The following is a 72089-nucleotide window of genomic DNA, read 5'->3' as shown; positions in this document are numbered from 1 at the left end:
TATCATTAAAAATTATACAATATTCATTAAGCTAATTTAATTTATACATTGAAGTCATATAATAAAAATCAAGTAAACTAATTATTATATTTATTTATATTTACATCATACCATACCGAATCAAACGAAATTCTGATTTCATCAAATGAGTCATAAAAGGGATAAACTTAAAAACAACATAATTATTATTACGAATTATTGCCTCTAGCGTAATGTGTAAATTAAAATATTGTATATAATATAACGAGTTGTGATTTAAAATAATAGTAATAATAAAAACATGTTCAGCTCGTTGATGCTACGTCACACTTGCAATTTATAATAAATATATATATATAGGCATATATTTGTAATTGTAATTAAATATAGTGGGTAGACATTAAAGAACCAATCTGAATTCATTAATATAGGAGAAATTACTTAATTGACGGTAAATACGATTTATATAACAAAAATATATGATTTTTAATAGGGAATATACTTATTTGGTACTATGTGTTTTTGCAAAGTATCATTTTGTTACCCTCTGTTTTCAATAATGCTCATATGATACATTGTATTTTAAAATCGTACATATTTAGTACCCTAAACTCAGATTTGATAGATAAAATTTTGTCAATATGATCAAACTGTCATCAGTTATATGTAATTATGTAATTAAATTTAAATTTGTAACTTACATAATTGACAGCAGTTTAATTAAATTGACAAAATTTTATCTATCAAATCTGAGTTTAGGATACCAAATATGTACGATTTTAAAATACAAGGTACCATATGAGCATTATTGAAAACAGATGATACCAAAATGATACTTTGTAAAAACATAAGATACAAATGAGTATATTCCCTTTTTAATATTAAATATACCAATATTTTATATCTCTTTATACGGTGAGAAGTAGTCTCTTTACCGTGTCTCCTCAAATTTCCCTCTCTTCTTCTTCAATTATTTACTATCGCTCCATTCTAATTAACTGCCTATTTTCAATATTTTTATTTTTCATTGTCAGCTCTCTCACTATCATAGTAAACTTAATCTCTCTTTACCCATTAATCTCTCTTTACCCATTCTCACTGCTTATAACTATCATACGATTTTAAAAAATTAATGACTTAACTTATACAAAATTAATTTTTATGAATGTAAGTATTACAAAATGTAAAAAATAAGAACTACAAGTCAAAAAAAATTTATATATTATACTTTTTGATATATTTTATTTATGAAAATAAAAATCTATAATAAAAGAGAGAGGAGAGAGAAATTATTAAAATAACTAATTTGAAGAAGCTAAAGTTGTAGCTAGTTCATTATTCATTATGTAAAATAAAAAGAAATAATACCTCATTGATGGAGGTGTTCTTTCGGACTCTTTCTTAGGCCATCACCAATCGAACGGTAATATGATATGCCGTATACAATGGATATACAACTTCAAATAATACCCCATTTGGCCGTGTGTAAATAGTGTCACGGTATATATGTTGTGCACGGTTCCCACGACAAAACCTTACTTTTTTTAATATATATATATCACATTTTATTTTAAAAAATAAATATATTTATATCATATATCTCTTCTATATAATAAATGTGTAGATAACATAAATTTTTGGTTTTAATAGTTTTCTATTTTTTTTCGTTAATTTTAATAAAATATTCTTATATTTAACGGTAGATTGTAAACATGACTTAAACTTAAAAAAAAATTAAATAAATAAATCATTAAACAAATTAAAATATGATATTTTTGAGATATTTTACAATAATGATTATTTAAAAATAATAAAACTATATATTTTATAACTAATAAAATTTAATTCAACTTAAATTTAACATTATATTAAACATATAATATATAATCTTTTGTTGTCACTGTCAAATTCAAAAACTAGAACAAATATAAACTTAAACAAAAATTAATTAAAAAAATAATATTTTTAAGATATTTTATGATAATTTAAATATTTAAATTATATTTATTTAAAAATAATAAAGGCATACATAATTTTTTTATCTTATAAATTTGTGTGACACTTTATTTTTTATCAAGTGATTAGAGCTCTATTTCTTTATCAAACTCACCAAAGGATATTATGATATACATTAGAAACTAAAAATAGTTGATACATGTATATATACTTGTAACGCTCCAAACTCCAGGGACCGTTACGGTGTGCCTTGTAAACAGTGCTAAACTCGCTAATCAAGTCATTTGGCCAAAATCGTGAACTAAGTATGATTAGCGGTTTAGGGATTAAAAACTTTGGTTAGGATGTAACGTTTCACTAGAACGTTTAATTTATATATTGGGATCCCGAAAATATAATTTCAGAGTCTATTACAGAAAATATTTACAACAGGCCGTTCTAAGCGGCAAAACAGGGTTCAACCCTAGTTCCACTTTAAACCTCGGCCGTGGCGGACGAGCAGCTGCATATGTACACGTCATCACCCAAGCTCCCCAACTCAAGGATGGTCCAGCTTCCTCTTGCCTTTACCTGCACCACGTAGCACCCGTGAGCCGAAGCCCAGCAAGAAAACACAATAAAGCGTGACATAGTCCCAACAACGATCATAATAACCATTCATGACTGTTAGTCCAAGAAAATAGGTGACAATAGCCAAAAGTCACAATAATGAGCATCGCTCCTTCTAGCCATGTGACGATAGGGTCACCAGGGCTTAACTGACAAGTGATCCTTTCGTAAGTTTGATTAGGACAGGTGCATGGTGAATGGTCACCAACATAACCTTCCTCCCGACCCTAGAGTCGTGCTATGGACAGCGTCCCTTGGCCATGTGACAAACAGTCACCGGGGTCATACACCTTGGCCATAAACATCTGGTCATAGACCAGGCAAGCGCTTATAGTTCTCATTGACCTTTCGGTCGGTCCAGCATTAATACCCCATATAAGTCATTCAATGCCGACCTCGATTAGATCTAATCTTTACTTGGCCCGGCGTTCACAACGCACTGCCACCTCTGACCCTTGGGTCGGTAAAACACGACCAGTGCTCAGCCCGTGGTGAACTTAACTAATAAGTCACAGCTTCACATACGGACCTGACACCATTGTCGATTCTGACTAATAAGTCAGCGCCATACACAGGTAAGCCATGCCACCAAACATATATCACATGTCCAAGATCCATAAACAAGGTATTCAACATGCTTACTTAACAGATATTAGTACAATTAGGACCATGCGCAACCACAGAGGCTCAAGTTCTGAACAATATCATACTCAGTATATAAAGCATGTCCTAATCACATGTTTCTCGTGCATCATATGCAGTATATCCAGCAATCCAACATGCACCAATAACAGCCATGCATGTCACGTTTAATAGTCAACCAACATGCATCAAGAATAGCCATGCATGTCATACATAATAATCAACCAACATGCATCAATAATAACCACGCATGTCATACTCAGTAATCAACCAACATGCATCATAATAGCCATGCACGTCACATATACACAGGGTGCAGTTTTCTTACCTCAAAGTCGAGCTAGAGCGATTAGAGGAACGACCCTTGAGAATGATCGGCTTTTAGCCCTTTAGCGGTCACCTAGTCATAACCAAATAATCTCCAATTAATGAAAATTACCAAAGATAGGGTCTTAACCTAAACCCCACCCTCGGGACCTCGAAACATGCCCACATAGTGAGTAGATTCGATCCCGGCCCTTAAGGATTGCAACCCCAAGCCAAAAGCCCTTAAAAACACCCAAAACAGGGTTCTAAAGGAGCAGGGTAGCGCTACAGCGCTGCCCTTCTAGCGCCCCAGCGCTAAAGACAGAATCACAAACCGCCCAACTGAACCCTGAGTAGCGCTACAGCGCCCTCTGATGGGCGCTGTAGCGCTACCCCCAGACAGCACCACCCCTGAAATTTCCTTCTTCGACTTCTTCAATTCTAACTCGATTCCAATGCTTCCAAATCCCATTTTTGGTGCCAAATGAACCCAAAAACTATCCCCACATGTCCTAGGGACCACAACCCCAAGAACCCTAGCCAAAACTCCAACCAATTCCCAAGTTTCCAACTCAAAAACCAGCAGAAAATTAACTAAGAAAAACAGAGCAAAACCAAGAGTTCTAGTGGCTAGAAACTCACCTTAATCTGGGCAACACACCCTCTTCAATGGTGGAGCATAACCCTAGCTTGGCTAAGCTTTGTTCCTTGGCTCGATTCCTCAAACTGAGCTCGAAAATCCAAAGAGAAAAGAGGAAGAAAATCTATCGGGAGAGAAGGAGGAGAGACTCTGTTTTTATTACTCTTTTACAGCCTTAATGGCTGATATATATCTCTTAGAGCAAAAAGACCTAAATACCCTTAGGTCTAAAATGAAACCTTAGCAGCCACCAAGGGCAAAACCGTCCTTTCACACCTATTTCATTAATCACAATTAACACCCTCCAATTCCCACTATTCCCAACATCCTCAAACACCAATAAGCCATATCCCATCACCCTTTAATTCCCGGTAATGCTCTAACCATGAAATTCACCCCTGAGACTCACCCCGAGCCCCGGACTTAAACCCGTTATGACTAGACCGAACACTTACATCTCATGATCGTCTCATGTCGATAGCTCGAACCAATCCACCTTATAATGTGGCTATATTAATTAATCACAATCATGCATATAATCATGAAATACTATAATAAATCAATTATGGCCCTCCCAGCCTCCTAATCAAGGTCCTAAACCTTATTAGGAAATTTGAAGCATTACAATACTATTGTCTACACTATGACTTTTTCTATTCTTATTTTATTCCTATTATTAATTTCTTTTTAAATATTATTGTATTTTATATATATGTCATGTAGTCATGTAAATATATATATTTGTCAACGTTGTGTTTAGATGTTATATATGTAGAGATTATTAACATAAATATTTATATATACTATAGAATTATAATTCATTCTATTATATATATATATATATATATATTCTAAAAAAAATATTGAACCAATTTTTATTAAAATTAGAGACAATGTTTACAATTTTAAAATTAAGCAAACATGCATTGCACATTGCTTGTATCTAGTATATATATAAACATATAAGTGTTATTTGGATCTATATTTTATGTCGGGTTTTTTAAATTATAAATACACATGTAATTTTATTTATTTATTTTTTAAATATTTCATAATTAATTTTTTATATAATTTATTTTAATTTGTGTATGAAAATTTTTACTCTACACTATAAGAAAATAAAATTAACATTGAAATTGAAATTGATTAAAGATACAAAAGATAATTAAAATATTACAAACTTATATTTTAATATTAAAAAATGATATAATAATAAAAATATATTTTTTGGTATAATTTTTGGTGTAGTGGTTGGAATAGAAAAAAAATATGGTGATTAAATTTTTTAATTTTGGTGTTGGTGCAACATCATATATGGTGTAATGAGTTAGAGATACCATTAGTTATTTTACATAATAAGATGTGATGTGAGTGCTTTAAGAGCACTCCTAAAGAATATTCTACTTTATCCTTCAAAATATCTCCCAAAACACTACTTTATTTATTGTACCTCAGATTTTTACGTTACACTATATGCTTCTCTATTTTTTTCACTATATCCTTTAAATATTTTACTTTTAATATTTTTTTTCATTGTAAATATTTTATTTAATTATTAATGTTTTAATATTTGCCTATATATTTTCTCAAGCCATTAATATTGTAATATTATTATAATATAAATTATTTATATATTACATAAAAAGTTATGATATGTAGTGCACCAAAAATTGTAGGATCTTGGAATTTAAATCTAAATGCATGCTTCCTATTATTTTTCCAAACACATAATTGAGACATAGAATAACATGACATACATATGAACATTAGATTTGTAAATTAACATAAACACAAAGATATAGAAACTTACGAATACGCGGCGGAACTAGAACAACTCCTTCCTTCAATCTCTCTAACATTTTGATTCCTTTCTGTAGCAGAGTATTATCAAGTGATTGAACTAGATCAGCAACACAATCTTCCTCACTAAGCCTTTGATCAACCTAGAACAAGTGTGGGCTATTTCTCAACACATGAGATAGAAATCTAAAAAAGATAGTGGCTAAGAAATGATTAGAGTGTTTAGATTTTCACTTACCCAATGAATCAACTGAGACTGACTTCTGAAAACCCTAGATATCATATTTCTTATATAGACAACTTAATGGACTTTATTGAAATTTGAATTAATTAAAATAATAAACAAAAAGACAAAAGTCTTGGACTCCCACAAATGGACTTGGGTCAATACCTTTATTTTGAATTTAAATCACAATTGGGCCTAAATTCAAAACATTTTATTTCTTTATTTTTTAATTAATTAATTAAATCCTTATTCAAATTAACTAATTATAATTTGAAACTTGATTTAATTTTATTTATTTATATTGATATCAATTTATCAATATTAATAAATTTACCCAAATATTCTATTTTATTCTCTAAATCTCATATCTTTGTAAATTTTCCAAAATTGACCTATTCAACTTTAAAAAATCCTAATTGATAATTAAATCAATTAATTGAGACAGGTTAGATGATTTACTCAAAGGTGATGCGCGGACCATTGATCCATGAAATCAAGCTCCAATAAGTTACAGTAAATTTATTTACGAATAATTTCACTACCTTATTAATTCCTCGTGACTCCACTATAGACTTAGAATTGAACTCTTGAATTCATAGAATGTATTTTCCAAACCATAAATACGCTATCCATTGTTATAACCATTACAGTTAGTCAACCCTCTATCGATAACTTACTAACGAGCTGGGTGCAAATTACCGTTTTACCCCTCATTATTATTTTATCCTTAACTCCCACAAAGTTCATTATAAAGGCTATTTCCGTGAACTTAATCACAGAAATGAGATCTCAATTATTTAACCTTTTGAACAAAGTAATTAAGGAAATCATCTTTTTACTTCTCATACAGAAGTTATAGATTTTATTTCTATGAATAATACTCCCACTCAATTACACTACTAAATCTCCAAGATGTAAGCATGGGCTAGACCGTATGGTAAGCTGGTAATGAACAAGTCAAAAGATTTAAATAATATAATTAGCAGAATATTATCACTTAGAATTAAGATCGACTTAACCTATGGTTAACGTTGTGACATTGATTAGATTCGATAACAACGATACTTATTTATCAATCAATAATCAATATTGGTCCTAGTACGATGTAACCAAATACAACTGATCATATCTACTTGGTCAATGCCTTGGACAAGACATCACACTCTGAATGTGTAAGTAGATCATATCGTAGATTTCCTAATCAGTGAAAATTCAATGCACTGATCTAATCTTAGGACTCGTACTTTTGAACATATAATTACAACTATAATCTACTGTGACTTAGTCACTATAATTGTAACTATCCATATGTTCGAGATTTTCTGAATGTTTATATTAATTGAATAAACATGTAATAAAACAAGCGAACAATGCAATTGAATAAACAAAATGATTTTTACTTCTTTTATTGATAATAATAACGTGTTACTTAAGAAATATGGTTTTATTAAGGGCATAAAAACCAACAAAAATATGCACATAAACATTACACATATTGACGTAACAGTTTAGCCTAGCCTATCATATTTATCAAAACTGAGACTCACTGTTTAAAAAATAGTGTCAAGTCACTGTGTATAATATTTGAGTGCACATATCATTACTCAAACATAAAGTATATATAATTGGTAATCAAGTCAAATTAAAAAATAATAATATATTAAAAAAATTGATGTGCCTTATTTATATAGAGAAATAGATAATATATTTGTATATATGAAGAAAAAAAACTTATATATTGTTATATTATTTCATATAATATAATATTGGATTAAATAATGTGACAAAATGTGATTTGTCACACATTGTAACATATTATTGAGAGTCACAAAATTGAACACATGTATGTGCTCAAATGTGACATATTTTGGAGTTACAAACTTGTAACTCCCAAATATTACCCAATAATGTGTAGATTTGATTTGAATTTCTTAAAGCCATATGTGAAATATGGCTGTTAGAGATGTGATTTTAACTCTCATAATGTGTATGAAAGTTACAAAATCAAGTGGGAATGAATTTGGAACGTTTTGGCAAATTTGGAAAATTGGTTGCTGAAAAAACGACTTGGGCCGCTGCCTATGTTTTTCAGGCCGCAGCCCAAGAGGCAAAATTAGGCAAAAACACACTGTGGGCCGCGGCTCGTGTTTTTCAGGCCATGGCCTGAGCGGCTGACAGCATTTTCCAAACTTCGGTTTTATCCAATTTTGAACGTTTCCAACAACCAAGTAACTCCCAAATCTCTATTTTAATTCCATAAACATCCAATTAATCATTGGTAACAGCCATGGGGGTTGGTGGAATTTGAAATTCAAATGGTGTCTCAAAACTCTATAAATAGGAGCCTAATGCTCACTTGTAAAAACATCATTTTTTCATCCACAAAGCACTTGGCTGAAAAATACAACTTGAGGCTTTATTATTCCAGAGAGCTATTTCCTTGAGAGATCCCTTAGTGCTTAGAGAATATGGGAAATAAGCTTTTGGACAAAGGTCTTGAACCTTGTTCAAATTGGTGATCCCCACTACTCTACACTTTGGTTGTGTGAGAGTTTGTTTGTATTTTCATTCTTTTGTTCTTCTTGTTCTTCGTATTTACTTGTATTATTATAGTATTGAGTTTGTAATCTTCTTCTTCTACATCTTTCTAGTTACTTGTATTTTGAGCAATTGAGTTGTAATATTTATTTAATCAATTACCTTGTCTATTGTATTTTTTGCATAGAGTTGTATATTGGTTTTTCCATGTTTTCATTGAGTATAAAAATATATTCTCTAACATATATATATATATATCCAAATATATAGAGAGATAAAAAAAGAAAGAGAGATTATGATAAAAAAAAAAAAGTGAGTGAGTGAAGAATAAAAATGTTATAAATATATACATATTTTTTCATATTATTAACTAGTCATACCAAAAGATATGGAATAGTATAGTCCAAATATAGATAGCCTTTTTGATACTGTTATTTGATTTGTAGTGAAATATAAATTTAATCATTTTGCTTAACTTTTTTCTTTGGTACAATGAAGAAAGTTGAATGTTGTAGAATGGTTACTTCGATAAATCTCCTTTGCTTGCCCAATCTGAAATATTAAGTAAATGAAATGTAAAATATATATAATATGAAGTCCTGTAAACAATGAAATAAAATGATATTGTATGAGCACCTTATCTTACTCAGTAACCCCACTTTGAGACCTTCTTTCAAGTCGAGTTAACCCCCACAAAACTTATTTGTAGCAAGTAGGTTGGTAGACCATCTATTTCTTATAGAGAATAAACTACGTTCAAAATATGTGGACTTTTTTGTTCCAAAAATGTATGTTTTGATTGATCAACTCCATTGATTGGATCCAAACTAGTATTAAGCCAAGCTGATACTAGTAAGTTGTCCTTTTCTGGACCAAAATTTTCTTTTCTAGATTCCCTTTTTCTGTCACTCCCTTCTTATATGTCGGGTGGAGTATGCTGGGATTCTAAAAAGTAGGTGGTCCCAAAATCTTAACAGAATAGGAGCCTGGGACCACTCCTTAGAAATATGGTCCCCCGAATCTCCAAGAATCTCGTGAGGCCGTTGTGGGGACTTCTAGGGCTCTTCAAGGAGTCATCGTAAAAGTGTCTTCTCTGACCCAAACTCAGAAACCCCTGAGGAGCTACGCTTTAGGAATTCACTGAGGGTTTTGAGGCCCGTCCTTAGGGGTTTGCAAGATTATAAGTCGTTTACCTGTCGACTAGGTAGTTCCCCATTGAGAACTTATCGGGAAGTATATCAGATGCTGACATGGATACTAGGTCGAAAAAGGCATGGAACAAGCACAATTAGTGGTGCTAGCCATAGTCAAATGTTCTAAATATCACACCTAGTAACCTAATTAGTTAATGCTTGCAAAATTGGGAGAGATTAGCTTGGAGATTGCGATTTGCGGGTACAAATGATGTGTTTTCCTCATCATTAGGGCTCTTGAGTAACAAAGTGGAATATTAGGGGATGCTTGTATATTTAGTGGCACTAGGCATAGTCAAATATTCTAAATATCATAAATAGTAACTTAATTAGTGGATAGTTACCAAGTTAGTTCTCAAGTTAGGATTTATAAGATCGGAGGTTGCAAATAGTGAGTATAAATGTATAGTTCTCTTCATTAGAAGGGACGTTGTAATGACCCGAATTTGCTAATTGGGCTTAGGGCTTTGATTAGTGTGCTAGAAGGGCAGTAAATGATTTGTTATGCTTTAATGTGTTAATGGGTGAATTAATGTGGATATATGATAGTGATGCATGTTTAGTGAGTTAAATGTGCATGTGGGCCCGTCTGGATATTAGGGGCATGAATGTGATATATGTTATATATATGTGATATGTCTGTGCAGCACGATCCGAGACAGTCCTGGGGAGCGGTTAGCCAGAGAGTCACAACAGAGTTGAGATTCCGACTCAGGGCAAGTCGAGGGGTAATTTGGGTATTAGGTGTTATGGGATTATCGAGACATGAAAATAAATATTTGGAGATATATTTGAGGATAGAATTTCTAGGCGGGAATATTGGGGAAATTTACCATTTTGCCCTCGGGGACGTTTTGGTACCCCGAGCCTTGAGGTAACCATATAGACTTAAGTCAAGTAAAACAAAATAGAGGAATAGTTTAGAAACTTTAGAAACCGACTCACCTCCTTCCAACTGAAGATAAACCTTATCTCTTCTTCACTTTCACTCCCTAAGACAAAACTTAAGACAACTTTGGTGGAAACTAGCTTAAGCAAGGAATTGGTTGGGATTTAGGGAGCTTGGAGCATAAGGGGGCTGGTTCTAAGGCTCAATTCAGCAAGAGGTAAGCTTTGATTATGGTGGATAAGTCTAGAGTTGCAGCTGGTTATTAGAGTATGCATGCTAGCAAGTTTGAATTGTTCTTGTGTGGTCTAGTTGAGTTTTTGGGTGGATTCTAATGGGTTTTGGTGTTGTTACTGAGTTATTATTGAGCTGGAGTTTATGTGTTAAATATCTGGGTTAGATAGGTGAGTTTTGGGTGAATTGGCTTGAGAAAAGGTGTAGAAAAATGGTGGAAAATCTGGGTTCGGAGGTGAGAGCCGCGACCCTTGGAGGGGTGCGCCGCGGCCCGTGTGCACGCGCGGCCATGGGAGGCCGAGAAGGTTCATGCGTGTCGCGGATCCTGGTGAGCGCGCCACGGCCCGTGTGGGGGTCAGTGAGGTGCTAGCCTCTGTTTCGAGGGTAGCCGCTGCTCTTGTGGGTGGGGCCGCGACCCTTTGTGCCAATTTGAGTTTTAAGGGTATTTTAGGCTTGGGAACTCAAGGGGTAAAGCTCGAGATGGATTATATCACCCGGATTGATAGAATTCAAGGACCCGGAGGTTAGGGTTATGGCTCTAAGTTATTTGTTGGATTAGAATTTGATGGATGGACATTGTTAATATGTTGTGACTAGGGTTTCGGCGAGGCTCACGTTGGAGGACTGTGCTCGGGGCATCGGTGCTCAGGAAGCTCGGAACTCAGGTAAGAGAACCCTTGTTCCCATAGAGCTTGTGTGTAGGGCTGAGCCCAATGTGTTTGGATGGACTGATATGCAGGGCTGAGCCCAGTGTGTTTGAATGGATTGATATGCAGGGCCGAGCCCAATATGTTAGAACTGCGGGACGTAGCCCTTTATCTGATTATGCTAGAATTCTATACTTGCTTGTTATGCTATGTGTATTAAGATGTGAATAGTCGGCTTGAGCCGGGAACGGTGTAGACCGAGAACGGCGAAGGGCCGGAAACGGCGTTGGGCACGTTGAGTGCAAGGCCGAAAACGGCAAGGGGCCGGGAGCAGCATTAAGCACGTGGAGTGCGAGTTGCCAGGGCGAGTCCCTAGAAGGATACCTGGGATATCCTCACGGCGTGGTCCGCAAATCCAGGGCTTGGTAAACGCCTGGAACGACTAAGCCGTATGTGTTTAGCCAATTGGTGTCCTATTTATATGCGTGATATATGTGTTGCATATGTTATCTGTTTGTGGGTTCTCTTGTTGGGCCTCGGCTCATAGATGCTCTGTGGTGCAGGTAAGGGTAAAGAGAAGATCAACCAACCATAAGTATAGCAGGCGTGGGGCGGCGTGTACATGTTTGGCCAGCCTGGCTGCCACGGCCAGAGGATTTTTAGGAGATGCTTGTAAATAAACTCTGATTTTGTCGTGTAGTCGACTTGGTTTAGTTAATATGTTGTAAACATTTCTAAACTGTATTTTGGGATCCCAAATGTAAACCTTTTATGATTTTCTATGGAAATTATTATTTCTAAGGTTTTTCCTCTGTTTACCGCTTAATTACACTGTTTGATCTAAAACCTCGATTAGCGAGATGAAAGCACGTTTTTTAAACTCACTTAGTAACGGCTCTAAGGAAGTAGGGCGTTACAACTTTGTATCAGAGCGAGCCAAGGTTATTGGTTCTAGAGATTGACCGAACATGTACACATGCAGTCAGTGACAGGCTTAACTCAGGGTTGGTTGGTAAGATTGGTTAATATGTCTGAATATGTATTTGAATGCCCTGTTTGCCTGCTTATCTTATATATAGAGCATGATAAATGAGTTAACATATGCATGTAATACTAATAGGGCCTGGCCCTTGACTATTGCATGATGAGATTGAAGTGTGCTGAATAGCATTGTTATTGCATGTGGATGAGTGTTGGGATAATGGTTTGCATCCCGAGTGTGTGTGGTTAACTGCCTACATTGAATCCATATTAATATCTGATTATTGGCCTGTAGGAGGCATAATGAAACATGAGTATACTTACTTGTGGTATAATTGGGTAGCTAAATGTATGGTATTGTGGATTTGGCTTAATATGCTTTATGTGTGTATGAATATTGTGATTTTTTGACCTGGATGTGGTTTGGTTCGGAGTGTGAACCTCAAGGTAAAGAAGTTTAGTCAGCGGTGGCGGATGAACTCAGATGGTTTGCATCCGGGATGGTTAAGTAGACCTGGCATTGTAATGCAGGAGAGTTGCAAATGATAACTGGCATTGTAATGCAACAGTTATATATATATATATATTGGGATCCCGAAAATATAATTTCAGAGTTCATTTACAGAAAATATTTACAACAGGCCGTTCTAAGCGGCAAAACAGGGTTCAACCCTAGTTCCTCTTTAAACCTCGGCCGTGGCGGACGAGCAGCTGCATATGTACACGTCATCACCTAAGCTCTCCAACTCAAGGATGGTCCAGCTTCCTCTTGCCTTTACCTGCACCACTTAGCACCCGTGAGCCGAAGCCCAACAAGAAAACACAATAAAGCATGATATACTATCAACAATAACCATAATAGCCACTCAGGACCAACGGTCCAAAACAGATAGGTGACAATAGCCAAAAGTCACAGAAGTGGGTACAGCTCCCTCTAGCCATGTGACGATAGGGTCACCAGGGCTTAATTAATAAGCGGTTCTTTTATAAGTTCGATCAGGATAGGTGCATGGTGATTGGTCACCAACATAACCATCCTCCCGACTCTAGAGTCGTAACTAAGGACAGCGTCCCCCAGCCATGTGACAAACAGTCACCGGGGTCATATACCTTGGCTATGAACATCTGGTCTCAGACCAGGCAAGCGCTTATAAGTTCTTCAACCTTAGGGTCGGCCCAGCATAAATGCCATAGAGCCATTCAATGCATGTTCATCGACTTTAGAGTTGGTTCCTGACTAGTCAGTGCCATACACAAGTAAGTCATGCCACCAAACATATATCACATGTTCAACATTCATTAACATGGTATTCAACATGCTTACTAAGCAGGTACTAGTACAATTAGGACCATGCACAACCACAGAGGCTCAAGCTTTGAATAATATCATACCAGTATACAAAGCATGACCTAATCACATGTTTCTCATGCATCATATGTGTAATATTCAACAATCCAACATGCACCAATAACCGCCATGCATGCCACGTTCAATAATCAACCAACATGCATCAAGAATAGCCATGCATGTCATACTCAATAATCAACCAACATGCATCAAGAATAGCCATGCATGTCATACTCAATAATCAACCAACATGCATCAAGAATAGCCATGCATGTCATATATACACAAGGTGCAGTTTTCTTACCTTAGGTTCGACCAAGAACTAGTAAAAGAACTACCCTTGAGAATGATCAATCATTTAATCCTTTAGCGGTCACCTAGTCATAACCAAATATGGAATCCCATCAATAAAATAAATCATAAAAAGGTTTACAATCTAAAACCTCACTCTCGGGATCCATCCCACACTCTCGGGACTCTAAATCTACCCAAACGGGGTAAAGGAACCAACCCCCGAGCCTTAAAAGTCCTCCCGAACCCTAAAATATGCTTCCTGGAAAATACACTAGTGCTGGGGCGCTGCCCCAAAGTCAGAGAGCCCCAGAATCAGCCCTGCCTAGCGCTGGGGCGCCATCAGCAGACCAGAAACTTCTCTGGTCTTCTCCCCTGTGATTTCCCTTGAAAAACAAACCTCTAAACCAATCCCAAACATCATCAAAACATCAAACTCAACCCCCAAACCTCATCTACACCACACCCTCATCAAAACCCAAGTAACCAAACTCAAGAACTTCCATTAATTCTCAACTAACACATCAAAATCATCAACTGAAAACTTAATAGAGAAAAACAGGGTATAGCTCAAGTTCTTGGATGAAACCTTACCTCAAGTTGGATTTAGACCCACTTCAATGATTGAACCAAAGTCCTAAGCCCCCACCTTTGATCTCCTAGCATGTTACCTCAAGTTGGCTCTCAAAAATCAAAAAGAAGAATGAAGGAGAAAACATGTGCGGGAGAGAAGAAGAAGAAGAGGATGGGGCTCTGTTTTTACACTTTTCCACAGCCTTCTAAACTAAATGGGCTGATATATATCTTAGGGGTGAAAATACCATTTTGCCCCTAGGTCAAATAAAGGCTTCTAAAGACTCCCAAGGGTAAAATCGTCCTTTCCCGCCTATCTCATTAATTATAATTAACACTCTCCAATTCCCATTATTCACAATATTCTCAAACGCCAATAAATTATATCCCATTACCATTTAATTCCCGGTAATGCTCTAATCATCAAAATGACCCCGAGACTCACCCCGAGCCCCGAACTTAAACCCGTTATGACTAGACCGAACACTTACATCTCATGATCGTCTCATGCCGATTAGCTCGAACCAATCCACCTTATAATGTGCCTATATTAATTAATCACAATCATGCACCCAAAATATACAATTACGCCCACAGTGGCCAAATTACCAAAATACCCTTATAATAATAAATACTCCCATATGCATGCATTCACCATCATATAATAATATAATTTACGTAAACATGCATATAATCATTAAATACCATAATAAATCAATTATGGCCCTCCCGGCCTCCTAATCAAGGTCCTAAACCTTATTAGGAAATTTGGGGCATTACAAGTGGTGGTGGTTGGAAATAACGACCCATGTAGGGATTAAATTCTGGAATGGTTCAGGGTGTCAGGGCTGCTCCAGTGTATTAGGTCTTCGGTGGTATTTGAGTAGCGGAGAGAGCCATGTTATTTAAGATCTGTGGAATGAGGTAAAGAGCATGAGTGCTACAGGGCAAGGGATGTGAAAGACAGTATTTCCATTGGTAGAATGCAGTAAGGACAAATTCTCAGTTTTTGAGGTAGAAGGACCCCAGACAGTGCTAGGGCACCTGATTTGTGATTGGAAAGGAGCATGACTGAAAAGGTAGTTATCAAGATGGTGACAGGAACCAAGGAGGTTATTTGGTATGCACCTGAGAGAGAGGGTGCCACCTGAGAGGATGTCGGGTGAGGGCACGACTTCAAAATGAAATAATTTAGTATGTTAGGATGGATTTTCCATGGTGAGGGAGCGAAAGACTAGGATGCCTCGTTACACTCGAAGTTCGAGGCCAATTTCTCGAAATGAGTATTTAGCTGGATGTTTTATGTTTTAGTCATGTAACGAGCTGGAGGAACTCAGTGTTGAGAATGTTCTGAGAGGGAGTTATATATAGAGAGTTTGTGTCACGACCCGAATTTGCTAATCAGGCTTAGGGCCTTGATTAGTGTGCCTGGAGGGCAATAAATGATTTATTATGCTTTAATGTGTTAATGGGTGAATTAATGTGAATATATGATAGTGATGCATGTTTAGTGAGTTAAATGTGCATGTGGGCCCCGTCTGGATATTAGGGGCGTGAATGTGATATTTGTTGTATATATGTGAAATGTCTGTGCAGCACGATCCGAGACAGTCCTGGGGAGCGGTTAACCTGAAGGTCACAACGGGGTTGAGATTCCGACTCGGAGCGAGTCGAGGGGTAATTTGGGTACTAGGTGTGTTATGGGATTATCGGGACATGAAAATAAATATTTGGAGATATATTTGAGGATAGAATGTCTAGGCGGGAATATTGGGGAAATTTACCATTTTGCCCTCGTGGATGTTTTGGTACCCCGAGCCTTGAGGTAACCCTTTAGACTTAAGTCAAATAAGACAAAAAGAGGAATTATTTAGAAACTCTAGGAACCGACTTATACTTCTCTTCTCAGCCAAAGATAGCTTTATTTCCTCCCTTCCCATTTACTCTCTAAGATAAACACAAGGAAAACAATGGGAATCAACTTGAAGGTCTAGGGGAATTCAGCTGTGATACTATAGAAGCTTGAAACTTAGGCTTGAGGATCAACTACAGGGATTGAATTCAGCAAGGTAAGCTTTAATTATTGAGATTATGTTGAGAATTGCTACTGGTTTGCTAGAGTATGCATGCTAGTTAAGTTTGATATGTTCTTGAGTATCTTAGTTGGGTTTTGGAGTAGATTTTGATGGGGTTTTGGTGTTGATATTGAGCTGGTATGTATGTGTTAAATATCTGGGTTTGATAGGTGAGTTTTGGGTGAGTTAGCTTGAGGAAAGGTGAGGAAAAATGGTGGAAAATCTGGGTTCGGTGGGGAGCGCCGCGACCCTAGGAGGGGTGCGCCGCGGCCCGTGTGCGCGCGCGGCCATGGGAGGCCGAGAAGGTTCATGCGCACCGCGGCGCCTGGTAGGCGCGCCACGGCCCGTGTGGGGGTTAGTGTGGTGCTAGCCTCTGTTTTGAGGCTAGCCGCGGCTCTTGAGGGTGGGGCCACGGCCCTTAGTGCCAGTATGCATTTTTAAGGGTGTTTAGGCCTGGGAATTCAATGGTTAAGGCTCGGGATGGATTTTATCACCCGGATTGATAGAAATCAAGGTTCCGGAGGTTAGGATTGTGGCTCGAAGTTATTCATTGGATTAGAATTTGATGACTGAATACTGGTGGTGTGTTGTGACTAGGGATTTCGACGAGGCTCTAGTTTGAGGACTGTGCTCGGGACATCGGTGCTCAGAATGCTCGAAACTTAGGTAAGAGAACCCTTGTTCCCATAGAGCTTGTCTGCAGGGCCGAGCCCAATGTGTCTGAACGAACTGATATGCAGGGTTGAGCCCAGTGTGATTGAATGGATTAGTATGCAGGGCCGAGCCCGATATGTTAGAACTGCAGGGCGTAGCCCTTTATCTAATTATGCTAGAATTCTATGCTTGCTTGTTATGCTTTGTGAATTATGATGTGAATGGTCGGCTTGAGCCGGGAACGGTGTAGACCGAGAACGGTGAAGGGCCGGGAACGGCGTTGGGCACGTTGAGTGTAAGGTCGAGAACGGCAAGGGGCTGGGAGCAGCGCTGAGCACGTGGAGTGCGAGTTGCTAGGGCGAGTCCCCAGAAGGATACCTGGGATATCCTCACGGCATGGTCCGTGAACCCAGGGCTTGGTAAATGCCTGAGACGGCTAGGCCGTACGTGTTTAGCCATTGGTGGCATGTTTATATGTTCGATATATGTGTTGCAAATGTTATCTGCTTGTGGGTTCTCTTTCTGGGTATCGGCTCACAGATGTTCTGTGGTGCAGGTAAAGGGTATAGAGGTAATCAACCAACCATGAGTACAGCAGGCGTGAGGCGGCGTGTACACGTTTAGCCAGCCCGGCCGCCACGGCCAGAGGATTTTGGGAGATGCTTGTAAATATACTCTGATTTTGTCGTCTAGTCGACTTGGTTTAATTAATATGTTGTAAGCATTTCTAAACTGTATTTTGGGATCCCAAGTGTAAACCTTTTATGATTTTCTATGGAAATTAATATTTCTAAGGTTTTTCCTCTGTTTATAGCCTAATTACACTGTTTGATCTAAAACCTCGATTAGCGAGATGAAAGCACTTTTTTAAACTCACTTAGTAACAGCTCTAAGGAAGTAGGGCGTTACAGTTTGCCTCAAGGGTGCTGTGTGAGAAGCTGAGGATAAGAGCATTTATTGAGGAGGAATAAGGAACTTCTGGCAGATGACTTGGGGTACAAGTAATTAAGAAGTTCATAGTGAGAACAATAGAGTTCGTCTTAAGGAAGTCTCAACATGAGGCAGAGTGAAAGTGGATCTGTTAAGAGACAACCATGGATTATAAGGGATATCATTTCGAGTATTTTAATTAGACTGAATGGAAACTGAGCCAACCAGTGGGGAACTTGTATTGGTATATAAGGAAAGATTGGGGTTATTACAAAGTCGGGCTACAGGTAGATTTGGTATCAGGAATGTTGTGGAAGACGGCACTGGCTAACAAAAAGAATTACCTGAAGCAATAAAGAAATTTGACCTTGGATTAGTCAGAGCATTATATGGTGAGAATTGTTGGCATCAATGGTTTAGAATGAAAGGTTTGATATTGGGTACAAGATGAGACAATGTATCCAGGAGTTGATCTACGACCTGGTTATTACTAGCTGGAAATCAAGGAAAGAGACATTTCAGGAGTTTTTATTTTGTACTGAGTAAGGTGTGAGGAGTTGGTAACAAAGATTCTAGAATGGTTCAAGCTATAGCAGCACAGGTAAGTTTTTAAGTGGAGAATATTAGAACGGTATGGGCAAGTCCCCTTCAAGTTTACGAGCAGTATATTTGGACTACTCCCAGACGGAAATGAAGAGCAAATGACTGTTATGCTGAAGACGTTAGTACCATGGAAGCAAGGTCACAGGTAAGATTCTACGAAGTGTCAGTTTGGGTTTCGTTGGTGGTACTCAGAGTAGAGCTACAAGAAGAAAGGACAGGTATGAGAAGATTTGGTTTGAAGTCACGAGGAAGTTAATGAAGAACGTTTGAAGAACAGAAAGCATACCAAGACTGGCAAGTGCGTCGTCTATCGCATAAGTATCTTCGCAGACAACTACATCAGAGATGGGAAGAACAGTAAAACTTGAGGCTAGACGGAATGAATGGTGTCAAATCAGAATTCAGAAGACAAGGTAAGAGTAGATTGGTATCTGGTGATGCAGGAATATGTGTGTGTCATGGTTAAGTATAGAGGGATAGCATAAAGGACCTGATCTATGATGAGTGTATGGAACCATGTGGGGGTGCACCACAGGTTGGGCACGCCCAGGTTCAGGTTGGCGTGAGGATGGGTCGAACCTCGCGGGAGGGGAAAGAATGGAACATGGTTGATATACTTGGAATGTTAAGTTGACAGTTATGCATTGCATAAGGTACGTGAGTGCTGGGTTATTAGTAAGAAAGATAATCTTGAGACTGAAATTTAGTGGAACGCAGCAGATGGAAAGTTGATGTTATAAGTCTTCGACTGTGCGAGGAGGAGATTTAATATGAGGTGGATCTCTTACGTGGAAGGTGTGTGTCAGTTAGAAGAGCGCCACAGGTTATAATGGAATGGACAGGATAACGATTGAAACTGGTATAGTGTTAGTGTGTGGTGATGGACACATATGTGTTCTTTGGATAATGGAATCCAAAGCTTTGGTTTTGTGGAAACAGGGAAGAACCCTACGAGTATTATACGAGATAAAGTACAAGAACCAGATAAATGGACCAAAGAGAATTTGGTATGGAGATGGGAATTATAAGTGGGTGTTGTTTCACCTCCTAGGGTTTGTGGTACTGGGAGGTTTTAGCTGATGGCAGAACCTGAGATACTCGAATATTGAAAAGTAAAATAATACGATGATGGATCATAAGAATGAATCACATTAGACTGTAAATAAGGTGATGGATCAGGGGAGGAGTTGTAACTCAGCTGAATAAGATAGAATACTTTGGTTTGTATAAACTGGTAATGAAATAGAGCATTGGTAATGATGAATTGAGACCCTATAGTTTCTAAGTTATGGAAAGGGACCTGAGATCAAGGAAAACAGAGTGGTAATATGGAATTACTGATTGATTTCAGAAAGGATATCAATCTGAGAGCTTAAAAATTATGTTAAGGGTTTAAGCATTGAAGGTGCAACTTTTAGAATATCAAAGGAGGTGTATTCTTTGATGAGACATTCACGGTATTGGATGCTAGAGTACAGCTAAGGTGACAAGGAATAAGACTTGGTAAGATAAAAGCAAAGAATTAAGAGTTAGTGGACACTGCGGTTTAGTAATAATTCAGAGGAAAAGCAAAGAGGATGTTGGAATTCTTAGGGCAGGGGATGTCTGCCTATCTGAAAGTTTATAGGAACTTGTAAACTGTTAACTTTGGAGTGCGGGGTTCCAGAATGGGAGTTGTATATTCCTCCAAGTTATGCAGCGAGGAAGAGTATGATAGTGAGGAAAGAAAAAGGGAGTTATGATTTTCATTTCGACAAGAGTTCTAAAGTCGTACTAAGGATTTGGCCGCGGGCCTATAAGTTGATCTTATCTTGGTAAGGATGATGATTCATAAATATTTTGACATTGAGAATAATCAACGAAGAGACTGATGTGAACTAAGAAGACACTGGAGTTCTGTAGACTTAATGTATAAGTAAAAGTTAAAGAAAGTATGGTTATCAAACAAGATCTTGTGGAACAAGATTGTACTCGCGCGTGGGTATTATTAATGATTAAGGGTAAAGGCATTGAACCTTGGGAATTATCATCAGAGGTATGAGGTATACAGCTTGATGTGCTCAAGTAAATTTCAAGAACGAAATTATATTAAGGAGGGGATAGTATAAAGTCTTGCAGGGCAAGACCACCGCTGTAACGCCCCAAACTCCAGGGACCGTTACGGTGTGCCTTGTAAACAGTGCTAAACTCGCTAATCGAGTCGTTTGGCCAAAATCGTGAACTAAGTATGATTAGCGGTTTAGGGATTAAAAACTTTGGTTAAGATGTAACGTTTCACTAGAACGTTTAACATATACATTGGGATCCCGAAAATATAATTTCAGAGTCTATTACAGAAAATATTTACAACAGGCCGTTCTAAGCGGCAAAACAGGGTTCAACCCTAGTTCCACTTTAAACCTCGGCCGTGGCAGACGAGCAGCTGCATATGTACACATCATCACCTAAGCTCTCCAACTCAAGGATGGTCCAGCTTCCTCTTGCTTTTACCTGCACCACGTAGCACCCGTGAGCCGAAGCCCAGCAAGAAAACACAATAAAGCATGATATAATATCAACAACGATCATAATAACCATTCAGGACTATCAGTCCAAGCAAATAGGTGACAATAGCCAAAAGTCACAATAATGAGCATCGCTCCTTCAAGCCATGTGACGATAGGGTCACCAGGGCTTAACTGATACATGATCCTTTCATAAGTTTGATTAGGACAGGTGCAAGGTGATTAGTCACCAACATAACCTTCCTCACGACTCTAGAGTCGAAGCTATGGACAACGTCCCTTAGCCAGGTGACAAACGGTCACTGGGGTCAATACCTTGGCTATAGTCATCTGGTCGTAGACCAGGCAAGCGCTTATAAGTTCTTCGACCCTTTGGGTCGGTCTAGCATTAATACCCCATATGAGTCATTCAATGCATGATTCTCGACTTAAGCTTGTTTAGGACAGGTGCAAGGTGATTAGTCACCAACATAACCTTCCTCACGACTCTAGAGTCGAAACTATGGACAACATCCCTTAGCCATGTGACAAACCGTCACCGGGGTCAATACCTTGGCTATAGTCATCTGGTCGTAGACCAGGCAAGCGCTTATAAGTTCTTCGACCCTTTGGGTCGGTCTAGCATTAATACCCCATATGAGTCATTCAATGCATGATTCTCGACTCTAGAGTCGGTCCCTGACTAGTCAGTGTCTTTCACTAGTAATACATGCCACCAATCACATATCACATGTTCCACATCCATAAACGAGGCATTTAGCATGCTTACCAAACGGATAGTAGTGCTATTAGGGCCATGCATAAACACAGAGGCTCAAGCTCTGAACAGTATCATACTCAGTATATAAAGCATGTCCCAAACACATATTTCTCATGCATCATATGTAATAAATCCAGCAATCTAACATGCATCAATAACAGCCATGCATGTCACGTTTAATAACCAACCAACATGCATCAAGAATAGCCATGCACGTCATACCTAATAATTAACAGACATGCATCAATAATAACCACGCATGTCATACCCAGTAATCAACCAACATGCATCATAATAACCATGCATGTCTCATATACACAGGGTGCAGTTTTCTTACCTCAATGTCGAGCTAGAACGATTAAAAGAACGACCCTTGAGAACGATCAACCTTTAAGCCCTTAGCGGTCACCTAATCATAACCAAATATGGGACACCATCAATAACATGATAATCAAAGGTTCCACACCAATATCTAGCCCCCAAGAGATCAATCCAAACTAATCCAAGTAGTAGGGACACTCCCGAGGCCCATAGCTAAGTTCCCGGGGTCAGAACGAGCAAACGGGGTGAAAATAGGGCAAGGGCTGCGGCCCTAGCACCTTGGGCCGCGGCCCCCAGAATTTCCAGAGGCAAGCGCCGCGGCGCCCCACACAAGGGCCGCGGCGCCCAGCGAAACAGAAGGGCCACCTGCTAACTCGAGCTAGGGCCGCGACGCCCAAGAACAGGGTCGCGGCGCCCAACCCAGAACCATTCTCCAACGTGTTTCCAACACTTCAAAGTCCCCAAAAACACACCTAAACATTCCCCAATCATCAAAACAAAGTTCCCAAGCTTCCCAATACCTCAAAACCCTCAAAACCCAAGGTTCAAACAAACCGAAAACTCAACGATTCACAAAATCAATTCAAAGCTTAGAAACTCGAAATAACTCAAAACTTAAACTTCAATTACCTTTGATTGGGTTGTTTTCCGTCAAATCCTTCGGCTAAGAAGCTTCTATTCTTTCCTAGGATCGCTATGCCTTGACCCTCGCTTGATTCCGACTCCTAGAACTCAAGATATCTTCGAAAACGCTCAAACGGTAAAACGGACCATCCTTGAGAGAGAACGAGAGGTTTCTAACGTACGTTCTTATCTGACAAGCTACTTCAAGCTTAAGTAACCTCAAATAAAACCTAGTGCTCGGGGTCCCGAAAACACCCCCGGGGACACTATAGTCAAAACTCCCAGAATTTCACCCTGATCTCAAATATTCCCAATCTATCACCAAATAAACATTTCTATTACCCCAAAATTGACCCCGTTATGACAAAACCGCTAATCCATTATATATGACCGTCTCATGTCGAATAGCTCGAATATATCTCCATAATAATTAAATCTCATTCACAAATTACAATATGCACCCAATTTATACAATTACGCCCACAGTGGCCAAATTACCAAATTACCCTCATAATTAACATATGAGCCCTTATGCATGCATTCACCATCATATAATAATATAATTCACGTAAACATGCATATAATCATTAAATACTATAATAAATCAATTATGGCCCTCCCAGCCTCCTAATCAAGGTCCTAAACCTTATTAGGAAATTTGGGGCATTACAACCGCCTTGGTGAAAGTGTTGTGGAGAAACAGCAAGATTGAGGAGGCGACAAAGGAACTTGAGACAGAGATGAGGGAGCGGTATCCCGAGTTGTTCAAGTAATTTCGAGGACGAAATTCCCGTAAGGAGGGGATAGTTGTAACGACCCGAATTTGCTAATCGGGCTTAGGGCTTTGATTAGTGTGCCTGGAGGGCAATAAATGATTTGTTATGCTTTAATGTGTTAATGGGTGAATTAATGTGGATATATGATAGTGATGCATGTTTATTAAGTTAAATGTGCATGTGGGCATGTCTGGATATTAGGGGCATGAATGTGATATATGTTATATATATGTGATATGTCCGTACAGCACGATCCGAGACAGTCCTGGGGGGCGGTTAGCCAGAGAGTCACAATGGGGTTGAGATTCCGACTCGGGGCGAGTCGAGGGGTAATTTGGGTATTAGGTGTTATGGGATTATCGGGACATGAAAATAAATATTTGGAGATATATTTGAGGATAGAATGTCTAGGCGGGAATATTGGGGAAATTTACCATTTTTCCCTCGGGGACGTTTTGGTACCCCGAGCCTTGAGGTAACCATATAGACTTAAGTCAAGTAAAACAAAATAAAGGAATAGTTTAGAAACTTTAGAAACCGACTCACCTCCTTCCAACTGAAGATAAACCTTATCTCTTCTTCACTTTCACTCCCTAAGACAAAACTCAAGACAACTTTGGTGGAAACTAGCTTAAGCAAGGAATTGGTTGGGAATTAGGGAGCTTGGAGCATAAGGGGGCTGGTTCTAAGGCTCAATTCAGCAAGAGGTAAGCTTTGATTATGGTGGATAAGTCTAGAGTTGCAGCTGGTTATTAGAGTATGCATGCTAGCAAGTTTGAATTGTTCTTGTGTGGTCTAGTTGAGTTTTGGGGTAGATTCTAATGGGTTTTGGTGTTGTTACTAAGTTATTATTGAGCTGGAGTTTATGTGTTAAATATCTGGGTTAGATAGGTGAGTTTTGGGTGAATTGGCTTGAGGAAAGGTTTAGAAAAATGGTGGAAAATCTGGGTTCGGAGGTGAGAGTCGCGGCCCTAGGAGGGGTGCGCCGCAGCTCGTGTGCGCGCGCGGCCATGGGAGGCCGAGAAGGTTCATGCGCGTCGCGGCCCGTGTGGGGGTCAGTGAGGTGCTAGCCTCTATTTCGAGGCTAGCCACGGCTCTTGTGGGTGGGGCCGCGGCCCTTTGTGCCAATTTGAATTTTAAGGGTATTTTAGGCTTGGGAACTCAAGGGGTAAGGCTCGGGATGGATTATATCACATGGATTAATAGAATTCAAGGACCCGGAGGTTAGGGTTATGGCTCTAAGTTATTTGTTGGATTATAATTTGATGGATGGACATTGTTAATGTGTTGTGACTAGGGTTTCGGCAAGGCTCACGTTGGAGGACTGTGCTCGGGGCAACGGTGCTCAGGAAGCTCGGAACTCAGGTAAAAGAACCCTTGTTGTAACGCCCTGGTTACCCCAGAACAGTTACGGTGAACCGGAAATTTGACCCGCTACCCGAGTCCTTTGGTTAAAAACGTGATCTAAGTGTTATTATCAAGTTAAGGTGAAAAACCAGTAAAAAGGAAATGGTACATTTCATTACGTAAATAAACTGCTCATGAGCCTTTCAAAATGTTTACAAATAGTTTGTAATACAAAAGAGTCGCTACAGTTCCAAATTTACAAACTCCGCCGGCCTAAGCGGCAAAAATAGGGTAAACCCCTAGTCCTTCTGAGAACTCCTTGACCGTGGCGGTCAAGCGGCCCTGTATGTACACCACATCGCCCAAGCTCCCCACTCAGGGCTGGTCAAGCTTTTCCTTTTCTTTACCTGCACCACAAAGCACCCATGAGCCAAGGCCCAGCAAGAAAACACAATAAGACATGATATAATATCAACAACGATCGTAATAACCCTTCAGGACTATCAGTCCAAGCAAATAGGTGACAATAGCCAAAAGTCACAATAATGAGCATCGCTCCCTCTAGCCCTGTGACGATAGAGTCACCAGGGCTTAACTGATAAGTGATTCTCTCATAAGCTTGTTTAGGACAGGTGCACGGTGATTGGTCACCAACATAACCTTCCTCACGACTCTAGAGTCGAAACTATGGACAACGTCCCTTAGCCACGTGACAAACGGTCACCGAGGTCATATACCTTGGCTATAGTCTTCTGGTCGTAGACCAGGCAAGCACTTATAAGTTCTTCGACCTTAGGGTCAGTCCCGCATTAATGCCATAGAGCCATTCAATGCGTGATCATCGACTTTAGAGTCGGTCCCTGGCTAGTCAGTGTCTTGAACAGGTAACCAGCATTCAATAGCATTTAATATGCAATCCACGTTCACATATATCAACCAACATGCCTCAATATCAAACCATGCATGTCATATACCTGTACAGGGTGCAACTGTACTCATACACCGTTTTCTTACCTCAGGTTCGAGGGAGAAGTATGATAAAGACGACCCCTGAGAACGATCGATCTTTTAGTTCCTTAGCGGTTACCTAATCACAACCAATTATAACCTCCATTTATGAGAATCCACAATAATAGGGTCTTAACCTAAGCACCACACTCGGGACCTCGAAACATGCCCACACGGTGAGTAGATTCGATCCCGGGCCTTAAGGATTAAAACCCCAAGTCAAAAACCCTTAAAAACACTCAAAACGGGGTTTGGAAGGAACAGGGTAGCGCTACAGCGCTCAACCCCTAGCGCCACAGTGCTCTACTCAGAACCTCCCAAGCACCAAAAAGCCTCCTGAGGAGCGCTATAGCGCCCTAGGGTGGGCGCTATAGCGCTACCTCCAGGCCCAAACTCCCCTGAACCGACCTTCTTCAACTCCTTCGATTCCAACTCGATTTCCAAGCTTCCAAAGCCTATTCTTGATGCCACACCCCAAACATCACAAGCATGGGAACCCTAGCCAAAACTCCCAACAAAACCATGAATTCACCCTAGTAAACTCAGCTGCAAAACAAAACCAAAATAGAGCAAACCAGAGAAAACCATGGTTAGAAACTTACCCAAAGCTCGGCTTATGATGGTCTTCAATGGTGGAACACACTCCCAAACTCCCAAGGCTTGCTTCCCAAGCTTGAATCCTCAAAATTGGTTCAAAAACCACAAAGAACAGTGAGGAGAAGAAGGTACGGGAGAACTCTAAAGTATACTCTGTTTTTCCATCATTTTCTTCAGCCATCAAAAGTTATATCTATCCTAGGGGTGAAATGTTCATTTTACCCCTAGGTCAATTAATACTTTCTAAAGGCTCCCAAGGGCATTTTTGGTACTTCCTTCCTATCTCGTTAATCATAATTAACGCTCTCCGATTCCCGCTATTCTCAATAATCTCAAACACCAATAATTCACAACCTGTTACCCTTTATCTCCCGGTAACGCTCTAATCATCAAAATCACCCCGAGACTCAACCCAAGTCCCGACACTTAATCCCATTGTGACTAAACCGCTAATCAATATTCTACGATCGTCTCATGTCGAATAGCTCGAACAAACCCACATCATAATGTGGTCTCAACATATATCATCGACATGCATACAATTAACATTATATTATAATATAATTCTCATAAGCGTGCATAAACACATTTAATGGCATAATTAAACAGTTATGGCCCTCCCGGCCTACTAATCCAGCCATTAACCATAATAGGGAATCCCGGGCATTACACTTGTTCCCATAGAGCTTGTGTACAGGGCTGAGCCCAATGTGTTTGGATGGACTGATATGCAGGGCTGAGCCCAGTGTGTTTGAATGGATTGATATGCAGGGTCGAGCCCAATATGTTAGAACTGCGGGGCGTAGCCCTTTATCTGATTATGCTATAATTCTATACTTGCTTGTGTATGCTATGTGTATTAAGATGTGAATGGTCAGCTTGAGCCGGGAACGGTGTAGACCGAGAACGGTGAAGGGCCGGAAATGGCGTTGGGCACGTTTAGTGCAAGGCCGAGAACGACAAGGGGTCGGGAGCAGCGTTAAGCACATGGAGTGCGAGTTGCCAGGGTGAGTCCCTAGAAGGATACCTGGGATATCCTCACGGCGTGGTCCGCAAATCCAGGGCTTGGTAAACTCCTAGAACGACTAGGTCGTATGTGTTTAGCCAATTGGTGGCCTATTTATATGCGTGATATATGTGTTGCATATGTTATCTGTTTGTGGGTTCTCTTGCTGGGCCTCGGCTCACAGATGCTCTGTGGTGCAGGTAAGGGTAAAGAGAAGATCAACCAACCATGAGTATAGCAGGCGTGGGGCGGCGTGTACATGTTTGGCCAGCCTGGCTGCCACGGCCAGAGGATTTTTGGGAGATGCTTGTAAATAAACTCTGATTTTGTCGTCTAGTCGACTTGGTTTAGTTAATATGTTGTAAACATTTCTAAATTGTATTTTGGGATCCCAAATGTAAACCTTTTATGATTTTCTATGGAAATTATTATTTCTAAGGTTTTTCCTCTGTTTACCGCTTAATTACACTGTTTGATCTAAAACCTCGATTAGCGAGATGAAAGCACGTTTTTAAATTCACTTAGTAACGACTCTAAGGAAGTAGGGCGTTACAGATGTTGAGTGAGTAAATGAGATATTGGAGATGTTAGTACTATAAATAATACTAGTCACAGTCAAAATCTTTCAAATATCATACCTACTAACTTAATTAGTGAATGGTTACCAAATTAACTATCAAATTGTGAGAGATTTGCTTGGAAGTTACAAATTGTGAGTACAACTAATGTGGTTTCCAAATTAGTAGGGCTTTCGAGTAATTAAATGGGATATTAGGGGATATTAGTACTCTTAGTGATACTAGACACAACCAAAGTGTTTCAAATATCACACCTAGTAACCTTGTTAGTGAATGCTTACCAAATTAGTTCTCAAATTATGATTGATTAGCTCGAAGGTTGCAAATTGTAGTACAAATGATGTGGTTCTCCTCATTAGTAGGGTTGTTGAGTGAGTAAATGGAATATTAAATATGTTAGTAGTAGCATAAGTAACACTAGACACAGTCAAGATCTTCCACATATCACACCTGGTAACATAATTATTAAATGGTTACCAAATTAGTTCTCAATTTATGAGAGATTAGCTTCGAATTTGCGACTTGTGAGTACAAATGGCGTGGTTTTCCTCATTAGTAGGGCTCCTGAGTGACTAACTTAGATGTTAGGGGATGTTAGTATAATTAGTGACACTAAACATAGTTAAAAATGCTCCAAAACTCACACCTAATAGTCTAATTAGTGAATGATTACGATATTCGTTTGCAAATCGTGAGAAATTAGCTTAGAGATTGCGAATTGTGAGTAAAAATGATGTTGAGTGTGATTTTAAGGGATGTTTAGTATTATTAATGACACTAGACATAGTAAAAAAACTAAATATCATATGTAGTAACTTAATTTGTAGATGATTACCAAATTAGTTATCAAATTGTGAGACATTAGCTCAGAGGTTGTTAGTACAATTAGTGACACTTGGCGTAGTCAAATGTTTTAAATCTCACCCAAAGTAACCTAATTAGTAAATGGTTACCAAATTAGTTTTAAAATTATGAGAGGTTTGGTTAAAGTTTGCAATTTGTGAATTCAAATTATGTGGTTTTCTCATTAATAGGGCTTCTTAGTGACTAAGCAAATATTAGGGGATGTTATTACAATTAGTGATGTTGTTTGTGATTTCATCATTGGACACGTGACATTCATTAGAGAAGTGATTAGGCTCATCGGGATCTAATGGAGTCTTGTAGAGCTCGCATGGAGCTCCTCGTAGCGTGGACTCCTCCCAGCGCGTTATTACCCGTTTTCATATGTAGATGTCTTCAAGTTAGGCCACGTCCCGAAGACATCCGTTAGGGTCCTCCCGTCTTCTTGATCAGTTGGTCCTCCAGGCCTAGGAGTTTGTCCTCGAGGTCTAGAGGGAGTGCCAGATGTCAGTCGCAGCAACTTTGTACTGCAAGGGGCCATCTGACATCTTTTTGTGCCTCGAACCGTACACTTGACAATTGGTATGTCCAAATGCGCTGCCTGACATGGGAAACGTGCAGCTGCGTTTTGGCAGTGTCAAGGGGCGTATCTTCTGTAAAGTAGTGGGCTGCAACCTACTAATTGGGCCCCATGCGATACGTCTAGGCCCACAACCTTAATTAAAGCACCTGAAGGTGTTAATTAGAATTAAACTCCCAAATAATTGAGAATATTTGTAATAAATCTCCATTAAATGAATTAATTGCCTCCAGCCACTATAAATAGGGCTAAGGCATCCATTGCAAGGGACTTTTGTCTTTTAGACATTTGATCCCACTCTTGTACTAGTATGTCCATTTTATACTTTCTAAACACTGTTGTTGTAGTTTTTATTTTTTTCCTAATTACAATACGAGGCATTACATTTTTTAAAGTAAAAAATAAAAATTAGAATGTAATTATTTTTTCCATAAAATTTAACTCAGTAGAACCACCATATAAGAATTTTCTCTATATAAGAATTATCTCTATTTTATTATAAAATATTTTGATTCTCACTTAGGCCAATTTATAAGTAGGAATAACTTCTACACTATAATAAGTTATAAAGTTTTTAAGTCTCGCAATAAGAAAATGTACGACAAAAATAGTATCTATTTTATAACCCATCAATTAAATTAGTTATAATAGTCCCTAAATATTGAGACTTTATTGGGAGGTGGACGTCACAGGCCCTTATGACAAAAATAAATTATTTTTCATGCCACAAATAAATGAGACATTACATTTTTTTTAAACAAAAAAAATTATTAAATTTGCCTTCATTTTCTTATATTAATAGAACTATGCCAAATTTTACTAATCAAAATAATTCAAAATTTAAATGTATTAAAAATTGAATCAAACGGTAGATTAACTTATGCAATTGATTATTTATAAGGGAACTTTTTAAAAATATAACTTTTTCATAGCTAATATATAAAAATATAGTTTTATCATATTCCTAACTTTTCTAAACTTAATTTTTAAAAAAGCAATAATTTTTATCCATTAAATTTTAGAATTTCTCATAAAACCATATATTAAACTTTCTAAAGTTGAAAAAAAAACCATAGAAACAATAACAAATACAAATTTCTATAAAAAAAAAATTGATAAACTAATAAAAAAATTGTTTACATGATAAACAGGTTTAGATAAATGTAGTTGTGCTACAGTACTTGAAGGTAAACCATACTTAGAATAAAGAAGATGATGGAGTGACTTTTTTTACCATATGGGTATAATATATATTTTTAGTTATTTTAGAGCAATTCCAACTTTACTAGTCATATTAAAATATTAGTTATTTTAGCTAATGATGTGGTATTTTTTTTAATTATAATTCATTTTATATAGACTATAAAATTACAATTTATTCTATTATATATTGAAGAAGAAAAATAAATCAGTTTTTATTAAATTTATAGATAATATTTTGTCATAATTTTTTAATACATTTATGTCATACATTATGTTAAACATATTTAATTTATTTTTATAATATTATTTATTTATTTAAATTTTATATAATAATTAAATAATAATAAAAATAAATACATGATTGAATAAATATATTTATAACTTTAAAACTAAGCAAACGTAACTTTCACATTATTTTTATCTAGTATACAAATATTTATTATCTCTTTTTCGATATAAATACAATACAATACATTATGAAACAATTTTTATTTATTTTTTTAAAATTATGTAATTTATAAATTATATATATTGTTATAATATTACAATATTAATAGTATTAGAAAAAAAATATAATAATATTATTAATCGCTAAAAAATATTTAAAATAAATAAATTATAGTAAAAATATATAGAGAAATTGATATATGGTGTAATGTAAAATAGAAAAAAAATAAGATTTTGATGGTTTTTTTTAAGTATAAAGTAAAACTATTAGAAGTACTCTTATTAAGATATATTAAAATTGATGATAATAATATTCAACAAAAGTTTGACAAAGAACAAGTTTATGATACTGTATGTATTTTACATAAACAGTACTTATAATTCCAAATTAGGCTTTTTACATCTCATTAATTTTATTCCTTTAGGCTCTGTTTGACCAACGCAACTAAAATACATTGGATGTTTGGGGAAGTTAAGAGACCCCAAAATAATCCCACTCATGGGATTATGTTTTTTAATTTATATATATATATAATATTTTTAATAAATATTTTTAAAATGTTAATATTATTATTTCTAAAATATTTAAATCAGATTTTACTAAAAAAATATATTTATCTTAAATGTAATTATTATTTTGAAATATTAATATTTTTGTTATTTTATTTATTTATCAAATAAAAATAAGATAAATTATTTGTTCTAAATTTAGTATAATATAGCACCAAACATAATATAACACTCAAACAATCATATCACTTTCATTACCCAACCTATAGTCTTAATCTTTTTATAACTAAAACTTTATTACTTGTTTTCAAGGATTTAAAATGTAAGTGTAGATATTAAAAGTAAAGTGCCATAAGTTGAATTAAAAGGACAATTTCGATATTCTATCTTAACAATAAATAAGTAATTTTTTTTAGAAAAAAGTAGTGTCTTATAATGTGACTAAGGAATGGCACTATGGCAACAAAACTCTCCAAAAGTTTTTAATTGCATCTCCCTCTAATTTAGGAGGATTATATTTTGAAGGGTTTTTTTTTCAACTTCTTTTCTCTTCCACCAAACAAAACTTCTCTCTCAAAATTTTCCATTCATACCCCATTTTTACATGTGATCCTTTATAATATAAATAATTACACATCTGTTAGATATTTTAATGTACCGTATTGAGATACTAAATCATATAAATAACAAAAATTCAAATTTTAATTACTACTTTATTATACTCAATTTTTTAAAATTATTCACGCCTGTATTTTACTTACTATTTCCCTTATTAAGTTTATTTCCTTATTTAATGAGCAAAAAAATACAATTTTTTCCTTATTTACTTTTGGCATTCACAATGGTTATTTATATAAAAATACTATTTGATATTATTGTATGTGTTTACCTGTATCTATATATTTTGATATATCCTACAAAATTCTATTCAATAGATATAATAAATTACATGATATTCAACATATATGTATGCTAAATGGTATTCAACACATTGTAAGACTACATAATATTCAACATATCTAATTATTACATTATTTTTTGGATACATGTTTGTATGCTAATAGTATTCATCATACACACTATAATACTATTGAGTATCCAACTAACACAGTACTAACGAATAGGAAATTATCGTAACAAAATCAGCTTTGAGATACCTATGTGAAGAAATGAAATTATGTACTTAGTGGTTTTTTTTATATAATTAGAGAATTCCAACGGATGCTCTACTCTATTTTTTAAAATATTTCCTAAAAATACATATATTTTTATTTTACCTCTAAGTTTTACATTATATCATATATCAGTTTCTTTATATATTTCTCTACATCATTTAAATATTATATCTTTAAATATATTTTATTAATTAAAGTAAAATAAAATAATTAAAAAAGAAATAATAAATATATATATACTAAATGGGAGAGAGAAAACTTATAAAAAAATAATAATATTAAAATATTAAATAAATGATATGTAAATGTTATGTAAATGTAGATATGAATTAATTGGAGTTTGTGCATAGCTATTATAATTATATGTATAAAGAAGCTGATGAAAGATATTTTTGTGAGTTTTAACTAAATATTATAGAGAAAGTGTATTACAAAATACACCACCAAAATATATATTTTTTTATAATTTACCTCAAACTTTTACATTATATCATACATCAGTTTCCCTATTTTTTTCTTTACATCATTTAAATATTATATTTTTTAAAAATATTTTATTCATTTTAAGAAATAAAATAATTAAATATAATAGTATCATACTCATATATATACAAAAATTTATAAAAAAATAAAAAAATATTTATATTTTGATGAATAGTATTTCACTACATATAGAGAAATACTATTCATTTGGGTAAAAAAATATAACTTTACATTACTTATTGGAAGACAATTAAATAATTTTCTCTCTATCCTTGAGTAGAAGTGTTCTTATTATTTACTACGTTCTAAAAAAAATATACTTTTTAATATTCAATGATACTAGCAGTTAATATATTGGTCTGGGCTTTACTCTTTGGAGTGTATTAGTGTATATGACAATGGTGAGCTCTTGCTCATGGTGAGGTTTTCGTTGACGTTAGAGTTTCAAAGTGTGCAATGAGATATTCATAAAATTGAAACTATATAAGGAAAATTGTAATGATTTTGAGTAATTTGAGAAAGTGTCTTATTTTATTAAATGAAATGAATTGTATTATATATAACAATAAATATTATGTTTTGGGTATATTATTTTATCTTTGACAAAGTTGTTATTATTTTCGTCTACTAGTCTACATGTGTAAAGTGCCCTTTTCCTTTCCTTTAACAAACATATGTCACATAACCTTTGCAAGAGGAATACAAACTGTATGGGCTTACCAACGACGTAGCAGCGCGCAGACCAACGACCCAACCAGAAATGGGCCCTACCAATCAGACCCAATTTTGCGGTGATTGCAACATTTCTTTTCAAATGTCAATAATCAGTAATTGTGTTGGATTATGCCAAAACTCCAACGGGAAATGTTCACAATTTCAAATATTTGTCAATCACTCAATTTGATTAAAATTTATTCAAGGAAATAATTACTCAATCTGCCACTTCTTAATTGACAAAATCTTTTTTTTTTGTCCCCTTCAATTATAAAATTTGTGCATATTTTTTGCCTTTAATTTATTTTCATAAATACTACTTAAATAGTACAATTATTTCAAATATTATGTAAATTTAAAAATTATTAAATTTTATTTTTTACCCTAAGGCATATAGCATTGATAAATAAATTGATTATGTTAACATTGCTAGGAAAAATTCAATAAGAACATAATTTTTTAACATTTGAAACTAAAAATATGTTCGGGGAAAATAATTGGAGAGCAACGTTGAAGTGGCCTGATTGTGGGGAAAATATATATTTTTTATTATTAGAAAAATGAACTGATGTAAATAATCTCATAAATTGAATTTATAAATTATTCAATACTTTTACTCATACCAATTAAATAGTGGACGATAAAATTATAAATATCTAATCCTTATATATATATATATAAATATTTATGGTTGTTATGAGATAGATGGGATAGTTTTAAATGAAAAAAAATCATTTGTCTCAAATTTCCTATCTCTTCCATGTCCCACCAATTATTTTAAGACACCTCATTTATTTATTTAATATATATTTAAATTATTTATAATTTTTTCTTTTCCCAACTATACATAAATATGGTGTCTTAAAATAATTGGTGGGACATGGAAGAGACAGAGAATTGGGAACAGGTGATTTTTTTTTTCGTTTTAAATAATGTGATAAAGGGTTTTCTTAAATTTTATGACACTTTTAAAAAAAAAGTTTTTATGACATTTTTGTTAATTATTGGATCATAATCCGATAACTAGTTTTATTATTTAGATGAAAAATTAATACATATATAGTTAGAAATTAAAAAAATATATAAATTCATATTCATATAAAAATTAATTAATAAATAAATATATGATAATGCTAAATCCTATAATATTATATATATTTTTAATATGAGACATGCAAAAACATTCCATAAATATTATAATACTATTTAATAACTGTTCTATATATTTATATAGTTTTTAAAGAAAGGACACCCGATTTGATTATCAAGTTGTACAAGTGCATCTGTGCATGCATCATCATCATCATCGATCATACGCGAGTTATGACTTGTTATGTGAATATGATATAGATAAATAATGATAGTGATGAAGACAATGGCGTTGGAGGACTCTCCCTTCTACACCTTAAACCACAGTCTTCATTCATATATTGCATCTTATTATTATCTAATATATGTAATGGCCATACAACTTTGGAATTTAAGTTTGTTTATAAATACATAACATCTGTAAATATAGAAAATGCTATCTTTGACCATCACATATTCTGGTTCGCATATTCGCATATTCTATACGTGTTATTATCACTCTCCATTTATGATTACAACAAATACAATATACAATATACATATATATTTAAATATCGTTGAATTGCTTCCTATGATCTCATTTCACAATTTTATAATTACCGTACTGTCCCTTAATTGAAAAAAATATATGAATCAATGAGCACCTTTGCTCTCGTCTTCTCCTCTTAGTAGGTTCAATCTTTAATTATTTTGTCCCTTTTAAGATCCAACAAAAAAGGTTTTGAAAGTACATTAAATCTCCTTAACTTCTAGCTTGGCGCTACTTGTACCTTGCCCACGTAAGTGCCTATGTCCCAAATGTATTACCGAACAAAGCACCAAGTCGCACTATTGCTTTAAAAAAGAAAAAGACAGAAACGCCCTTTTTATATAAATATATTATTATTATTTGCCTTTACAGACATGACTTCATGTCTTTAATATTGTCATCTCTGCCTTTTTTTTCTTCCGAAATTTCGAAACTTCAAATCTCGGCAACCCAGAAACTTAAGACATTTTCCGGAAAAAACAAAAAGTAGACCGAAAAATGTCAGTCTTGTTAACAGAAAACAATAACGAAGCCAACGTAAATATTGGTCCCCATGATCAGTACTATGGCTACTTTCACAGGAGCAATGGCAGCATAAGCGAAATAGAGGAAGAAGATGAAGGAGAAGGAGGATGTAGTAGCGAAAACGACGACGTTGCGAGGGATATCAAGGAGCTATTCGAGATCAAGAAGTTTGCCCCGATGCCGGCCATCGGAGAAGAACAACTATCGAGCGGTGCAGGTGGCGAGGATTGTATTTACGTGGCGGTCGGAAAGAGCGCATCCAGCATGGACGCCTTGAATTGGACTTTGAGACAGGTTATGGATCTGTCACCGTCGATCATCGTCTATCTCATTCATATTTTTCCTGAGATCCGCCAAATCCCTACTCCATGTAAGTTCTCTTTTTTCTTTTTTCCCAAGCTAGCTATGATTTTGTTGGTGCATGAGTCAACGGTATCAAAAATTCAAACCGGCTTTTTTGACAATCTGAGTTCTGGGCAAGGTGCTTGATTATGTTGCTGGCTTTAAAACAATTTATTAATCATAAAGTACTTTTTATATATATGATTGATAATAATAATAAGATTATACATTTTTTTTTTCAACTTTAATGCTGTCTTTAATAAGTTGAATTACATGGTCTAAAACATGCCATTAATTTTGACATCAACGCCTAAATCACGGTTAATTTGTTCCACTATTGTCTGTACTGAAAATTTGGATGTAGACTTTTACTTTTACATTTCTATATATGTCTATGAACCTTAGTAGTGTAGAGGCTAGATCGTAGATGTAATACTATTATATACATATATTCAATAGTAAATAAAAAAATTATTATAATTAAAAAGAAAACAATTAATAAGAAATGTTTGTAAATTTTATTAGCCTTGGATTAGTTAATTTAGGTTGTTGATTTTGTTTTGATTATTTGACAGTAGGAAAGCTTCCGTTGAGTCAAGTTAGTCCAGAGCAGGTGGAAAATTACATGGCACAGGAAAGAGGCAAGAGAAGAGAGCTTCTTCATACGTTCCTCCATAAATGTTCAGCTGCCAATGTACGAAACTCTATATATTATATTTATTATAAAAATGAATGAATCTATTTTGACTAAATTATTGATGAATATATTTTTTTAAATGACAAAACAGGTTAAGGTGGATACCCTATTGATTGAGAGTGATGGCCTGGCGAAGGCAATTATAGATCTTGTTGAAATTCTCAACATAAGGAAACTAGTAATTGGAATCGCCAAACCCAACTTAAGGTAATTTTTTGCATAGATAATTTACTAGGATTATTGTATAATTGTCTGGGTTAATTTATCTTACCTAAAATGAATTAAATACAATGATAATAGGAAATTAAGATCGAGAAAAGGAACAGGGTTGGCTGATCAAATACTAAAGAGCGCACCGGAAACTTGCGAGGTTAATATCATATGCGAAGGAAACCAAGTACTGAATATGGACCAACCGATGAGTGAACCGCCATCGCCATCGCCATCTCCACGTGCCATCGTTGATATCTCCAAGGAGTCTGATCATAACTCCACTAAGTCCTTGCAAGAAGAAGATAAACGCGAAGAAGCGCCTGTCTCCTGCATGTGTTTTAGGTCAAAGTTTACATAATAAAGTAAGTGTTCACATTTCATGGTGCGGGGATAGCTCAGTTGGGAGAGCGTCAGACTGAAGATCTGAAGGTCGCGTGTTCGATCCACGCTCACCGCAAACTTCTGTTTGTTTTTATTTACCTATTTTTGAAATTTACACATTTTAATAATAATTGAAAAAAAAATTATTATAATAGTGCTAAGGGCCATATATTTTTTATTAATTATAACTTCGTGATTTTTTTTTATTTTTTTGCTTATGAGAATTAGATGTAAGAAAAAATAGATGTAAAAAAATTGACATCCATGATATAACATGTGTAATTTTCTCTTTTTTTTTGCTTAGGAAAATTATACATGTACAATAATAATTGAAATTCATGATCTAAAATGTGTAGTTTTTCTTAAAGAATAAGCTGGGGTAACTTTCGGGGATTACAGTACCAGTTGATGATAGCAGCCTTGAATTCTCGTGGCAAACAAAAAAAAAACAAAAGGAAAAAGGTGGGGGGCATCATTTCCATGCCTTGAAGGCGAAAGAGAATCCATACAAATAAGTATGCAATACAAATTTGAAAATTGTCAATAGGCAACAACAATAACAAACATAAGATTGATTCCTCAGCATATCGATCAAGAAAATGAAACCCACTTAACCTTCACTTCACTAACCAAGGATCCCTGAAATGTCCAGAGACATAAACCATTTTGTCCTGTTAATCACCCTTAAAAGAAGTCAAACTCTAGATAATTGTTTGACCCCTTTTGTTCTGGAGCTCCTATAATGGTGGGAGCCTTTTCACTTGTTGATGCTGGTGGTGGGGTAGGTATTCGCTCAAGCTCGACCACCTTAGGGATCTCCGGTGGGGTAGCGCAGCGTATCAAGGCCCAATTTACACCTTCAAAGAAGGGGTGTTGCTTAATTTCTGTTGCTCCTCGTTTGTATGCCAGTCTGTTCTGTGGTTCCTTAACAAGCAGCCCCCTTATGAGATCTCTCGCAGCAAAACTCACAACCGGTGATTCTGGAAACCTGAGAGGCTGCCCGACAACATTGAACAATGTTGCTCGATTCCCCGATCCTTTGAATGGAGTTTTACCAAACAAGAGTTCATACAAAAAGATTCCAAACGTCCACCAGTCAACGGCGCTTCCATGACCTTCACCCTTAATGATCTCTGGTGCCAAATACTCGTGTGTCCCAACAAATGACATAGAACGAGCATCGGTTGGCTCTGCAATGAGCTCTGGTAAGGGGCTAACTTGATTTCCAACCTCATTTTTGGGTTTTCTGTCCTTCTTGGACTTGCTAGAAAACATTCGGGGAGAAAAGCAGGTAGTGGGAGCTACACAGGATGGCTGGATACAAGAAGGAGGCTCAATGCAGGTTGGCTGGACACAATAAACGTTCTTTCGCATGGGGTCTGACTCCATTATTGTGCCTTTGACAAGAGTTGGACTAACGGCGCAACGGAGGGAAAGGTCAAAGTCAGAGAGCATTATATGCCCATCATCCCGCACCAGCACATTTTCTGGCTTAAGGTCACGGTAGACAATCCCAAGCATGTGCAGGTATTCCATAGCTAGTAGCACTTCGGCTACATAAAATCTGTAGGAGACGATAAAAAAAGCAAAAATTGACACCATTACTCTTTGCACACAAACATGACCTGTTATTGTAAATCCTTCTTTTTGAAGGCGCTACAGGATATTATTCATCTCCCCTGGTTACTGGACAACTCAAATCTTACTACAATTATTTAGTAAATCCCTAAATGACTCATTAAATATTCCCAGCAACAAAACCTTCATAGATAATATGATTTAGTTGGTCTTGTATTGTTTTTTCTTTTTTTGGCTATGTTACAATACAATCACCGTCTTACAAGAATCAGAATGAATACATGAAGATAAATCAAAGTTTGGAACTTTATGATAGCAGGCATGCATGACTACACATTATTTGGATGAATGCAAACAGTAAAAGGGGAGTTCTGAGAACTTTTGTTTTTTATAATCAGATTTTGGTGGGATACCTGTTTATAGATGCTTATATAAACAGGAGTATCTGACGAACCACCTAACAGACATAAAGTGCAATGCATGTGAAATACTTGCCATAATATAAAAACTAAATAAACAAGCAAATTCCATACACTATATGAATTGCATCGCAAATGATTCCTGCAAGAGGAGTGAGTGAGATGAGTTAAGTATTTACTCTTTCGTTTTAAAAAATCACTACCATAGAATAATCATGGATGGTGCAAAAGATGACTAAGAACACACAGAATGTATCAAAACAAAGTTAGGCAAACATACTTTACTGCTTGCTCAGGGAAATGTTTCCCTGGCTGCCTCTGCCGAAGTGTGTGCAAGTCTCCTCCAGGACAGAACTCCATCACCAAGCAAGAGAATTTCTCAGTCTCAAAGTGAGTGTATAAAGATGGAAGAAAGGGATGATCCAAAGATTGCAGTATTTCTCTTTCGGTCTGAGCACGCAAAAGCTTCTTACGACTTGCTAGAGAACCTTTGTCCATAACTTTCATTGCAAAATAACACTTAGTTCCGCTTAACTCTGACAGGTAGACACTTCCAATATCCCCACAACCCAACCTCTTTAGCAGTCTAAAATGACCCAAACCCAGCATCCCATCTCTTGCACGAACAGCTTGGATAGCTTCCCATCTCAAGTCATTCGCTTTATGAGGTTTGTTTACAGTGCTACTAAAACTGCTACAACTGCTCTCATCACTCACATCACTGCTTGTACTCCCTCTACACATACTGCTCTTTCCACTCTCAACAAAATCAACCCGATCACTGATCTTCGCACTTCCACTAGTCTTTGCAAGACTGCTGGCCCCATCACTAACTTTGGCGGACACCGAACTGTACTTCACACTTCCATACTCAGATATCTTCTTTTCTTGATCTACCGAACTCTCTATAGAGCCACGAGTATCATGAGCAGAAGAATCTACTTCTACTGAAGTTTGTTCTGATAATGAACTTGCATTTAATTTATTAATCAAGGAATCCAAAGAGCCATTTTGATTTGAATTCGGAAACTTTTTATTTTCAAAAGCTTCTACTACACCCTTTGATGTGTTTTGTAAATATTTGGGCAACTCTTCAGGAGTAGTGGCAATCGTGGGTTTACCTGCCCCTAAAACTGGTGGAGGCAGTGGTCTAACATCATTAGTCTGTATAGTCTGAATACCAGATGTTTTCTGCTGCTGTTTCGAAGAGCCTCTAAAACCAGTTTTTGAAGCCATTAGTGATGCCAATGGTTTCTACTATCAATCAGACTGGAAATCATTGGTCGTCAACCATTATCAGCAATAGCTTATCCTCCCTTAGCAGCCAAAAACATCCCTCTTCAATTCTGCCAACAGTAATGCTTTATCGATCAGAAGCATTTTTAATAGGTTACAGAAAATAATTTGCAAACATTTCAATGAATCTTCATCCCATATCCAAATTGTCAAATCTAAATCATATATAGAAAACAATAATAAACAAAAAAAAAACCCCCCCAAAACTTGAGAGATAGAAATCCTAGCAAAAATGGAAAGAACATAATTCCATTCCGCTTGACCCCATAATGGATCGCACAGCATGATTAAAGATCACCACTAAGAGAAGAGAGAAAAATGAGAAAATAAATAAAACTACTGTTCCCCAATAAGACGATAGATTGCTTAGAAGCTGTCGTATTTTACAAGCCAAAAGCAAACTTTCAAGAGCAAACAGTAACATAACAACAAACACTTGATCAGTAAATTGGGTTAATGTCTTGCAAAATATTTTAATTCAACCCCTGAACTGCATGCAAGCCCTGATCAGAAGATTTTAAATATATATATATACATGTATACGTATCAGTTAAATATGAAGCAACTATATATGCAAATCCCAAACCCCCAAACTTAAGGAAAAAAAAAAGAAACACTAAGAGAGGGAGAGAGAGTGAACTAAAAGATCCAGAACAAATATAAATGAATCACAGACCACCAAAATAATAAATGGGCAAGCCCAGAAAATAATAAACAAACAAGAGAGGGGGGAAAATGCAGTTTTTAGAAGGAAAAAAATTCCAAACATCTTCAAATGAGCAAACTTGCTACAACCATCAACCACCTTAATAAGCATGATCAAAACCAGATCTAAAACCACATAAACACAAGTTTAACAAACCCAGCACAGATCCAAGTGCAAAGAGAGACCCCAGATGCAAACGATGACGACCCAGCAAGGGAAAACGCCGTACCAGACCCTAAAATTAAAAGGGGAAAAAACTGCAACAAACCAAAAATTAAAATAAAAAAGTGTACCTATTAATTTGAAAGACGAGAAACTTGAGAGTTGAGGTGCTTTGCTTTTGCAGTGAAAAAGGAGAAGCACTGTAGAAAAGGGAGCTCCTTGTAGCATAACAATAATAAAAAAAAATCAGCCTTGTTTAGAGAGTGAGAGAAATAGAGAATAGAACAAACAGAAAACTTGAGAAAGCAATACAAAATGAAACCGGGCCTCCGCTTCTGGGGGACTATTAGGCAGAGAAAGAAAGAGACAGAGAGGGGTCAAAGCGAAAGTAAAGTTTTTTCTTTTCTTTTTTTAAATAAATAGAAAAAATAATTATTATATTTTTATTTTCTGATGCAATTATTTCATTGGTTTTTCTTTGTCCCGAAACTGAAAGCTTCCTAATCACACCAAAGAGAAGAGACTCTCTCGTCTCAATGTGATACACTTCACACTTGTCTCCAATGCCTTTCCCCTAACTGCACTTATTCTCTTTCGACCAAAAATTGGACTCTTCTCATCTTATTATTTGTTTATTTACAGAAAAATATATATTAAAACATTACTTAGTCCGACATTATTGCTTATAATCCTTTACTAAATCAATAAAATAATTTCTACTAAAAAAAATCAATAAAATCAATTTCTTATTTATTATTTTCCTTTGTAGGAAATGTTTAAGTCTATAATCACGTATTTATTCAAATTATATTTATACAAGTATATCAATCTCGTATTCACATGTTTATTCTTTCTATTTATAGACATGAAGCAAATTCTTTTGGTGGGTGGCCAGTAGCACAGCATTCCTCTAATTTTTTAATACTATTATTTTAATAACAGGCATAAATATTTTCAAATTTTAATCAAATAACTCCTTAGGCTTTACATTTTTATTTATATATATTTTCTGTACAGATTATGCTCTTTGAATCTTAAGACACATATGGCTCGTGAATTTATGACACTCACCGATCGATCCCATTTTTAAAAGCTCCAACCATTCAATTCAAAGTAAATTGTAGTGGCTTGCTCCTTCTCTAAACTTGTACTTAGCTCTCATTTAAGATTTAAAATTATTTAATTTAATTAAAGTCGCGATTAACATTTTTCACATGTCTACACTCCTAATTAATCATTGTGGTTACTTTTATCATTTTCATTCACTATATAATTATGTTCTCTAAATTTAACATATAATATTTATCTTGTATCATATATTTATAAAAATCATTATTATAATACGAGATATTTGCGACAAAATCATTTAAATTATTCAAAATATTACACTTAAGTAACAAAATTATTTTTTTAAAGCAAAAGTACTTAAGTTTAATTTTTAGTTGCACTGTTAGTACCCACCAAAAAAATTAAAATTAGGTACCTAAGTACAAATTCAAACAATTTAAGTATTTTCACTGCAAATATTTTTTTTATTAACTTTTACTATAAACTTACAAATTTATAATCTCAAATAGAATAACAAACTATTAATATCAAAATAAAGATATTCATTTTCTTGATTTAAAACAAAGTTAAATTTTAAATTTATTTATCCTAAAAAATTGATAAAAAAAATGATTAATTTTTACCAATTTTTTAAATCAAAGTTAAAATTTTGAGGTATTGGTTTTTATCCTAAAATATTAATTTAATACAATCAAAATTAAAAAAATTAATTTTATCATATCTTTTAAAATAAAAATAAAAATTGGATATCTTTCTTTTGATTTTAATTGTTTGTTATTCTATCTGAGATTATGAATTTATAAGTTTATAATAAAAGTTAATGAAAAAAATTATATTTACAGTGAAAGTACCTAAGCTGCCTGGATTTACTAAGTACACAAGTTTTTTTTTTGTGGCAAAAGTACCCAAGTTTAACTTTTCCTTATACTGTTAGTACCCGTCGTTAACTTGTCGTTAGATGGTAACAGCGGGTACTGACAGTGCAAATAAAAGTTAAACTTATGTATTTTTGTCTTCAAAAAAATAACTTGGATACTTAAGTGTAACATTTTGAATAATTTAAGTATTTTCACCACAAATATCATTATCTAATTCATAAATTAGATAAATAATAAAATAATACGAGAAAATAATATAAAGGGATAAGTTAGTTAGAAAAAAATACAGTTTTACAAAATTTTATGAAATTAATATAATTTCTTAGCAATTAAATAAAAAAAATTATAAACAAAAATATTATAATATGTCACTGATTACATTAGTATATACACGCTAAATTAGACATAAGGTTATTTTACAAAAATATAATAGGGAGGAGCAAATTTTAGATTTTAAAATTAATCATATCTAGTATATTTGTTAATATTATGAAAGTTATTGAACGATTTCTTATAATTTATAGGGAAGCATTAATCTATATATTTATGGTTTATTTGGTTCAGAAGAAGAATGTGTGGTTAAAGAGAAAAGTTAAGCGATGGACTCGAACCCATTGATCGGAGAGTTTGTAGGACAAATTTGGTACCATCTTTTCTTAAAGTCAAACAAATCACAATTGTAATAATGGACCGATTTCCGATGGGAATGTTTGATGATTCACAAAAATTTATATTATTCGAGTGGACGATATTTGAAGCCTATACTTAAGTCATTCATTAAGTGGTCCTTTTTTTTATACATGAAAACTGATTGGAAAGCCATTCATGGTTTGATTTTAAGTGTCGGGTTATATATATATATATATCCATTTAAGGTTGTCACTACTAAGGTAAGGACCTCTTTTCTCCAAGCCCCATATTATTAGCACCAAAATATTACAGTGTCATTTTTTATAAGCCACAAAAATTTATATTAGAGACATTCCATATAAAAATAAATCTAATTTAGTTAAACATGCCATTCCTCTGATGGGACAAGCCCTCAAATTTTGATCACTCAAACCCATTATATATATATATAATCCCCTCCAAAAAAAAAAGTATATGTAAGTCTTTTTATTAATTAATTTTTTATTTTAAATAACACCTCGAGTGATTAAACTTTACATAAAAATATACAATCTTAGTTTTGTAAATATTTACCTCTAGTTTTGTAAATCTTAGATCTTGCCTCTTAGCTCGATCTATATATAGTGGAACTATATGTATATATAGACATGTGAAAGTGGGGATGAGATCAAACTTTACAAGGTGGGCATTAGAAAAAAGGGATTTTTAACAACTGTATATGAGGTCCCGAATGAGATCTCTCATAAATATTAACGATTTGGATTGGTTGGAATTCATTGATAGTCGTTATCGTCGCGGATACAACCCAACTAATAATATTATTTATAATAAGTAATGACATAATATTAGTTAATAATAATAATAATCTCAGCATCACAATAATCTTTCCAGCTGATCGATCCAACACATCCACTTAAGTTTCTCCCTCAACTAGCTAGCTTTGTGCATCTCTCTATTATATACATATATACATATATATCTTAATTTATTTGGACAACCAATTAAAAATAATTTAATCAAACAAATAAAAATGGTCTTCATCTGCCAGCTACCTAATCACCTTTGTAAAAAGATATCATCTTAACTCTAATAATTAATTAACAGCCGTAATTAATTAACTTTTAGCTACCTATATATGTATATATATATATATGCATGTGATGAAATTAAAAGCGCGCGGAATTATCATATCATACTATTACTAGCTACCTAGCTAGTTGTAAAGAGACGCTTACGTGGTTCCAATAATCTTGGTCGGAAAATTATGCTTAAAAAAGAGGAATTATATCTATAAATACCACAAAATGATTCCACGTATGTAATCAAAATGACCAGATATAGACGACAACATTCAAACATGACACATTTTCTTTGTTTTTAATTTGATATTGTTCGATCAAACATGTCGATTTCAACTTCAGTGAAATTCGTCATGTTTTCTTTCAGGCTATCTACCTGATGAGATTTTATTTTATTTATAAAAAAAAAAAAAAAAAAACTGAAAACAGGAGTACCTAATTAATATTTCCTGAAAAAGAAGAAACCTAAATACGACAGGGAATCAATTTTGGCAATGGAAACTTTTGCTTTTGTTACCATATAATACTACTGTTTTGTTGGGTCTGTTTTTGTCGTTAACTGATTAAAACTTTTGCCGCCGGTTCAAATCACAATCCAATTGGACGCCCACCCTCAACCACCACCACGGGGCTTCGGCTTTGCTATTTAATCAGTTCACATACTGATCATTTATTAATTAAGGAAAAATACTATTTTGTCTAGTATTTTTTCTGAATACTAGATTGGTGGCGTGTTTTGATAAATGAAAATTTAGACATATATTTTGCAAAATTGATCAAAAAAATATCTCAGGTTTAATTTTGGTCAAATTATTTTTAATTATAAGATTACTTCTTAGATCGTTAATGATATAATGGGTTCAGAGAAAAAGAGAAAGTGGTCGAGTAGATGAAAATTAAATATTATATTTGAATTTTTTTTTACCAAATTGGGTATAAGATAGTATTTTGATCCATTTTATAAAACACAAAATCTAAATTATCATTTAATAAAATACAAAAACCGACCGCCGATTCAGAAAAAACAAATGATCAAACTATTATTTACCTATTAAATAATGACTACTGGACTTAATTTGAATTGACTTCAATACCCCTCTCTCTACATAAATATATAATATGTATTATAATTAATTATTCAATTTCTATTTTATAATTCATTTATTATTAATATAATTATCTTCAATGGATCTAGCAAACCACTTCTTTATTTGGGTGTGATTAACAAAAAATATAGTTTATAATGGGGTGATTATGTATATGTATATTATTGGGACGACTCAGTTCCACACCACACACCCAAATATATGAATACTCACAAAACTTCATAATTTCACTTTTTTTTTTCAATATCAATTTGTTTTTGCGTATAATGAAATTAAGGGTTGATTAATTTTAGTCATGTGTGCTCACTTGATCAACTCAAATTATAATAAGGTCCGGCCTTGAACACAGATTAGCCAAGTTTGTACCTAGGACCTCCACACAATAAAGCTCCAAAATTTTTAAAAATATTTTTGTTAACATATAAAAAGACCCCAAAATTTTAAAAATTCTCACTCTATATATAATTTTTTTTATAATATCATATAAATAAATTTTTTATGGGATGTCCCACAACTCAAATCAACCTATTGTAGTAAATAAGAGAGAATAAAGAAGTACTACCATGTTTAGAAATGAAGACTACTCTAAATTCAACTACCGAAGTACGTACCTACTACAAAAGGAAACTAAATTGCGATCTACATGCCCTCCACGTACTTCCACCATATTTTGTTAACTAACCTTCATTAAATCACTACAATTGATCGACTCTTTCTGACACTACCAAAAAAACATTAATATGTAATAATGATATAGAATGCCATTTTTAACAATAATTTTAAAAAGTTGTAAATAAAGCATAATATATTGATAATTTGTCATTAATTAATTAATATAGTTTTATTCATAATTTTGTACATAAAATTAATAATAAAGTTTGTTGTAATTAAAAATATATTTAATTATAATACATTTATATTTTTAGTTAATAATATTTTTTTTTTGATAACATAATTATAATAATAATATTTTTTAATTACAAATTGTTGTGAATAAAAGTAAAAAAAAAAAGTTTGCACTGTAAACGTATCTAATTTATTCAGATGAAAAGAGATAGAGTTGGTAGAGTGAACAAAAAAAGTAAATATAAAATTATAGTGCTACTTTTAACACTAGTTTCATTGGCTTTTCAAAAAAAATATTTATATATATATAATGTATATAGTTTCATTGGAACTGCTATATATAACAAGAAATGGATACAGTATCAATTTTTGTTTCGGCTTTAATGGGTCATTACATGCTTTATTAACGCTAATATCTTGGAATTGTTTCCAAAGCTCGTGTACGTATGCTTTAATTAAAAAAAAATTATTAAACCTATCAAAAATCAACCTCTATCCTCATATCCATAACTTTACTTATATAGGTCATAATATATATATATATTATATATAGGGCATAGTATGTATACAGATACTAAAAAAACAATATATACAGCTCCATGCATGCATAGAGTTTCGAGCTACTCACACCCAACCCACATGCACCCATATGTAAGTATATACTTGTTAAATATTCATTGATAAACACAAACAATTTTGTTCATTTTAATACAGATCGAGATAGTGGTCCATTGGTTTCGTGATTATTGAATAGTGTACTACTGAATACTATATATGCATAGTCTGATACTCATAAAGAACTACTGCAACCAAATTTTGGCACGTGGCATGCATATGAAATATGGCCCTCACTAATATAAATCCATGGATTGGAACTTGGAATTCCGTTCTTTTTATTGTATTTTTTAAGTATATATATATATCAAATTAATATTTGTCATTGATAATGGAATATATTCCTCAAGATGTGCTTTAGATGCTCACTCTTTTATAGGTGATCAATGATATTTTTTATTTTATTTATATATATATAAAAGTAGTAAAAACAGAGTGGCTTGTCGTTTTCAATGTCAAGAGTGGTATATAGTGATATATATATAGTCATAGATGCTCACCCTTTACTAAACTATGATCATTAACATTAATTAGTTCATTTCATTAATTGAGGGTCGCTTTTAAGTTTCTATCCATTTACTCGAGGTTAAATTTGATCCTACCTTAGTCATGAAATTACAAATATCACTTTATTTAGATTATATAAACATATGTATAACTAATTCTCTTTCCCTCTCCCTTGACAAAAACAAGTTATAAAAAACATATCTGGAAGTACATGTCAAGAAAAAAGTTTTTCTAAACTTTAGACATGGCTTATAAAATAAAGAAACTAAAAAAAATTAAATTATAAATTAATGAAACTTACAAGCATACTCATGTGAAAGGAAAAAAACGCACTACAAACCAAACCAAGTGCATCTTTTTACATTTAATTTCATGATATAGATTAAGTTAACCAAATATAGGGTTTTGACCTTAATTATATTAGTGATGGGCTTCGACTCATTTAATAGGCTATCTTAAACATCTAAGTTGGGGAGGATAACGACAAAACTAAGTTAATGATATGTCCACTTTGCATATATATTTAATAAATTTTGACTGTAGTTCGCATCTGATAATTATATAAATATATTATATATATATAAATTTATATAAAACACGAATGGAGTGATAACTCAAGCACAAATAATAAAGAAAAATACTAAATACAATCTATATTATATTATCTTTTGCACTCTATCGAATCAATCGTGAATTACATTAATGCTTTAAAAAAATATTACATAAAGGCAACCATTGAACGTGGTAACTTGATTATCAAAATAATGAAACCAATAGTAGTAACATACTGTCCATTAAAAAAAACACACTGAAAAAGTGAAAAGTCATATTCAAAGTAAGTTGTTCGTTTGGTGAAAAACAAATTAAACAAAGCGCACACGCACAGGCACAGGCACAGGTAGCTCAATCAAATAATCAAATGGCAATATGAAAATATTTTTAGAAAATAAAAAAAATTACATTTTGGAAAATGCATGGAATGTCCAAATTGGTGAGTGGGACGGGGACCTCGCATCAGCAAGAAATCCGACAAGTCAATTACTTTGAGTTTCATCAGAGTATCCCACATTTAATTAATATTGTCTCATTCTTCTGGTTATCTCTGGCTTACCATATTATTCATTCATTTAATTTAAAACAACTTCATAATTTAAATCAATATATATATTTATATATAAGCTTAATTATGCGCTGAAGATGAAAATAGTTGTTATTAATAAGATACGATTATGAGATTTATTAATTCTGTATTTGTCTTAATGTTTATACCGTGTTCACTGTATAAAATAATGACGGAGGTTGGCCTACCTTTTTTTTCTATATCTTTATACAATATACTTTTGATTTTTTTTTTTATAAATTAATACATGTAAAAATGTACATTCTCCTAAAATTAATGAAAAAATTATATATTTATATATATTAGTATAATCTTTATAAAAATAATTAAAAAACTTCTCCGTACATCTTGAATCTTGTTTTTAGCAGAACCGATCTTGTGCCTAGGATTCCCAATGAGCTATAATGGAAACTATTTTTAGTTATTTGCGTCATAAATACATAATATTTTACACTTGTTATAGTTAAATACTTAGTCTTCTATTTTTATAGCAAAAATACTTATATCTTAAAGATAAATACATAATCTTTTTTTTTTGCGGCAAAAATACATAAATATTCTAAAACATTGCATTTGTTAGTACCTTCTATATTGGAACCGTTAAACATGTTAACCAAACAGACATTTGTCACTTTGTAATCGGTCAATTTCATTTTTTTAATATTTTAAATTAGAAAAATGAATTAAAAATACATTTTAAATTAATACAAATTTAAAAAATACATATTTTAAGGACAAAAATACCTAAATTACTAAATGATACATATCTGGTGAGTCTGTACTTAACAGCTCCAACAGATCAGGTACTGAAAAAGTAATGTTTTAGTAATTTTAAGTATTTTTACCGCAAAGAAAAAATATTAAGTATTTATCTTTAACATATATTGAACATTGAGTATTTTTGCTGTAAAAATAAAAGATTAGATATTTAACTATAACAATAGTAAAATATTGGGTATTTATACCGCAATTATCCATTTAGTCTATTTAATAGATTTTGTTATCAAACTATTTTTAAAAATATATATATGTATAAGCTTCACAATTGTCTCCGTATTATGAAGACTGAGCACTGACCGTGTTTTTTTTAATCCTTGCACTAAAAATTTAGGATGAAAAAGATCAATGTCCGTATATATATTGAATTTATGGGGCAACTGCCTCTTAAATTTATTTATTTTAATTAAATTTTACAAACATATTTTTTTTAATTCTTTATTTATATATTTCTACAAATATATATCCTTAATATTTTTCTTTAATTTATATTTTTTTTATTTTACTCGTTGATTATATTATATAATGTAATTTATAAAAATATATATAATTATTTAATTTATACAAATTAACTTCATAGATATATATTAAAGGTATGTATCTAAGGAACTCTTGATTTAACAATTTTTACTTTCTTATGATAACTTTAACAGAATCTTACATGTATACATTTAAAACCAATTGAAAGATATAGTAATTCGATATTTATTGATGTTAATTTTAAGTTATTGACAAATGTTAATACATAAAATATCATTTTTAAATATATACACAAAATATTAAAAAAATACTATTATCAGTGCATTAAATGGGATATATATGCTTTGATTAATTTTTTTTAATATATTTATGTCTATGATGTAACATTTTCTTTTATATTTATAATATATGATATTATTTATTTATTTAAAATTTATTTGCTTTCACCTAATATAAATAAATGTACATATACCTTAATAGAATTTTCTTGAAATTAAAATAATTATTGTTGAAAATGTTTTCATCAACTAAGATTGTATAGTTGAACTCAAGAATTTTTACTTGTTCGGCGATTAAAGAAAAACCTATATTTATGAATTTTATTTTATTGATATATCAATACTCAATAGATGGACTTTAGAGAGACAATTTTTCTTGGCTGGGTGTTGGTATACCAAAAGTGTCAGATACATTCTACTTTGTTCATCGTGGTTTATATTCGAGTTTAGATAACCAACTTTCCAAAAATAATAAGGATATTAACCTTTTTATTACATTCTTTTGTCAGACCATTTTATTACATTTTAAGTTCAAATAAAATAAAAAAGCATTTAAATAATAAATATCACTACACTTTGTGTTTTGAATGGCACATTAATTGATCTACGTCTAATAGTTAATCTTTATAAGTATATGTAATCAATTATATAATTAATGTTACATTTAGCTCAACCTTTGAGCATTCTTCCAGCTAACGAGCACGGGACTCGCTTCCTAACGATCACGTTAGCACATCAATTGTTGTTTTGTTGATTAAAACGTGTTCCTAACATTCAGTCACTTGGAACTTGCTCTCATTTGTGCTAAAAATATCCAATCATGTATTGAATGGAAAATTTTAAACTTCAATATTTTGATCAAGTAATAATCGGGTACATTCTCATTTATTACATTATACCAACTTCTTTTAAGCTTATGTATACAACATTATGTATGGTTGTCATATATGAACTATATATTGTTCTTTGTTCAGTTTTTTTATGAGTAAATCGCATAATGTAATTGTCATATATGTGTATTAATTTAGTAAAAAAATCTCTCATTTTAATTTGATGACAGATTTAATAATTGTTCAAATTAAATGATAACAGTATTGACTACCCCGACATATTCCTTCTAAACCAAAGAAATAAAAAAGAATGATATGTGCTGAAGCAACAATTTTTTTTTCTATATCGGGAGGTTTCTGCCGACGAATGCTAATCTTTTGACCCTTCTCTGATGGTGATGATCGCTTTGACAATTGTTGTTTCGTCGGAGGTACCTGCAAGAAAGACACTCTGATGCCTAAGTCAAATTTTGCGATCCCTTTATTTGAATAAGAGTCTAGTATTTATAAAACAGAAATATGAGGTGGTTAGTTGGTTAAACTGAACATCTAATTAACAGGGGAAATAACTAATTTTCCACCCAAGAGTTATTGGTTTCAATTAAATACGTAGAGGTCAAAGGCTGCCTGCCTCTAACTTGTGACTTCTGTCTTCGGAGTCTCTGCAGATCAAAACGACTCGTTTTGAGCATACTAAAAATGAAGAAGGTCTTTGGGCCGAATATTTTGAGCCCAACAATATGTAAGTTAGAAAAACAAAGATTGCACATTTAGTAGAAAATAATATAAAAAGGAGGAATGTATAATGATAACGAATTAGGTAAGGAAAAGTATGACTAATCAACTAGCTAAGGAAATAAACAGGTAAGAGCCAAGTAATATGTATCTGCACCCAAACCCTGTTTTTACACAAGAAAAATATATCATTTATATAAAGAATAATAAATCAAATACTTTAGAATATACTTAAGTTAAAACGATAATATAACTTATAAATGAAACTTGCATATTTATAATTATTTCCTATTAGGAAAATATAAGTTGTATCAAAGACATTTACAACTCTAAACAAAATATACGAATGAACAAGGATTGATTAAATAAAGTTCTAACTTTACAACAAAAGATACATGTAAATATAAAAAAGAGGTAGAAGATGATAAAAATAGAAAATATAAATCTATGACAAAAAAATACAAATAAAATTAGAAGTAGTAGAATGAAAGATATAGATGAGGTTACAACTCTAAAACAAAATATACAAATAAAATAGTAAAAAGAGAATAATAGAATAAGATGAAAAGCAATAGAATAAAAGAACAAGAACAAGAACAATGAAGAAAGAACTCTCATTCACACAACCAAAGTGAAGAGTGTTAGAAATCACCAACTTGAACAAGGTTTGAAACCTTTGTCCAAAAGCTTATTTCCCCCTAACTCAAGCACTAAGGGATCTCTCACAATTTTGGAAATAGGTCTGTGAAATTATCAAGCCTTAAGGTATTTTCTAGCCAAGTGCTCTAATTAATAGAAAAATTGTGTCTTACAAGTGAGCATTATACTCTTATTTATAGAGTTTAGAGACACCCTTTGAATTTCAAACTCCACCAACCCCATGGCTGTTACCAATATTTAATTAGATGTTTTATAGAATTAAAATAGAGATTTGAGAGTTACTTGGTTATTGGAAACGTTCAAAATTAGATAAAACCGAAGTTTGGAAAATGTTCTCTGCCTCTCTGATCGTGGCCCACGACGTTTTTTTAGCTACCAATTTTCCAAAACATTCAAAATTCATTCCCACTTGATTTTGTAACTTCCATACACATTATGAGAGTTAAAATTACATCTCTTTTGGCTTTGAGAAATTCAAATCAAAATTGTGTAACAACAAATCTACTCAATAATAGACAATATTTGGGAGTTACAAATTTGTAACTCTCAAATATGTTACACATTTGTATTACACACTATACAAAATGTTGTAACTCTCTTTTGTATGTTACAATATGTGACATATTTAATCTAAAAACATTATATTAAAAAATAAAATAACATGTCCTATTCTAGTTCTGCTATATTTTGATTTTTTATTATGTGTTATATTGCCTGATTAATGTTAATTCCAATCTTTATGTGATCTTAATTTCTTAAGATAAACCAAGAAAAAACTTGGTTTTTTTTAAGAAGAACTACTACTGTTATTGTGGTTATTGGTAGGGCTGTTCATCAAACCGCCCAAACTGCCCGCACCGCACCACACTGCAAAAAAATTGTGGTTTGAAATTCTTCGCGGTGCAGTCGCGGTTTAAATTTTCACTAAACTGCGCGGTGCAGTGCGGTTTGCGGTTTTGAATTATTAAAATGCGGTTCAAACCGCACCGCACCGCATATTATAAAAATACTATTTTTTTATATTTATTTAAGTCTAATATGTTAAAGCCCAACCCAAAGCCCACTAGTTCTATTGCTGAAAGTATTTTAGTTGTATCTTTCATATTGATGTTGGAATTTAATTAGTCTCAAGTTTGTTCTATGTTGTTTTAGGTGTGTTGCTGAAACTTTATTAAGATTATTGACTTATAGTTGTTGTTGTTGTAACTTTATTAGTCTCAAGTTTGTTGTATTTTCTTAGGTGTTTTGTTAAGCTATTATTAAGATTATTGTATTGTTGAAAGTTTTCTTATTTTTTATTTTCAAGCTTTAGGTGTTGCTGAAATATTAATATGATTATTTATGATAGTTTAATTATTTGGCGGTAGTCCAAACCACCCAAACCGCACCACACCGCACCATTTTTTTGCGGTGCGGTTTCTGCAATTTTTTAGTTTCGCGGTGCGGGTGCGGTTTGGAAAATTAGAAAAACCGCATGCGCAGGTTGGTTTGAAAAAATGGTAAAAAACGGCACCACCCGCACCGCGTACAGCCCTAGTTATTGGGCTGAAATATTAGGCTGAATCCAATATGGAGGCAAAGAACATACTTCAGCTCTAGTTTCTCCATTCATGGACCTGTCATGTTCGGCCATTGAAATATTCTTCCCATTGATGTTATGTAGATAGCCACATTAATTAGAACATAACTTTACTTATTTCGTCTTTGTTTTCTAAATTCATGTTTAGTAAGCTCATTAAATGATCAAAACATGTATATATATATATCGGAACTAAACTTAAATTAGTTTGTTTTATATAATATATATATTTTTAAAAATACTTTCTTCATATATATTCGATCGGTCGGTTCTTTATATATTATCAGTCTAAAACTAAGCACAAGTTTAAAAGTTTAGCATCCTAATGGTAATGGAGCGCTGATTGCGTCGCGCATGGAATTTGCACTCATTTCTATAATATTATTTTCTTATCTTATAAAAGATTCCATTTTGTCTTTTGGCCTGCTATTTTCCACATCATTATATTCTATTTCTTGGAGTCATGTCTTGTTGTTCTATTTATTTTGAGAGGATTTTTGTGTTGTTGTTTGGTACAATTTTCTTTTACAAACAAATTTCTTAAAATCAAAACAATTGTAGTATATGTAAAGAGTAACTTATGAAATCTTAATATTACTAGAAAATAAAAATACATAACTTTATTGAAATGTAGGCACCTCACAATTTTAATTAGGGATCCATAATTTTTTTTTAATAATTTTTAAATTTGAATGATATTATATAATTTAAATTTATATTTCAATTAAAAATTAAAAATTTGGAGTCCAGCTCACCTTAACCTAGAGCCAATTGTGATGCACTAAATATAACACTCATATAATCAATAGAATTTTGGACAGAGTGTTGTTATTTAAAATTTTAAGGTATTCAACACCACATGAGGTGTCAACCTATAATTGGTTAGCTATAACTCATAATAATATTTATTAAATTGAAATGTGTATGATCCCATATTGAATTATACCAATAATAGTATGTCACATCTTTGTAGTGTTGGGCACTAGTGTTGCCCCTTAACAATACTCTTTTGGATGACAAAAAAAAATAAGTCGAAAATAATTAAAAGTATAATGGTTGAAAATAATTAAACTTTACACTATTATAATGTGTCATTATTTTTTTTTCTTTTCACCAAGAGTAACTTGAGTGCATGATTAAATAATATTAATAATTTATATAAACTTATATACATAAACTAAAATCACTACAAGAGAACATATAACAATTGTTTAAAAAAAATATGTAATTCAAACCTGTTGTTTTAGACTTTTAGTTGTTAATTTTTATATCCCATCTAAAATAACATTAGATTTTGTTTATTTATTTTATAAATATATTAAGTATTATTTTAACTGAATTGTCACTATTCTTTATTCTTTATTAATATATATTGTCTCTAAAGTCTAAATAATATATATATATATATATGAAACGATTAAAACACATCCTTTTTTTTTTGCAACACCGGTGCATCATTTTTTTTTTCGGCACCTGGATAGACATAATCCCAATTTTTTTTATATGACAATGTACATTGTAGGTATTTAGAATATCCTGCAAAATTTCAAGAAATTCTGAATAGTTTACGAAGCCGAAAACAGAGTTCAAACTGTCAAATTTTACACGCGTACACAAAAAAACAGGCACGCGTGCAACAGACAGTTTAGACCTTGTTTTGGTACCATAATTTATTCAGAATTTCTTGAAAATTTGTAGAATGTTCTATATAGCTATAGTGTACACCATCATATAATTTTTTTTTGGATTATAACCATTCAGGTGCCGAAATAGAAAAATGATGCACTGATATTGCAAAAAAAGATATGTTGTAGTTGCTCTATTGTTGCGAATTTTTACTACTGCGCAAGTATACGCAATCGAATAAACAAGTAATAGTAGTGGAAATATATTATCGTTCCGTCAGGGAATTGATCTAATAATTACCAATAGAAAACTTTTATTTCTATTTGACTAATGAAATTTTAATGACAATTAACAATGATCAATAAACTAAGAAAACACAATAAACTAAGAAAACACAATTTAATTAACGAAATTTAATATGAGCGCAAGATTAGAGTATTCTAATTTCATCAACCTTCAATTCTATTCAATCAATAATACAACTAATATGTTTCTGTGATCTATGGTTATAGCAAGTTTACTAATGACAATTCTATTCTCTCTCAAGATATAAAATATTCAGTTTACCTGCGAATTTTCTACATGTCTGTGATAAACTCTACACATAAACCGCATTAAGAACAAAAACCTAATTGCTACACAAACCAATTTGATACTTTCGTTCTAAATTGAAATCTATGTCTATTGTCTAAAGCTATTCCAATTCTCACTTTTCAGATATTGAATTAAAACCAATAATCATGCAACAGATGGCCAATCAATTACAAGCATTAAACATAAGAACAATAGATAACCATAAATTCAAAGATTCATAGAAATTGCATTAAAGACGAATAGAATATCCAGTGACTACATTAAAATACTCTAAATACGAATTTAGTTCATAATATTAAACTTCATCATCCAATCTAAAATTCAAAAGCATAAAATAAACACAAACGAAATAAACGCGGATTCTTCTCTGTTTCTTTTCCTTTGCCGTCAGAATGCTTCCCCCTCTTTTCCTTTCAGATCTTCTTTTTATAAAAATCCAAAAACCTACGAATTTCCATGAAAATTTCCAAAAATGCCCTCGTGCCGATATATCGCCCAAGACAGGCGATATATCGCCTGGCGAATTTTCTCGATGAAAATGCGAGTTTCTGATGTCGTTTCTGCAAAAACAAAATTTGGAATTCCTTCTTATGCCGATATATCGCCCAAGACAAGCGATATATCGCCTGTACAACATTTCCACATATTGGCCAATATTCGGCTACTAAAACCAACATTTATCCAAATTCTCGAACAAATCAGAATTATAACGACAAACTGCACAAGTTCACCAAACAGATTAAATAGAAACTTTCTCTTGAGAAAAACAACCAAATCAATCTGAAAATGTTATTAATAAGCGTATATTTTATACGCTTATCACACCCCCAAACTTGACTGATTGCTTGTCCTCAAGCAAACAAAAGAAAGAACAAAGAAACAATCCAACTAAAAAAAAAAACTATTGGATGACTTAACTTCACAGAAAAATTTAGACTTAGACAAGGGCATAATTTTTCTCAAAAATTCCAATTCCTCTTCAATCGCTCAACCAATGCTTCAGATCATGTGACTAGAATTTCAACATATCAATAATTTTTCCAAATACTGTCATTCATGCACATACATATTTCATTTAACGAATACCATACAAATCATAATTTTACAAGTATCAACATTCATTCATACCACAAACCCATCAAAATTCACCATAAGCTTGCTCAATTAACTTGTCTCCACTAATATAAAATCTGTATCAAGTAGATCAAAAGGACTTTTATAGGCTCATAACATTAGGCTTAGGTAAAGGTAGATAAATAGTCATTTAGGCTCGAAATTACCATAAGCATATAAACCTCAAAACTAACCAACTTTCTCTTCACCACACCAAAAATCACCCTTTTATACAATTAGAGAGATAGAGATTACAACACTTTCATCATTTTCTTATTTTCTTTTTGTATCATTTTTTCTATGCTTATCACTTTTTTTTTTCAAATCACACTCCCCCAAACTTAATATTTTCTATATATATACAATCAAGGAGTGTGACAAAGTGATTTGTTTATTTTTTTTCATAATCTCAAAAACTTCTCTCTCTCTCTTCTTTTTTGTACAACCATACTACATTCAAATCATATCAATACCTCACTATTTTCCATTCTACTTTCCCACAATTTATATGCTTATGATAACAAAGGAAGAGGTAAAATAATGAGGTTAGGAAAATTTAGGCTCAATAGTATAATCAATAACAAAAACCAAAGCTTTAGGCTCAAAAAGGGTAACTAAGGGTAAATTTTTATGGGATAGCTAGAAAGGCTCAAACGTTTACAAAGAAAATTGCCTAAATCATCCCTACTCAATACTTCATTTAGCATTTCGTCTCAACAAATCAACTGAGCAAGTTCTAGCTTATTTCAACATCCACCATGCATACCAATTCCCACAATACTTATAAACTTATATAATGTAAAGCATAAATTAAATAAAACACATATACTACACAAATGACAATACTCAGATCAATTACCAACAGGTTAAGCACACAGTCTACATATCCAAAGCATCAGTCTAACAACATCAAGGAATTAGCATATATCATCATTGAAGCCCACCTGTCTCAGTCAATAATAGTTTTGTACAGTCATCCAACATTAAAATTATTAATAAATATAAAAAAATCAAAAGAAAAGTAAATAGTCCCCCAAACTTGAAATAAACAGTGCCCTCACTGTTTCACAAACCTCACTGTTTCACAAAATCCAAAGGACCTGATCTAAAAGAAAAATAAAATAAAATAAAATAACTAGAAAAAAAAAACCTGACAACCGAACAGTTACTCTTCATCATCTGAATCTGGAGGCGGCTGATATGGCTGGCGCAATTCTGAAGGGCATTGGGGAAAATCATTGAAGCCCGTATAGCGCGCAAAGGCCCCACAAAAATCGGCCATGTAATTCGTCATGTGGAATTGACGATCTCGAATGTCCGCCTGACCATGCAACAACAGCTGTTGTTGTCTCTTCAACTCTTCTATGTCTTGCTGCATGGTGCTATACTGTCGAGAACTAGAGCTTTCAGTAGCTCTAGAAGTAGATGGTTTCTGCCCCTTTCTCTTCGGCCTAGTGGATTCAGGTTGCTCATCGGTCGGTGGCAAGGACAACAGACTCGGATCAACAGGCTCGTATCCCAAACCAGTGGGTCGAGGAACACCCCCATAATTCTCATCCTGATGTAACACCGATTGATGACTAATGATTGGAGACTGTTCACATACTTCATTAATGTTCATTGGGACGCCTTGATCCTTACAGAGACTGGTAATTAATGAAGCATGCCCATGACCACCAGATGTGGCCCCTCGCGCTATGTAACTGATACTCTCAGCAATAAGCCGCCCAACATTAATCGACTTGCCCGAACAGATACAATAGAGCAAGTAAAGACGCTCAGTAGTCACTTCCATTTGTTGAGTGGAAGGCATGAGAGTACTGATGACAAACCTGTTCCACAACCTCCCATATGGACTCAAACATGTAGCCCAGATTGATCTTGGAGTAATCATGTCACTCCCCATCTTGTAAGTGGAACCAGGCTTCGTCATTTCCCTTAGAAGCAAATCGTAGTCCTTTTCTGCGGCCCCTGCGCGATAATCATCATCCCAAGGATCATTTAGGCCGTAGAACCTATTGATTTCTTGCGGAGAGTAGCAGACCTTCTTACCCCGAACCAACACTGTGTGATCATCCCGCTCGACAAAAGCGTTGGCATAAAACTCCCTTACCAAACTAATATTAGCCAAAAGCTTTGGCTCACATAATTGCTTCCAATTCCGATTGATAATCATTTGTGGGAGTATGCCATCCAATTCACTGGGCCTAAAGTGAGACTCTACTATCACTGTTTTATTCTTTACTATCCATTCCTCGAATTTATTTTGCGCAGTGGGATTAACAAAGGTATGGGCAATATTGACATTAGCTCTTTGGACGGTAGACATGGTTTTTGTTTTCTTGGGAGCCATAGAGTAATTGAATCACAAAAACACAAGGAATAGGCTTTGAACACACTAATAATCCCAAAGCAAGTCAGAAACACACAAGAATATCCAAAATAGTCCAAAACCGTTCACTGAGGAATTTTATCAAACACCTAGTGTGCGATCAAGAAAATGTGGCCAACAAAACTCAATGAACCCCCAATCTGTCCCAACTGTATAAGATATGCTCCCTCAATGATAAAAACAGTAAACAAAAGCCAATCTCCCAATAGAATTTCAAAATTTCGTCCAATGCCCACAAGAAAAGCTAAGTGCTCAAACTCCTCAATATATATCTTTAACACACCAAACTTAACAATGTACCTTGAGAATCTTGGAGAGGATGAGAAAACTAGTCTTGAATCACAGCTTTAATCGGCCCCTTGAGTGCTTGATGAAGGTGATGCTTGAGAGAGAGGGTTTGTAGAGAGGAAAAATTGGGAGAAATAGGAAGATTGTGAAGAGTGGTTCGGTTCTGGAATAGAAGGCGAATTGGGGCTATATTGTATGAAATATAAGCTGATAGGAAGGGATCATGTGCTCCCCACGTGCACTTTTTATTTTCAAAAATTTCGACCAGGCGATATATCGCCTGTATGTGGCGATATATCGCCTCACGCTTAAAACTCACCATGCCTCTGACTTGTGTGCCGATACTTCGCCTCTTCCAGCCCCGATATAGCGCAGCCACAATTCCTCTAGCCGATATATCGCAATAATGAGGCGATATATCGCCACGTACTATAAAAAAAACGGCGTCTCTGACTTGTATGGCGATATTTCGCCTGGACCACTCCTGATATGTCGCAGGCCTATTTTCCCAAGCCGATATATCGCATAGATGAGGCGATATATCTCCTGGGACCGAAAAAATTCCAACTTTTTAAACCAAAAATCCTCTCCAAATCGGTTGTTCAGGCGATATATCGCCTCATGTAGGCGATATATCGCCTAAACACTGTTCAAATTATCAACTTTTTTCAACTCTCTCTTTTTTTTTCTTTCTTTTTTTTCACGTTTTTCACGGTTCTACTACACCAAAAGAAATTAAAAATAATAATAATGTCAAACGAAAACGAAAATAAAAATACATTACAAAATAATGAGGTGCCTCTCAAAAGCGCTGTCGTTAACGTCATTTAGCCGGACGCTGCTTTCCTTTCCTTCAAGAATCCACCAGAGTAATATTGACCTTCGTCTCAATTTCGCCTCCATAGTAATGCTTCACCCGCTGTCCATTAACTTTAAACGGTGAAGAATCACCTTGTTGAATCTCCAAAGCTCCATATGGAAAAACTTTTGTAACATTGAATGGCCCCGACCATCGAGACTTTAATTTTCCCGAAAATAACTTGAGACGGGAATTGAATAGAAGCACCTTATCGCCCACTTGAAAAGTTCGATTGACAATATTATTGTCATGCCAGTTCTTTGTCTTCTCTTTGTAGATTCTTGCATTCTCGTAGGAATCATGGCGCAATTCATCTAACTCATTCAGTTGAGCTAGCCTTAATGCTTTCGAAGCGGCTGGATTGAAATTCAACTTCTTTAACGCCCACTGTGCCCTATGCTCCAATTCAAATGGCAAGTGACAAGCTTTACCATATACAAGACGGTAGGGAGAAGTACCAATTGGCGTTTTAAAAGCCGTCCGATAAGCCCATAACGCATCATCAAGCTTATTCGACCAATCCTTTCTATTAACTTGCACCGTCTTCTCTAAAATCAGCTTAATCTCCCTATTTGACACTTCCGCTTGCCCATTTGACTGTGGATGATATCCCAATGCCATCTTGTGCTTAATTCCATATTTCTCCATTAAGGAATCAAAAATCTTATTGGCGAAATGAGTCCCTTCATCACTTATAATCGCTCGAGGTGTGCCAAAACGAGAGAAGATATTCTTTTTCAGAAACTTGACTACCACCTGAGCATCATTAGTTGAAGTAGCAACTGCTTCAACCCACTTACTTACATAATCCACCGCCAATAAAATATACAAATTACCGAACGACGGTGGATAGGGTCCCATAAAGTCAATACCCCAAACATCGAATAATTCAACCTCCAATATATTAGTGAGAGGCATTTCATGACGTCTTGAGATATTACCTACCCTTTGACAACGATCACACCGTTTCACATAGTCATAACTGTCTTTATACAGAGTAGGCCAATAGAATCCACATTCAAGGACCTTTGCAGCAGTCCTTGCTCCCCCAAAATGTCCACCAGTCGGCGATGCATGGCAATGAAACAAGATGTCCTTCATTTCTCTTTCCGGCACACATCTTCTGATAATCAAATCCGGACCTTGTTTAAATAAGAAAGGATCATCCCAGTAGTAGTTTTTCACATCATGATAAAACTTTTTCAGTCTCTGCCCAACAAATTCCGGTGGCACTACGTTGGCTGCCAAATAATTCACATAATCCGCAAACCATGGCACAAACTCATCCTCCACTGCAAATAATTGCTCATCTGGGAAACTCTCATTAATCTCTCCTGCAGCAAGTTCCGACTTATCCCCCAACTCGAGTCTTGATAAGTGATCCGCCACCAAATTCTCTGTACCCTTCTTATCCCTAACCTCCATATCAAACTCTTGTAAAAGAAGCACCCAACGAATAAGTCTAGGTTTAGCATCTTTCTTAGCAATAAGATGCCTGATTGCAGAATGATCAGTATACACAATAACTTTGTTCCCCATCAAATACGGCCTGAATTTGTCGAATGCATAGACAATGGCAAGAAGCTCCTTCTCAGTGGTGGCATAATTCAACTGAGCGCCATTTAGTGTTCTGCTGGCATAATAAATAGTCCGAAATACTTTGTCAACACGCTGCCCCAGAACCGCACCTACTGCAAAATCACTTGCGTCGCACATTAACTCAAATGGCTGGTCCCAATCCGGTGAAATTACTATAGGTGCCGACACCAACTTCTGCTTTAGTATCCTGAAAGCTTCAAGACACTTCTCATCAAACTCAAATGGCACCCCATTCATCAACAAAGCCGAGAGTGGCTTAGAAATCCTGGAGAAGTCCTTTATAAATCTTCTGTAAAACCCTGCATGACCAAGGAAACTTCTCACTCCCTTAACTGAAACTGGAGGCGGCAAATTCTCAATAGTAGCAATCTTAGCCCTATCGACCTCAATACCATTCTTAGACACCTTATGCCCAAGTACTATGCCTTCATTTACCATGAAATGGCATTTTTCCCAATTCAAGACTAGATTCGCCTCTTCACATCTTCTCAGCACAGCCTCCAAATTCGTCAAACAATTGTCAAAAGAAGACCCCATCACAGAGAAATCATCCATAAAGATCTCAATGCTCCGTTCCACCATATCAGAGAAGATAGCCATCATACACCGTTGAAAAGTGGCAGGGGCATTGCACAGACCAAACGGCATACGACGGAATGCAAAAGTACCATATGGGCAGGTGAAGGTCGTCTTTTCTTAATCCTCAGGAGCAATGGCTATTTGATGGTACCCTGAATAGCCATCCAGAAAGCAGTAATACTGATGTCCAGCCAATCTATCTAACATCTGATCAAGGAACGGCAGTGGAAAGTGATCTTTTCTGGTTGTTTTATTCAGTTTACGATAATCTATACAAATCCTCCAACCAGTTACAGTACGCGTCGGGATAAGTTCGTTATTGTCGTTTTTCACCACTGTAATCCCTCCTTTCTTAGGGACTACCTGAACTGGACTCACCCAACTACTGTCTGAAATAGGATAGATCACCCCAGCATCTAACCACTTCAAGATCTCCTTCCTTACCACCTCTTTCATTGCTGGATTTAATCGACGCTGTGCTTCAATAGAGGGCTTACTGTCATCTTCCATCAAGATCTTGTGCATAACTGTGGATGGACTTATCCCCTGAATATCTGCCAACGTCCATCCAATTGCCAACTTATGAGTTCTCAACACCCTTAACAATTTTTCCATCTCCTCATTAGAAAGAGAAGAAGACACAATAACTGGTAAAGTCTCCTTCTCACCCAGGAAAACATAGCGAAGATGTGCAGGCAATGATTTCAATTCTAGCTCTGGAGGTTTCTGAACTGATGGTAATGGTCTCTCAGGCCCAAATCTTCATATTTTCGATTATAAATTGGCCCTTTAGAATTCAACCACTGTACACACTCTTGGACCTCACTGTCTGACTCAGCATCTATATCTCCAATTGTCAAGCTCTTCTGAAGTGAATCCTCTGTAAGATTAATTTCAGCCACTGCTTTCTCTACCAGGTCAACTTTGAAACAGTTGTCATTGACATTTGCAAACTTTAAGGCCTTAAACACGTTGAATACCACTTCTTCGCCCTGAACTCGCAGTGTCAACTCACCTTTTTGAACATCAATCAAAGCCTGCCCCGTAGCTAAAAATGGCCTGCCCAGAATGATTGGTACATCCATATCCTCCTCCATATCCAGAACGATAAAATCAGCAGGAAAAATAAACTTATCCACCTTCACAAGAACATCTTCAATAATTCCCCGTGGATGTTTTACCGATCGATCTGCTAGTTGTAGAGTGACTGTTGTAGGACTAGCCTCCCCCAAACCAAGTCTTCTGAATACAGACAAAGGCATCAGATTTATACTCGCCCCCAAATCACACAAAGCATGCTTACATTCAAACTTCCCAATTGTACACGGTATAGTAAAGCTCCCCGGATCTCTCAACTTTTGGGGCAACTTCCTCTGCAATATCGCACTGCACTCCTCAGTGAGCGCCACCGTCTCATACTCCTCCATCTTTCTTTTCTTTGACAGAATCTCTTTCATAAATTTGACATAACTAGGCATCTGCTCTAATGCCTCAGCAAATGGAATATTGATGTGCAGCTTTTTGAATACCTCTAAAAACTTAGAAAACTGTTTATCAAGTGTAGTTTTTCTAAGCCTCTGAGGATATGGAACTTGAACTGGCTGACTATCAACAACGGGAGGACACTTGTTTGAACCCTGGTGGTCTTCAGTAACCCCATTCGCTTTTGTATCTGATTTCTCACCCAACTCTTCATTCCGAACCACTGACTTTTGTACACTGGGCTGCTCCACTTGCTTACCATTCCTCAACGAAATTGCTTGACAGTTCTCTTTAGGATTTACCACAGTATTACTAGGCAAATTCCCTTGCGGTCTGTTATTAAGCATGTTGGCCAACTGACCCACTTGTGTCTCAAGGTTTCGAATAGAGGATCTGGTCTCAGTCATGAATTGAGTCTGAGTATTAGTGAGGGTCAACAAGGCTGCTTGCAACTCATTAGGCTTTTCTGGTTGATCTTGCGGTCTAGGCTGGTGTGACGATGAGGCTTGATTCATAGGCTGTTGTGGCATGTGCTGCTGGTATGGCCCTTGAAACTGTGACTGTTGGCCCTGATTATTTCTCCAAGAGAAATTTGGGTGATTTCTCCACCCAGGATTATAAGTATTGGAGAATGGATTCTGATAAGGCCTCTGAAAATTACCAACTGCCTGTACCTGAGCCTGATTAACTGGCATATTACCACACATGTTGGCTGCTGTACACTATTCATATAAATGAGGCCCTCCACATATTTCACACCCTGATTGCATCTGTATAGCTTGGGCTTGAGCTGAGATCTTGTTTTGTTGCAACTGCTTGGTCAATGAAGCAACCTGAGCAGTTAAAGCAGTTATAGCATCTAATTCATGTACCCCAGCTACTTTTCTCTGTGAAGTATCTCGTTCGGCAGGCCACTGATAATTGTTCATAGCCATCTCCTCTAACAATTCATATGCCTCATCAGCCCCTTTACTCATGAAAGCACCACCTGCTGCTGCATCTATTATAGTGCGAGTAGTACCGCAAAGCCCATTATAAAAATTGTGGACTAACATCCACTTCTCTATACCGTGATGAGGGCATTTTCTGAGCAGGTCTTTGAATCTTTCCCATGCATCGTACAATGACTCTCCCTCATTCTGATAGAAGTTATTGATTTCTCCCCTCAACTTTGCAGCTTTTGCAGGAGGAAAGAACTTTGAGAGAAACTTCTGAGCTAGTTCCTCCCATGTATTGATTGAGTTGGCCTGTAGAGAAATAAGCCAACTTTTTGCCCTGTCCCTTAGTGAAAAAGGGAACAATCTCAACCTTATTGCATCATCGCTCACCCCATTAAACTTAAACGTTGCACATAGCTCAAGGAAATTCACTATGTGCAAGTTAGGATCCTCATTGGGGAGACCACCAAACTGAACAGAAGTCTGGACCATTTGTATCATCGCCGGCTTAATCTCAAAGTTATTGGCAGTAATAGTAGGCGGCCTAATGCACGAGTGTACTCCTGTGACAGCGGGGAGCACATAATCTCTTAATGCTCGCACATTTTGGTCCTAAGCGATATGATTCTGACCATCATTGTTGTTAACCCCGTCTCTTTGGTTGGCAGCCATTGATGCTTCCAACCTCTTTTTCCTTCTGTTTTGTCTGCAGGATCTTTCGATTTCAGGATTAACAGGCACAAGATTTGCAGATCCTTCACGTCGCATACAAAAGATTCACCTATTAAAACAGAATGCGACAATTTGGATTAGTTCAAATAATAAAAACAGCCAAATTAGAATAAAAATTAACTATCTTGATATTAATAGAATATCAATTCCCCGGCAACGGCGCCAAAATCTTGTTGCGAATTTTTACTACTGCGCAAGTATACGCAATCGAATAAATAAGTAATAGTAGTGGAAATATATTATCGTTCCGTCAGGGAATTGATCTAATAATTACCAATAGCAAACTTTTATTTCTATTTGACTAATGAAATTTTAATGACAATTAACAATGATCAATAAACTAAGAAAACACAATAAACTAAGAAAACACAATTTAATTAACGAAATTTAATATGAGCGAAAGATTAGAGTATTCTAATTTCATCAACCTTCAATTCTATTCAATCAATAATACAACTAATATGTTTCTGTGATCTATGGTTATAGCAAGTTTACTAATGACAATTTTATTCTCTCTCAAGATATAAAATATTCAGTTTACCTGCGAATTTTCTACATGTCTGTGATAAACTCTACACATAAACCGCATTAAGAACAAAAACCTAATTGCTACACAAACCAATTTGATACTTTCGTTCTAAATTGAAATCTATGTCTATTGTCTAAAGCTATTCCAATTCTCACTTTTCAGATATTGAATTAAAACCAATAATCATGCAACAGATGGCCAATCAATTACAAGCATTAAACATAAGAACAATAGATAACCATAAATTCAAAGATTCATAGAAATTGCATTAAAGACGAATAGAATATCCAGTGACTACATTAAAATACTCTAAATACGAATTTAGTTCATAATATTAAACTTCATCATCCAATCTAAAATTCAAAAGCATAAAATAAACACAAACGAAATAAACGCGGATTCTTCTCTGTTTCTTTTCCTTTGCCGTCAGAATGCTTCCCCCTCTTTTCCTTTCAGATCTTCTTTTTATAAAAATCCAAAAACCTACGAATTTCCATGAAAATTTCCAAAAATGCCCTCGTGCCGATATATCGCCCAAGACAAGCGATATATCGCCTGGCGAATTTTCTCGATGAAAACGCGAGTTTCTGATGTCGTTTCTGCAAAAACAAAATTTGGAATTCCTTCTTATGCCGATATATCGCCCAAGACAGGCGATATATCGCCTGTACAACATTTCCACATATTGGCCAATATTCGGCTACTAAAACCAACATTTATCCAAATTCTCGAACAAATCAGAATTATAACGACAAACTGCACAAGTTCACCAAACAGATTAAATAGAAACTTTCTCTTGAGAAAAACAACCAAATCAATCTAAAAATGTTATTAATAAGCGTATATTTTATACGCTTATCATCTATATATATATATATATATATATGAAAAGTTGTAGTTATAGTCTCGCTGCATATTATATTATAAGTAATATACATTATGACTACAATTTAAGAATAACTTTGCACAATGTAGTATATATGCCATAAGAGAGGAATACGCTCAAAACCATATAAATATAAAGGTGAATTCTCGTATAGGGCTTCATTTTAAGCCCTATCGGTAGGGCTCTCAGTGTTCTCAACCCTTGAACAGTTTTTAGCGCGATTTTTTTTTATGACCATGTATATTGTAGCTATTTAGAGCATTCTGCAAATTTTCAGAAAATTCCGAATAGTTTACAGTATCGAAAACTAGGTTCAAACATATTATTGCACATGTGACTAATTTTTTTTATGCGCGTGGAAAACAACATGTTTGAACCTAGTTTTCGGTACTGTAAACTATTCGGAATTTTCTGAAAATTTGTAGGATACTCTAAATAGCTACAATATACACGGTCATAAAAAAGGTCGCGCCAAAAACTGTTCACAGATCGAGAAACACTGAGAGCCCTACCAATAAAACTTAAAGTGAAACGCCTATAAAAGAATTGTCCTAAATATATATATATAAAAAAAGTAAAAGAAAGAGAACAAATTGTCTGCTTTACCATATAATCTATGACTAATAGTGCATTATGTTTCAACTTTTTAAGACAGATTCCAAATATTGTTCAGTAGCTAGCTATTGAATTTTTTTTATTCTTACGTCATTTGTGTCTCTTATATATCCTAATACTCCGATTTTAATCTGTATATGAATATATAAATAAAAATATGAATAGACAATTTCCCCCCAAAAAAAAGACAAAACTGTATTTAAAAAATCCTATTTTAATCTGTATATGTTTTCTCTTATGTATTATAAATTTCTCAATAAATATATCAATAATTTTCTTATGTATTATACATTTCTCAATAGTCTCTCCTCTCTTTGTCTCCTATAGCTTACTCACTCCTTTATTTTTCCTCAGTACTCTCATCTCTTTCAATTTTTTAACATAATATTTTCTGTTCAATTTATTCTGTTACACAAGTAGAGTTTAGTTTGTAATATCAATTTTCTGTACCACTACCAAGAGTAGTTGAAATCGAATTTTAAATTTGAGCTCGAGGCTTTTACGTCGAGTTCATACGAAAATAACCCCAACTCCAAGTGGAGACAAGGGTGAAATTTATTGGGCTTGGGCCTATGTTGGGTCAAAACTTTTCCCGAACTAGTCCATCGGGCTTTCCTCATTGGTACCCGCAATATCCCCGTAATAAAATGGGAAATTTTTATATGTACGGTAAATAATAAAAAAAAATTAAAATTTACGGTATTTCATGTATAGGGTAACCCCTAACCCACAAACCTAATTTATTACAACCCCACTCATTCCTGTAATATGTTGTCTTCATCCTTGTTACAAAAATCTGCAAAAGTATCCGAAAAACCATAAAAAATAAAAAACTAATTCAAGAGCTTACAAATTCGTGAAGTCTGGACAAAATCAAAATTTTTCTACTGCAACCTACTGTGAAATTTCCAAAATAATGTGTCTACAAAAACAACTTCATGACAAAATTAAAACATATATTTTGTGGTAAGTTACCTTGTTCTTCTAATTTGTTCTTGGTATATCTTGTATCTAGAGTAGATAATTAGTTTAGAACTTTCGAAACTCACACTACTACAAAAACACCATTTTATGACACTTTTTTAGGGCACTCACCTAGATGCAAGTCCTAAAAACAAACTCCTGGACTTTTTAGGACTCGCGTTGCGAGTCCTTAAAGAATTTCTCCGCGAGTCCTAAAAACTATGTGTGTCCTAAAAGTTTGAGTTTTTTTTTTAAAGAAACACCTCCTAAACTGCGAGTCCTAAAAGAATATTTTTAGGACTCGCATTGCGAGTCCTAAAAACTTATGTGTGCCCTAAAAGTTTGAATTTAAAAAAAATTCAAATTCCTTCCAATTTTTTTAACTAAAACTACGAGCATGTATTTAGGACTCACATTACGAGTCCTAAAAACTTATGTGTGTTTTAAAATTTGAATTTTAAAAAATTTCAAATTCCCTCCAATTTTTTTAACTAAAATTACGAGAATGTTTTTAGGACTCATATTGCGAGTTCTAAAAGAATGATTTTAGGACTCACATTGCAAGTCCTAAAAACTTAGTGTGTTCTAAAAATTTAAATTTAAACAAATTTCAAATTCCCTCCAATTTTTTTAACTAAAATTACGACAATGGTTTTAGGACTCGCATTGCGAGTCCTAAAAGAATGATTTTAGGACTCACATTGCGAGTCCTAAAAACTTATTTGTGTTCTAAAAATTTGAATTTTAAAAAATTTTAAATTCCCCTCAATTTTTTTTAACTAAAATTACGATAATGTTTTTAGAACTCGCATTGCGAGTCCTAAAAACTTATGTGTGTCCTAAAAGTTTGAATTTTTAAAAATTTCAAATTCCCACCTATTTTTTTTAACTAAAATTTTACTATTTATTATTTCACAAAGAAAAATAAAACACAACAGCCCATTCTCTCTCTCTCTCTCCTTGCTCTTTTCCCCCATATCTCTCTCTCAAGAACTCCACAACCAAGCCACGGACGACGACGCTCCGGCCACCCCTCTCCTACACGCGCTAGCGCAATGGACGCAGAAGGTCGGCGACCTTCGACCCCCGCGAGCCCAGCCCCTCACGCGCCGCCCTCCACCGCCTAAAGTCGTTCGAACTTGCGGTGGTGCTATTTTTGCCAAACTCTTCAGAGTATTTTCC

The 72089-nt window shown here is 34.5% G+C and overlaps 2 protein-coding genes and 2 non-coding genes across 4 annotated transcripts; 3 read left to right on the top strand and 1 right to left on the bottom strand.

The window, feature by feature from the left end:
- Positions 1-36363: 36363 nt before the first annotated feature.
- LOC133794703 (uncharacterized) lies at positions 36364-38545 on the top strand. The gene is made up of 4 exons (XM_062232077.1): positions 36364-37100; positions 37648-37766; positions 37861-37976; positions 38070-38545. Exons 1-4 carry the CDS (start codon positions 36704-36706, stop codon positions 38338-38340), a joined length of 903 nt encoding a protein of 300 aa, XP_062088061.1. The 5' UTR covers positions 36364-36703; the 3' UTR covers positions 38341-38545.
- Positions 38367-38439, top strand: TRNAF-GAA (transfer RNA phenylalanine (anticodon GAA)). The gene has a single exon. It is a non-coding gene; the product is annotated as a tRNA-Phe (tRNA).
- A 269-nt stretch (positions 38546-38814) lies between the features above and the next one.
- Positions 38815-42904, bottom strand: LOC133794702 (serine/threonine-protein kinase D6PKL2). The gene is made up of 3 exons (XM_062232076.1): positions 42656-42904; positions 40641-41706; positions 38815-39927 (listed from the first exon to the last, which is right to left on the bottom strand). The coding sequence occupies exons 2-3, from the start codon at positions 41594-41596 to the stop codon at positions 39048-39050; spliced, it is 1836 nt and encodes a 611-aa protein (XP_062088060.1). The 5' UTR covers positions 41597-41706; positions 42656-42904; the 3' UTR covers positions 38815-39047.
- A 24405-nt stretch (positions 42905-67309) lies between these two features.
- Positions 67310-67416, top strand: LOC133799073 (small nucleolar RNA R71). Its single transcript, XR_009876278.1, has one exon. It is a non-coding gene; the product is annotated as a small nucleolar RNA R71 (small nucleolar RNA).
- Positions 67417-72089: the final 4673 nt, after the last annotated feature.

The sequence above is a fragment of the Humulus lupulus genome, chromosome 8 (assembly GCF_963169125.1).
Source record: "Humulus lupulus chromosome 8, drHumLupu1.1, whole genome shotgun sequence".
Taxonomy (NCBI): Eukaryota; Viridiplantae; Streptophyta; class Magnoliopsida; order Rosales; family Cannabaceae; genus Humulus; species Humulus lupulus.
This window is presented reverse-complemented; position numbering and strand designations above follow the sequence as displayed.

What these genes read in the sequence shown, in the direction of transcription:
- LOC133794702 (XM_062232076.1), bottom strand. Translation starts at nt 41,596, where the DNA reads ATGGCTTCAAAAACTGGTTTTAGAGGCTCTTCGAAACAGCAGCAGAAA. An exon ending in TTCCCTGAGCAAGCAGTAAA is followed by an intron (nt 39,928 to 40,640) that starts GTATGTTTGCCT and finishes CGTCTCCTACAG; the next exon opens with ATTTTATGTAGCCGAAGTGC.
- LOC133794703 (XM_062232077.1), top strand. Translation starts at nt 36,704, where the DNA reads ATGTCAGTCTTGTTAACAGAAAACAATAACGAAGCCAACGTAAATATT. An exon ending in CCGCCAAATCCCTACTCCAT is followed by an intron (nt 37,101 to 37,647) that starts GTAAGTTCTCTT and finishes ATTATTTGACAG; the next exon opens with TAGGAAAGCTTCCGTTGAGT. An exon ending in ATCGCCAAACCCAACTTAAG is followed by an intron (nt 37,977 to 38,069) that starts GTAATTTTTTGC and finishes CAATGATAATAG; the next exon opens with GAAATTAAGATCGAGAAAAG.